The 71,546-nt window shown below is 45.5% G+C and overlaps 2 protein-coding genes across 9 annotated transcripts in view; one reads left to right on the forward strand and one right to left on the reverse strand.

Annotated features, from left to right (window-relative positions):
* Bcl2l13 (BCL2 like 13) overlaps window positions 1–11,292 on the forward strand; it is a 67,260-nt gene extending 55,968 nt beyond the window's left edge. For all 3 annotated transcript variants that reach the window (XM_008847908.3, XM_029570833.1, XM_017801893.2), the window contains one exon: window positions 8,906–11,292. In XM_008847908.3, coding sequence (XP_008846130.1) covers window positions 8,906–9,655 — 750 coding nt within the window. In that variant the 3' untranslated portion in view covers window positions 9,656–11,292. The remainder of the gene's footprint in view (window positions 1–8,905) is intronic.
* Window positions 11,293–16,942: 5,650 nt separating this feature from the next.
* Window positions 16,943–51,834, reverse strand: Bid (BH3 interacting domain death agonist). Of its 6 annotated transcripts, XM_029570837.1 has the most exons (9): window positions 50,868–51,044; window positions 35,645–35,731; window positions 31,135–31,305; window positions 30,952–31,023; window positions 28,569–28,782; window positions 23,691–23,830; window positions 21,956–22,168; window positions 21,460–21,554; window positions 16,943–19,349 (listed from the first exon to the last, which is right to left on the reverse strand). In XM_029570837.1, exons 4-9 carry the CDS (start codon window positions 30,961–30,963, stop codon window positions 19,343–19,345), a joined length of 681 nt encoding a protein of 226 aa, XP_029426697.1. In that variant the 5' UTR covers window positions 30,964–31,023; window positions 31,135–31,305; window positions 35,645–35,731; window positions 50,868–51,044; the 3' UTR covers window positions 16,943–19,342. The 6 variants fall into 6 exon arrangements, 4 of the variants coding, with proteins under 4 accessions (XP_029426697.1, XP_017657384.1, XP_017657383.1 ...); XM_017801895.2 differs by lacking the exon at window positions 31,135–31,305; XM_017801894.2 differs by lacking the exons at window positions 31,135–31,305; window positions 35,645–35,731 and having other exon boundaries at window positions 50,868–51,043.
* Between the last annotated feature and the right edge of the window lie 19,712 nt (window positions 51,835–71,546).

A 71,546-nucleotide genomic window follows, 5' to 3' on the forward strand; every position in this document is an offset into this window, starting at 1 on the left:
AGGCTGGCCTAGAACTCGCTGTAGCTCGGGCTTACCCCCATGGCAGTCCTCTAGTCTCATCTTCTTAACTGCAAAAATTACAGGTGTGAGCCACCATGCCTGGCTATTCTTTTGAAACTATTTCATAAGGGCCAGCGAGATGGCTCAGCAGGTAAAGATGCTTGCTGCTAAACCTGATGACCTAAATTTGATCCCCTGGACCACGTAGTAGAAGGAGAGAACCCCTTGACATGTGCACTATGTGCCTTCTACCATTAATTAAATTAAAATGTAAAAAAAAAAAATTAAAGAAAAAGAGCATGAATAATAAACATAAATAAGAGCATAAAATACTTGGTAAATTTGTACTAAAATGTCAGATGTCAGGGCTGGAGAGATGGCTCAGTGGTTTGTTCCAAGAACACTGGTTGTTCTTGCAGAAGAAACAGGTTTGAATCCTAGCACCCACATGGCAGCTAACAACTGTCCATAACTCCAGTCCTAGGGGATCCGACAGCCTCTTCTGACCTCCGTGGGCATTGCACAACATGGGTGCACTTACCTACATGCAGGCAACACATGCATACACATAAAATAAAAATAATAAAAATTTTAAAAATATTAAAAAAAAAAGTCAGATGTCTCCATATAAAAATAAGCTGTAAGGTAGGGAGATAACAACAGCAAGGATAAAGCCACTTAATGTATATTCCAAGCTGTAGGCATAGGTTGGCAGCAAGCATCTTTACCTGCTGAGCCATCTTGCTGGCCCCTGTGTAAGAGTTTTGATAGAATAACCAGACATGGTGGCTCACATTTGTAATGTCAGCACTTAAGGGGCTGAATAGGAGGACTTCCATGGGGACCAGCCTGAGCTATAGTGAATTCCAGGCCAGCCTCAAAAAGCTTGTTGCTATAATGTCTAACGAGATGAAAATGAATATGGAGTAAAGAATCTTCTTAAACCTTTTGTTAGCTTTGTTATAACTGGTTTTTGTTGTTGTGTGGGTGTTTGTTTTTTGTTTTTTTGGGGGGGGCATCTTTTTAAGACAGGGTCTCCCTGTAGCCCCAGCTAGCCTAGTACTCACTTTGTAGACCAGGCTGGACTTGAACTCACAGAGATCTACCTACCTCTGCCTCCTGAGTGCTGGGACTAAGGGTGTGCACCACCATACCTGGCTGAAATAACTGATTTTCAAAAAAAAAAAAAAAACTATATGTGTGAGTGTTCTGCCTGCATGTATGTAAGTGCATGCATGTGTGCAGAGCCTGTGGAGGCCAGAAGAGGGCATCAGATCCTCTGGAACTGGAGTTATAGATGGTTGTCAGCTACCATGTGGACCAGGTCCTCTGTAGAAGCAGCCAAGTGCTCTTTAACCCCTGAGTCAGTTCTCCAGCCCCTTTTACTTTTTTAAGTTAGCACACAAGAGTAATGTTTCACTGTGACATTTGCAAACATATATATCATTATATGTTAGACTTTGTTCTTTTCTCCAATACCCCTCCCCCTTCTTCTATTTTTGTTATTGCCGTTTCCTTTTTGGAGTTTTTGTTTGTTTTGAAATGAACTCACTTTGCTACCCAGGATGGAGTCAAACTCCTGGGCTTAGGTGCTTCCTCACTTTCACAAGTAGAAGGCCTAGCTAGCCTATTTAATATACTTGAAAACTCTAAACTATTAGAGAAAATAGTATCACCTTGGGCTATTAAACTGGTAGGGTTCTCCAATGTTATATTTCTGTTCATTTTCCTAACTCTTTCCTCTTCATTTAATAAAATACTTAGTTCAGGACTTCATACATGCTAAATTAAGTGCTCTGCCTCTGAGCTATACTGATGGCTGTTCAAACTAAGCGAATATCAAGAACACCATGGTATAGTACAGATTTTTAAAATTAGGTGTTATAGAATACAAAGGAAAATAGTATACAGTAAGCTAGAACTTCATTAGGAAGGTTTCTGTAAAGAATGAAGGACTATGTCAAAGCAGCAAGGGTTAGACATATCTAGCTTAGCGAGCTAGGAGGGTTGGTGACTCATTGTTGAGAACTCAGAGATCTTGGCTAGGACATAGGAGACCTTATTCACTGTGTGTGGAGTCTTCTCTGTTGAGCCATTCATGTATGAGAAATCTGAAACTGAGCTGATTGTGTCCTTGTTTAAGGTAGAGTCTTACTATGTAGCACAGGCTGACCCTCAGACTCCTAGTGCTGGGATTGCAGGTGCATGCACTACCACACCTGGCTCTGAACTGAGCTTTGGTTATGAGAAAGCAGTCCTGAAACCATTTAGTCCTGCTCAGACCTTCATGGAGTGTCTTGTTACCTTCACTGAGTATCTTTTTCTCAATTTGTTTATTTATTTGTTTGTTTATTATTTATTTATTTATTTTTAAAATTTTGATCTTTTTGAGACAGGGTCTCCCTGTAGCCCCAGCTGGCCTGGTACTCACTATGTAGACCAGGCTGGTCTAGAACTCACAGAGATCTGCCTACCTCTGCCTCCCGAGTGCTGGGATTAAAGATGTGTGCCACCACATCTAGCCTCAATTTAGAGTGTAAATTAGAAAACAGATATATTTCCTCTTCAGAGTCTTGTAGGTCTAGAACAGCCAGCTATGGCACCTGTTACATTACATAAAAAGAATGTTCCATCTGTGGGAATTGGTGGTTCTTAGGCAGCCGTCATGCAGAGTGACCATTATTTCAGTGGAAAAGACTCCAAAATCAAGAATTGAATCAATTTGTCTAAATTCTCATAGACGTTTGTTTTGAGACAGGGCGACAGGTAGCCGAGGGTGGCCCTCCTTGCTTTCACCTCCCACATGCTGGCATTATGGGTATGCCTAGCCACACCAGGCACCAAAGATTTTAGTAGTATTATGTTAATTATTTTGCATAATATGTACTTATAATGAATATGATAAATACTTGCAGAATCTTACATGCCTCACTGAGGAGTGGCACCAGATGCATGCTATTTACTTTATAATAGAGTGACATAAACCCTAGAAATTCAGAGGTGCTAAGAAAGATTCAGATGGGCAGAATGAAAGGGAATGTTGAAGGTGGATGGAACAGTGTGACTCGAGTGAGGAGATGGTTTCGTTCTGTCGTCAGCACCAGTACTGTGTGTGACCTTGAACAAGAAACAGGTACATTACTGTGCACAAGAACAGAGATGAAAGGGCTGAGCCTGACAGCTCCTGAGAAAATAGAAGTAGTTAGTGCTCAGAGCTTTTCAGCCAGAAATGGGGCACACTTTCTTATCACCCAAGTTTATACTGAGCATCACTCTTCGTGTTTTAGGAATTGCCTAGGTGATGACAAGATTAAAGCATATTTTCTCTCCTTGAAGTCTGTTCTATAGGTGGTCCCCAACTTGCAGCTGTTCAACTTGCACTTTTTAAATTTTATATGGGTATATGGGTACAAAAGTATGCCTGAGCTGCCCTTCTGCGCCCTTCCAAGGAGTCTTCCCGAAGTTACAGGAAATAGTCAACATTTTATAGGCTTGGTGTTAGATGATTTTGCCCACCTGTTGAACTATGTAAGCATTCTGAGCTCATCTGTAGTAGGCTAAGCTCAGGTGTTCAGGTTAGGTGTAGTAAATGTCTTTTCAGCTTATAATGAATGGGCTTGTCAGGATGGAACCGTCCTTGCAAGCTGAGGAGCACCTATAACTAGAGAGATAACTAGTATGTGAAAAAGCTAATGAGAAGTATATTATGAAATATATCAGTTTTGGGCCAGCAAAATGACTCTGTGGGTAAAGGCACTTGTCGCCAAGCCTAACGAGCCATGTTCAATCCCTAGAACCCACATGGTGATGGAGAGATCTGACTCCTGCAAGTTGTCCTGTGGCCCCCATACACATGCATGCCTGCCCCCCCATAAAAATTAAATGTAAAAAAAATTTAAGATAACATTATGATTTATGTGACCCAGACCCAGAACCATGTAGAAGTTCAAGAGAAATAAGAGGACTAGCTGGAAATGGTGGTGTACGCCTTTAATCCCGGCCCTCAGGAGGCAGAAGCAGGTTCAAAGCCAGGCTGGTCTACTTAGGGAACTCCAGGCGAGCCAGGCTACATAAGATGACCCTGTCTCAAAAAGGTGGGGGGCGGGAGGCACGTTGTGCACAGTGGTCCTGAAGGGACTCTATATAAGTCAGACCTCGGTGGACTCAGATCAGGAGTCTTTTTTTTTTGGGTCTTTTTGAGACAGGGTCTCCCTGTAGCCCCAGCTGTCCTGGAACTCACTTTGTAGACAAGGCTGGCCTTGGCCTGTCTCTGCCTCCCAAGTGCTGGATTAAAGGTGTGTGCCACCATACCCAGCTGATCAGGAGTCTTAAATGAGGATCCATGCATAGTTTCAGGGAGTCTGAAATTTCTCCTAATATGCTATACAGCTTTTATGTATAGAGATTTATTTTGTTTGATAGTGTCTTAATATGTAGTCCAGGCTAGTCTCAAACTCATGGTCCTCTTGCTTCAGCCTTTTGAATGTTGGGATTCCAGATATATGCTACCATACCCAGCTTCAATAGAAAGGGAGAAATCTGTGTGTGTGTTTGCAGATTGCTTTTTCCTTCTCTGTATGTTACGAATAATAGCATACATGATTATAGCAGCAGGACTCGGGAATATAGTTGACTGAGCGTGTTTGCCTGGTACACACAAGGCCCTGGGTTTCATCTCCAGCGGGGGGAGAAGAGAAGAGAAGAGTTGATCCTAGGAATAGAGAAGAAAGGTTTTACTTCCTCTAATACTACTGTGCCTTTAAGATTTTTATGTTTTGTTTCAGGGGAAAGCACAGAAGTGCTCAAGAAGGATAATGTATTCTAAATATTGTATGGCTTTGACTTTTAACTGGAAGAGTCAGATCATTAGATTTGAAATACTCTGTTTTAGAGTATTACTCTAAATATTCTATATAGAGAAATACTGTTTTTTATAAAACTGAACCAAGCTGTCATCCAGTGGCCAGATAGTACCTTAGAGTCAGGTTTTCTGCTCAGAGATCTTGATGGGCAATAAGGGGAGCCGTAATGGAGGCAGGGAATTGAATTTTCTTCTAAAGAGAACCAAGCTCTTAGACTCAACAATGAGGGCTGATACATTATTTATGAGCTAAGGCAATCTTCTATATCCAGACAGACACCAATATTTGACTTTCCATTTATCAGCATCTTTCTTCTGTTTGTTTGTTTTGTGGTGCTGGGGATGAAACCCAGGTCCTTGTGTGGGCTAGAAAAACTTTCTTTTCACTCAAAAGACAACTCATGCTCTCCTTGAACTCTTTTCAAAAATATATTTTATTTGTCTTTATTTGTATGAATTTTGCCTGGATGTATGTAAGTGTACCACATATGTGCAGTGCCCAGAGGCCAACAGTGTCAGATCCCCTGGACCTGGAGTTAAAAGTGCTCTTAACCACTGAGCCATCTCTCCAACCCTTATCCTTGAACTCTTTTTTTGTTTCTTTTTTTGGTCTTTTTTGAGACAAGGTCTCCCTGTAGCTCCAGCTGTCCTGGAACTCACTATATAGACCAGACTGGCCTTGAACTCACATCCCGAATGCTGGGATTAAAGGCGTGTGCCACCACGCCTCACTCTATCCTTGAACTCTTAATCCTCTTGCCTCAGCCTCTCAACTGTGGTGATGGGCAAATGCCACCACATGTGGCAAAATGGTGCTTTTCATCTCCACATTGGATCACAGATCATCTCCACACTGGATCACTGGATCACTGGATCAGAACTGTGAATCAGTTCTGATGAAGATCAGTGAGTAAGGGCCAGCAAGATGACTCAGCCTGATGACCTGATTTTGATCCCCAGAATGAGAGAACCAGCTCTACCTAGTTGTCCTCTAACCTCTAACCATGGAGTCATAGTACATGCATGCACACAGGTGTGTGCACACCATAAATGAATGAATGAATGAATAAATAAATAAATAAAGTAAAAAAATTTAAGAAAAATAGTGATTACTTTCATTAGAGTAATAGCCAAAAATGTTGAGAAATTTTAAATCTATTAAGATACATTTAGGTGGGGCATGATAGTACATATCTATGATCCCAACACTCAGGAGGCTGAAGCAGGAGGATCACTAGTTCAAGTGAACAACACATAGTGAACAACACATAGTGTGTTCTAGGTCAGCTCAGACTTCCTGGTGAATCCCTGTCTTAGAGAAAATAAAGAAGCTAGGTGTGGTGGGGCACACCTTTAATCCCAGCTCTTGGGAGGCAGAGGCAGGTGGATCTCTGAATTCAAGGCCTGCCTAGTCTACATAACTTGAGTTCCCTTCCAGCTGGGGCTACAGGGGACCCTTTCTCAAAAAGACCAAAAAAATAAAAATAAAAAAGAAGCTGGGTGTGGTGGCACATCTCTGTGAGTACAAAGCCAGCCTGGTCTACATAGTGAGCCAGGCCAGCTAGGGCTACAGGGAAACCCTGCCTCAAAAAGACCAAAAATAAATAAATAAATAAAAAAGAGCTGGGTGTGGTGCCACAAACCTGTATTTCCAGCATTCAGAAGGTAGAGGTAGAAGGATCAGGAGCTCAAAGTCATTCTTAGGACCTAGTGGGGCTAAGTGGATGCTTGCTGCCAAGCTTGATGACTAAGTTTGATCCCTGGAACCCACATAGTGGAAGGAAAGAGCCAACTCCTTCAAGTTGTCCTCTGACTTAGACACACACACACACACACACACACACACACACACACGTGCGCGCGCTCCATGGAATGGGTGTGCCCCCTCACCCCCAAAAAATAAATGTAAGAAAATAATTTAAACCCAGTTTGGTGGCACATGCTTTTAATCTCAGCACTTAGGAGGCAGAGTCAGGCAGATCTCTGTGAGTTCAAGGACAGCCTGGTCTATGTAGCAAGTTCTAGACCAGCCAGGGTTACATGGTGAGGCCCTGTCTAAATAAATAAATAAATAATAAACAAACCTTTTTAGGCCTGGAAAGATGGCTTAGTGGTTAAGAGCACTGGCTGTTCTTCCAAAGGACTTGAGTTCAGTTCCCAGCACCCACAAGGTGGTTAACACGTGTCCATAACTCCAGTTCCAGGGGATCTGATGCCTTCTTCTGGCCTCTGAGGGCACCAGACACTTACACACATGCAGGCAAAATACTCATACACATAAAAATAAATAAAATATCAAAAATACTAAGTAATGAAGTATTTAAAAATAACTAAATTAAAAAAAATTAAAAGCATTCTCAGCTACCTAGTGAGTTCAAGGCCAGCTTGGGCTATATGAGACTTACCTCAAAAGAAACAAAAACAAAAAAAGCAAACAAAAAAGGAATATACTAGGAATAAATTGAGATATATGTTGTTCTCAGTGGGAAAAGAGAATGATAAAAGGAAGAAGTAAGCGGATGGGAGAGAAGGAGGCAGGTGGCTGCTTGCTCTCACAGCTTCCTTAGCTCTGCCACTGGCATAGTCTGTGTGCTGCATTTGGTTGTGAAGGGCTTTTCGTTGGCATTCGTTATTGATGAAGGTCCTGGAAGTGTTGAATGTTTTTCCATTCCCATCATGCTGAAACATAATGAGAGTTTGAAAGATTCCAAGAGTATCTGTGAAAGCCTCTTTTAGGCAAGAGGGATTTGATGACTGGGAAGAGGGATTTGATGACTGCATTAATGGCAAAAATCTTCTTGAAGATAAATAATAAAATCATTGGTCTGAGGTGTGTGCTGCTCTGGTTGAGTGTGTATTTTGCATGGGTTCCTACTCCTCTTGGTTAAAGTTTTCTATTTTGGGGAGCTGGAGAGATGGCTCAGCGACCTGGGTTTGATTCCCAGCACCCACATGGTGGCTATGAACCATCCTTAACTCCAGTTCCAGGGGAATCTGAAGCCCTCTTCTGACCTCTGCATTGCATGACACGGGTGCACTCACATACATGCAGGCAATACACTCATACACATAAATTAAAAATAATACATGAAATTTTTTTTTAATTTATATTTTTAAGCTGGGCGTGGTGGCGCACGCCTTTAATCCCAGCACTTGGGAGGCGGATCTCTGTGAGTTCAAGGCCAGCCTGGTCTACATGGTGAGTTCCAGGACAGCTGGGGCTACAGGGAGACCCTGTCTCAAAAAGACCAAAAAAAAATTTTTTTTTTCTATTTTTAGCACTGCAAAAAATTATTGCAGAGCAGGTTTTCACCTGTTCACCCCTGTTTTCTTTAGGATCAATCTAATTATGAGTATAACTGTTTAATACCAGCAGTCTTGTTTAAGAAGAAAAGTGAAAATCCTTACAATTAACATAAATACTGGTGAGGTTGCACAACATTGTGAGTGGAGAGATGGCGCAGCAGTTAAGGGCACTTGCTATCCTTGCAGAGGACCTGGGTTTCGTTCCTAGCACCCATATGGTGACTATAACTTCTGTTCCAGGGGATTCAGTGCTCTTCTGGTCTCTGTGGGCATTGCATGCACATGGTGCACTTACATACATGCAGGCAAAACAGTCACGCATTTCAGTCAGTCAGTCAATCAAAAAAAAATTTAAGCAAAAAAATTCAAGACCAGCCTGGTAAGTGGTAGCTACAAGTACTTGTTTCAAAAAAATAAAGCTCAGCATGATGACACTCGCCTTTAATCCCAGCACTTGGGAGGCAGATGCAGATAGATTTCTATGAGTTGAAGCCTGGCCTGGTCTACATAGTGAGTTCCAGACCAGCCACAGCTACACAGTGAGACCCTGTCTCAGAACAACAACCACAAATAAGTAAATAAAAGAAACTCTGTATTGGTCTTCAAATAAATATATTCCATTCAGAAACTGCTTGGTCTAGACAGTGTATTTCTGAAACTTGAAGCTAGGCAAAAATACTTTTTCTTAGGTTGACATGTAAAATATTAACAGCTTTGTATTGGCTCCCTCTTTTGTAGGGCACTGTCTTCAGTCTTGAGTCTGAGGAGGAAGAATACCCTGGCATCATTGCAGAAGATAGCAATGACATTTACATCCTGCCCAGTGACAACTCTGGGCAAGTCAGTCCCCCAGAGTCTCCAACTGTGACAACTTCTTGGCAGTCTGAGAGCTTGCCTGTGTCACTATCTGCCAGCCAGAGTTGGCACACAGAAAGCCTCCCAGTATCCCTTGGGCCTGAGTCCTGGCAGCAGATTGCCATGGACCCTGAAGAAGTCAAAAGCTTAGACAGCAACGGAGCTGGAGAGAAGAGTGAGAACAACTCTTCCAACTCTGACATCGTGCATGTGGAAAAGGAGGAGATTCCAGAGGAGGTGGCCAGAGAGCCACAAGAGGTGTTCCCAGGAGCCGCCACGCCCTCACTTCCGCACATCACTGCCACTTCTTTGTTGGAGACCAGGGAACCCACTGCAGAAATGATGGCTGCTGGGGAAGCCAGCCCGGCTCCATCTCTGTTTGTGGAGCTTTCTGAGGAGGAGCTGGAAGCAGCAGTGGGGCCTGCTGCCATGGTGGGGGGTGTGGGCGAGGCCACACAGCCGAGCGAGGCCTCGGGCAGGAAGGAGAGCCGTATTGGGGAGGCCAGCCCTGTCGCAGCAGCAAAGGCTGCCCTGCCTGCCGAGGGCAAGGCCGTACTGCTGTTTGGAGGGGCGGCTGCTGTGGCCATCCTGGCAGTGGCAGTTGGAGTTGCCCTGGCTCTAAGAAAGAAGTAACGGCTTTTCCCAGAAGAGAAAGGAGACAGAATGGATCTAAGGCTTTAGTTGTATTAGCTGGAATTTAAACTGCCAGCAGCTGACTGGACATTTATGGGACACTAGGAGAATTGGGGCTTTTTTGCTCAGCATGGCAATGGCTTGATTCACAAATAAGGCTTGAGATAGAGTTCACATTGGCCTAATTGGCATTCTAAGGGCCTTGGCTAGATTCAGAATGGTAAGAGTGAGTCCCCATCTAGAACAGGTTTGTCAACTTTGGCACTGTGGACATCGCAGTAACTCTTTGTAGGAGGCTGCCCTGTGCATTGTGTAGTGGTCAGTGACATGCCTGGCTTCTACCCACTAAATGCCAGTTGTACCCCACTCCCAACGAGGGCAGCCAAAAAATGTCTCCAAAATTGCCAAATGTCCCGTGGGCCAAGTCATCCCCTGTTGAGGGCCACTGCTTTAAAGGATAGGGTTTGATTAGGAGCACCTGGGGGACTCTGCAGCTGGGGACCGGCAGCATTCATCCTGTTGGAGTTTTCTTTCCAGGTGAACTTGCTGCTCCCTGCAGCTGCTTTTTTCTGGCTCCTGTCCTGTAGTGTGAGGTGCTCTCCCGCATCCCACGATTTCTCAGGTATTGCACTGCAGCATGTCTCCGGTGTCCTCTAGCCCCGTGGAAGAGGACTCGGCCTGTGCCTCTGCCACACCCAATAAGCCCCTGAAGCTTCCCACAGCTCCATCTTGCAAAGATGCTGCCTTTAGGAAACTTCTAAAATAAATACCCAGGCCAGGTGTAATGGTGCCCACCTGTAATCCCAGCATGTGGGAAGTGGAGACTAGTGGATTGCCAGCCTGGTCTACATACTGAGTTATAGGCTAGCCAGAGCTAGATGGGGAGACCTTGTCCCAAAAAGACAAACATAAAAGTTAAATATGTTGAAGCTGTGTAAGAGACACAATTTGCCAACCTTATTGGCTATAGACGTTGGTCTTAGAGTAGGAGGGTGGCTACATGACCAATCGAGGTCTCTTCAAGTTCTTACTATCAGCAGCCACTTGCTTATGGTGACTTGATTCTGGTGGCACACTCACCATCTTTGCCCTGGGTGAGTGTATTTTTTCCAGTACTTGGCTTTGGAATGGTCGTCAGCTTCTCTGTGGGTCTCTTGCCACATGCTAAGAAATGTCATCCTTTGGCTTATAGAACCAGTTGGATTGTAACCCTTATCAAATGCAATATAATTGAAATGAATGATAAACATCATTTAATTTTAGATATCACTGAAATAAGAAATGGGGGACAGAAACTTGAATTTCAGGACCAAGCTGCTGCTGAGGTTCTTGTCTGGACTTCAGAGTTAAGAGACCTCTTGGCCTGAATACTTGGCAGCCCAAACACCAGGGTAACATCAGGAGACTGAACCCAATATGTAGCTAGTGGGACTCAGCAGAATCTCCTTTCATCTGGCTGAGCCCATCCCCCAAGGAAGTGTGGGGTGTGTCCTCTCAGGCCCGAGGGCCACAGTGCCACCCTGCAAAGCACATAGCTTGATAAGAGGTCATCTCAGATTTATCTCAGTCATATAAAATTACTTCTTAGATTCTGAAATTTATAATAAAAGTACTTTTAACTACTCTGATCACCAAGAGCCAATGTTTTAAATGTGCTTGATTTTTGAAATTTATTTTTCAAAACAAAATCTCCCTAAAGCAGGACTTCAGAGCTGGTCAAAAAGAGATCTGAGCATGTGTTTGGGTGTCCTGTTGTATCCTACTGTGATTTTGTGTTTTGAGCTTGTGTCCTATGTGGGGAGCGATGTTCGTAAGGACTCTAGTGTAGCTGGAGGCCAGGGGAGATGGTTAGGGAAGGTTTCCTCCTGAGTTCTCACAGGTACATGGGGTTGTTCAATACTTTCATAAGTTACAAGCAAAGACTGGTGAGTTACCATGATTTTTAATTTTGTTTTTGTTTTATTTTGGGCTTTTGTTTTGTTTTTGAGACAGAGTCTCACTATGTAGCTCTGGCTGGCCTAGAATTTGCTATGTGGACCAGGCTAGTCTTGAACTCAAAGAATCTGCCTGCCTCTGCCTCCCAGTGTTCGATCATGCCTGGGATGTTTTGTTTTGTCTTGTTTTAATGAGTATGAATGTTTTGCCTGAATGTATGTAAGTACACCCATGTCATACAATACCCAAGAAGGGTAGAGGAGGGCATCAAGATTCCTCAGGAACTAGAGTTATGGATGGTTGTTAGCTGCCATGTGGGTGCTGGAAATTGAACCTAGGTCCTCTGCCAGTGCTCTTAATTGCTGAGCCATCTCTCCATTTTTTTTTCTTCTTTTTCAGACAAGGTCTTTCTGTAGCCCCAGCTGGCTTGGAACTTTATATATAGACCAGGCTGGCCTTGATCTCACAGAGATTCATTCCCTCTGCCTCCCAAGTACTAGAATTAAAGGCATGCACCACTGTGCCAGCCTCTACTGTTACCACTTCTGAACTCTGGACCCTCATACCCATTGGTGTAACCTGTTTAAGCACTGAGGTAAGTTTAGGTGTGAGTTGCTAAGAAGTGATCTGTGGTTTAAGGTATTTGGGTCTGTATTCTCCATTGAGGCAGGAATAGGGAAGCGTGGACTAACTCCCTGCCTGCTACTTATTTTCCTACCCAGTGAATATTTAGCTAAGTAATTTGGCCAAGTATATTTTTTTTCTTTTGTTTTTGTTTCTTCTTTTTGAGACAGGGTCTCCCTTTAGCCTCAGCTGACCTAGAACTATGTAGACCAGGCTGGCCTTGCTCACAGATCTCCACCTGCCTCTGCCTCCCAAGTGCTGGGATTAAAGGTGTGTGCCACCATGCGGCATCCAAGTGTATTTTTCTAAAGGTGGTAGTAAATAGGTAGTAAATAGGCCAATTTCCCATTGGCCTTCTCGATGTGGAATCTTAGTCCTGGGTAGTGAGCTGTGTGGTACTCTTGTTATTTGTTCTTTCTTTCCTTACCTGCTCTCCCTGGTCTCTGACAGTGGGGGAACAGCTGCATGAGGGCTGAGCCTTCACTGCAGCTCCTGAGTAACCTAGAATAGCCTTGAATTTGCAATCCTCCTGTCTCAGAACTGGGAATACAAACATTTGTCACCATACCCGGTCTTGCTGTTACTTTTTTTTTTTTTGGTCTTTTTGAAGCAGGGTCTCTCTGTGGCCCCACCTGTCCTGGAACCTATGTAAACCAGGCTGGCCTTGACCGCACAGAGATCCGCCTGCCTCTGCCTCCCAAGTGCTGGGACTGCAGGTGTGCTCAGCTGTTACATTTTTTAGAATGCTAATTCTAAAATCTTTCTTCTTTTGGGGGGCAGGTGGGGGCTAATAGGAGGCTGTTCTTGCTCCTAACTAAAGGATTCAGACTATTCAACTTGGTTAGGGAACACAGTGTCAGAATTAAGTGTCACTCTGTCATCCTATGTTCTTTTGAACTATAGAGGAAGTTTTATTAGTTCTGTAGAGATATCTGTATCTGTACTTTGTGCTGGGGACTGAACACAGGGCCTGCATGCTATGCCAGTGCTCTACCACTGAGCTACACATCCTCATCCTTTTTTAGAATTATCTGCTCCATTCAGTGAAACGATTTATGATCACTTGGCCAAAAACCAGTGATGTGTTCCTGAGAAAAACTTCAAAATGAAAAAAATGCCAGTTTATCTTCTAAATATACTAAAGTGGTAATTCTGGGTCCACAGAGTGCCTTAGCAGGAAGGACTTTCATGATCATGACTGCCTTTTTGAGAATATTCTGGATTAGCAGTACTATTGGCCTGGTTTGTGAGTTCCTTACCCAGCTTGTGTGCCTGACTTTCATGATCATGACTGCCTTCTTGAGAATATTCTGGATTAGCAGTACTATTGGCCTGGTTTGTGAGTTCCTTACCCAGCTTGTGTGCCTGTCCCTTCAAGGTGTCACAGGTAGCCAAGCCCACATTTGTCATAGTGAGAATGAAGTGACCTCAGAGCCCAGTCCTTTGTTCTTAGCCGTTGTGCTTACCCTCTCTGGTCATGAAATATAGTGCCTGCTCGTGCCTTTTTCCCTAAAGATGAGACACGTGAACATTTGACTGCGTTATTTTAAGAGCTCTTTTATAGAAATAAAGATTTATAGCTAAGAAAAACAAAATCTCTTACTTTAGGTCTTTTCTCATGAACTCCACTTTCACAGAACTTGAGGTAGTGATGACACTTAAGAGCAAGAGGGCCAGAGGCCTTTTTGCCACTAGTGAGCTCAGCCTTCAGCCCTGTACCCCTCTTCCCCAGCATGATCTTACTCAGCAGAACTTCAGCACTAACATCTGCAGCGAGGTGGCCCCAGCTAGGAGGTACTTGCATTCCACAGTACAATGTCCTCCTGAGTGCGCCTTGTGTGGGTAACTGTCCTTGTGCTGAACTAACTGGCTGAGCACTTACAGCATGCCGGAGGCCACAGGGCTCTTGAACCCTGTGGCGGCTCCACTACTCAGAGGTCCCTGATTTTACTAGTGTCCTTACTCATCAGAGGCAAGGCAGTGAGAAGTGAGTGCTTTTTCCAGCTTACTGTCTTTGCAACCCTACACTCTTGGCAGGCTCCCTACAAACTGGTCAGTTTGTTACACACAGCAGCTTGGGTGTCACTTGTGCTGTGCCTTTCTCATTTCTGTGGAGATACTGTATAGGTTGGTCTAAGTACTGAGCCTATTAAGTTCAGAAAGTTAAGTGGGGCTTCTCAGAGCTGCAGGTCATGTTGGACAAGAAACCTTAGTTGCTCAGTGGCTGTCACTGCTGGTGATCTACCAGTAGTGTTCTTGGTTAAAGTGTTAAATCTCCTTGCTCTAAACAGTCAAGCTATCTGACACATAAATCATCACCAGGCATGGAACATGGCAGGTGAAGGCAGCACCTGGCATGGCTCTTGCCTCTTTTTTCTTAGGTTTTAATCCCTCTGGTCTTTTGTTCCCTGCTGAGACCATCATCCCAGGGTGGGCCTGTACAGGGAGGAGTGGACACCTAAAGGTAGTACTGGCTGCTTGACACTCAGACACAATACAGAACATATCTTCTTGCTCAGGTGACAAGAGTACATCCCAGTGAAACCCTTCCACAGCACAATGGTATGTGAATTTGAACTTTGGTTATGGAGTACCAATTCTATAATGTAGAATTTTATAGTCACCTCCTTGAAAAGAGTTCCACCAAGGCATGGCAATGCACATCTGTAATCCCAGATCTTGGGAGGCAGAGGCATAGAGGAATCTCTGTTTGAGGCCTGGCCTACAGGGTGAGTTCCAGGCTAGCCAGGGCAGCAGAGGGAGACTCTTGTCTGAAAAACAGAAAACCAGAGGGGCTCCACAGAGAGTTGGAAGCTGTTGTACTGCTAAAGATGAGCACACCTGGTCCTCTTCCTTCACACATCCCTAGAGCTTGCCGTGTTCCTGTTAGGGCCTTTCCCATGTTCAGGTTTACACACGGCCCAGCCTGACAGCGGCTTCAGTGCTGCTCAGGTCAGAGCTGTCTCAGGGACACTTGCAAGGCCTTGGCCCGCCCAAGTTCAGAGTAGCAGTGGCTCAGATGACTTCCCTGTTCTCCTCTAAAGGGACACTTTTCAGATACTGCTCATGCAGTAGCTGTTCTTTGCATCACTAGAAAAAACTGACTACTGAACATACTACTTAAGCAAACATTCTGACATTTATAGGTGGACCCACGTGTTACAGTATGTGTGCAGAGACCAGAGAACAACTTGTGGAGTCAAAATCTGATTCTCTCCTTCCACCATATGGGTCCCATGGACTGAACTCAGGTTGTTGGGGTTGGCAGTAGGCACCTTTACCCCGAGTTATCTTGCTCGCCCCACATTTTGACATTTTATGATGGGTTTGCGTCACCTTCCCTAGAAAGGTGAACCACATCCTCACTATTGAGGTCTAAACAGTTCTGTTTGGTCCTGTGTATGTGGGACATTTGTTGGGCAGCACAAAGGAAAAGAAAACATTTTCCTTGGACCTTTATTTCCTGCTTTTGTAGTCTCTTGTCTTTCTTCTTAAGATTGAAAGTGCCTCTTTCTACCCAGTTCATCCCTTGATTAAAGCTCAATTTATTACTGGCTCTAATATCTTGTCTCCCCCAAATACTGGGATGGTAGTTAACAGTGTTGGTGGGATGAAACTCAGTTAAGACTGCTTGCCTAGCATGCGTGAAGCCCTGGGTTCGAGTCCCGAATCCCATAAACTGGGCATGGTGGTACATCCCTGAAATCCCAGTTCTTGGGAGCTGGAGACAGGAAGATGAGAAGTTCAAGGCCCTCCTTGGCTACATAAGAATTCAAGGCCAGCCTTCCATACATGAGATCTTTTAAAAATGAACACAGAGGCAGGCAGATCTTTGTGAGTTCGAGGCCAGCCTGGTCTACATAGTGAGGTCTAGGACAGCTGGAGCTACAAGGAGACCTGTCTCAAAAAGACAAAAAAAAACAACACTTAACTCAGGTAGCACTTGGTTCCTTTTGTGTTCCGTTAGCACTGCTTGTCACAGTCTGACTTGCTCAATTTATTGCACATTGTTCTGGCTCCTTTCCCATCCTGTTGTCTACTTTGTGGCCAATCTACTCTTTATTGGGAAGTAACCAAACTCAAGTCTGAACTGTGCTTTTTGTCAGAAGCAATGTGTTCGGGAGAACACCCTGGAGGTGGCAATAAAATGAGATTTTACGATAATTGGTGACTCATCTTTCTATTCACTACTCTCCTTAGGTAGGATTACTTCAGACAATCTGTTTTGTAGTCTTCATAAATACACGTATTCTTGCTTTGACTCTCAGTTCCGAAAACATGAACCTGGTATTCAAAAACGCTCCAGGGGCAGGAGAGCTGGCTCAGCTGTTCAGAGCACTGGCTGTTCTTGTAGAGGACCACCTTCAGTTCCAGCACCCACATGGCAGCTAATAACATCCATAACTCCAGTTCTAGGGGATCCAGCACCTCCTCTGGCTTCCGTGGGCATTGTAGGACATGGGTGCACCTACCTACATGCAGGCAATACACTCATACACATAAAATGAAAATAGTATTTTAAAAAGAGCAAACTACTCCATATCCTAGTTCCCAGTCAGCACAACTAAAGAATAAAGAAGTTCCTGGAAAACAAAGGCAGGCTTGGGGGTTATCACACAAGGCAGCTGTATGCATGTTTATACTGCATCCTGAGAGATGTGAGGTCAGGAAAAATCTGACCTTCTGAATCTTCCAAATAGTGCATGAGACACTGATATGCGAAGCATCTATAAAAGAAAGCTTTTTATTTTTATGAAACAAATTTCACTTAAAACAATTCACATATTTTCTAAACAAAATGAGAAATATTCCCTGAATTAGTATCACCTCTTAATTATACCCACAAAAATCATGTTACTAGAGCGAGATCCACCAACTTCCACAGCACCCAAATCGCCATGGCTATCATGGCTGGGAAGTGTTCATGATTGGAAGTTAGCGGGGTGTGGTGGCTCATGCCTCTAAGTCCAGGACTGAGAAAGTATGGAACATTTGTTTTTGGTATGTGGAATCCTTTTATAATGTTAGCTTGAGGAGAGAGGGTGAGACTTTTGCTTTCTAATCCACAAAGCATATCAGCTGTGCATGGTGGCACATGCCTTTAATCCCAAGGCGTGAGTTCCAGGCCAGCTGGGGCTATAGGGAGACCCTGTCTCAAAAATCCAAAAATGAGACTTAACCTGGAAAACAACCTGAGTGAACTTTATTAAGACAGTGGTGTACTGTATTAAGTGCAGTGAAGACACTGCTAATAATTAGAAGCATGAGAGTCTGGGACTGCAGCTGTCTCTTCTGTTCATTTAGGTTGACTATGGTATTTCAGTTCCTTTTGTAAATACATCCCCTAGCAAAAACTTGAGTGAAAAGACCACACATGAATATGTGTGCATGATTCTTTTTGTTCCCACTGGGATAGAAAGCTCGAGGAAAAATGTTCACTCCTAAACACTTGAAGCAATAGCATTACTGGAAGGCTGTTTCAAAATGGAGGCCTTCACACACAACACAGGCCACAGATATGCCTTTAGCACTCAATCTTTGGTCCACATCACATTGTGGCCCAGTCCTATTTTGATGTGTACTTTTCTGATGAATTTAAACTATTAAGGAACAGAAAAACAGATCAAGTAGCAAGAAGTGATGTTTATCTAATAGGCACTTCACTGTTGGAGGGGCACATGAGCTGGGGCTCTATGGCTGGAGTTAGGAACTGAGTCCTGAGGCTTCTAGGTGGGAAGGGCCAGTGTGGTGGGGTCTTCAAACAGAAGTCTTATTGATTTTGGCCCTGCCTAAAGTAAGTTGGATTTGTAGTCACTTGTATTTTGGCTCCGTCCCTTCAACTGCTGGTTTGTTGTTTGTGGTGCTGGGTGAAAGCCGGGCTAAGCAGACACTCTATCCCTGGGCTACTCCCTAGCCCTGGCCGCTCAACCTGGAAGTCTAACTGCACTTTCATCTTGCTGCCTGTGTCCTTCAGATGAAGCCTCCAGGCACAGATGAGGTCTGACTGGAAACTGAAAACACAAGGCTATCAGTGGCTATACGTAGCAGCTCCTGAAGTCCAAAAGCTGAAGAGTTTTTATCAAAGCCTTACAGAGGTGGAGGCAGCAGATGACAGGGGAACTTATAATACCATCACACCTTTAATCCTGTGATTCTTCTCAAGATACAAAGCACCCAAGGATTGGGGACATAGCTCAGTGATAAAAAGCACTTACTTAACTTGTACAAGGCCCTGGGATCAAACCCTACCACCATATACACAGGCTGGATGGTGGTAGGAAAATTATGAATTCAAGGCCAGCTTTGGCTACACAGTAAATGTGAGACATAGCCTTGGCTACATTAGACCCTATCTAAAAAAATACAACAAACAAATCAAACTGAAAAAGCTAAATTCCTATATATTGGGGTCAGCATTCCTGGGGTTTGAAAACAAGACCACAGTCCTGAGCTTCTTTACTATTTGGTTTTTACACAAGGCTGTGGCCTGAGTACTAAGACATTCCCTATACTGGGTAGACATCTTCCAGCCTTGTCCTCCTTAGACTGCCTGCTGTGGAGACCACACACCAAAGTTGGTGTCTAATCAACAGTAACTGCTGAGAAATTAATTTTTTTTTTCTGCCTCACAGTCTGCTTTTAAGCTTACTTTTCAAGTAGGAACCTGTATAGCTAAAATAAGGTGAAGGTACATCTTAGAAATGACATAAAAGCCCTTCAAATACATGCAAGTTGATATTTTCATTAGACTATCTCAATGTAGGTATTTAAATTGGGTCACCAGCTTAAAACATCATCCTGAAGCCAGGTGTAGTGGCACATGTCTTTAATCCTAGCACTAAGGAGGCAGAGGCAAATGGATCTCTGTGAGTTCAAGGCCAGCCTGGTCTGTATAGCAAGTTTCAGGTCAGCTGGGGCTACAGGGAGACCTGTCTCAAAAAGATTTAAAAAAAAAAATCCCCCAAACCATCCTGAAAACAGGGAGAAATAGCTATTATCTGGGTCTTGTCTTCTCTCCAGTATCTGTTTACACAGCCATGATTCCCGCTTTGGAGGCAGCTACTCTGTTGCCATATCCAGTTTCAGCCAGTCATGCTTCTGCAAGGCATCTGAAGTCCATCCTTCAGTTCATGCCCTAGGCAAGAAAGGAACAGTAACCAGAGTTAATCGAATTCCCAAGCCAGGACTCACAGCTTAAGAACACTAGCATCGAGCTGGGGATGTAGCTCAGTGGGTAGAGTTCTTGCCTAGCATGCAGGGATGCAGGGAGATCTGGGTTCACATCCTGGAACCCCATAAACCAGGTTGATGCACACTTGTGATGGGTGACACACCCATCACTCAGGAGGTGAAAGGAGGAGAATCAGAAGTTTAGTGTTCACTGCATTGATAGTTTGAGGCTGGCCTGGGCTACATGAGACTTTGTTTTTTAAAAAAAAAAAAAATGCCACAGGCAGTTCCAGGAAAGCTGGGCTGGTATAAAAATGTTCTCCAGAGCCCTATGATCCTGCACCCAACCTTTAGTAAAAGGGGCAGCTGTAAAAATTGGCTTTCAAAGTGTCAAGTCAGGGTATACAACCCTCTGAATCACGCAAGGCATTGAGCCTGCCAGTACTGGATAAGCTGTCCATGTAGACTGCTGTTGACATTTTTCCTTCAGTCCTTGAAATGGCTATAGAGTTGTCTACATAACTGAAGACCAAAGCACTGAGGGTATGCCGAGAGCTAAGGCCTGTCAGCAACTATGAAGAAGGTTAAACTATTCTTTTTAAAAACTCGGGAGGGAAGGCTGGCGAGATGGCTCAGCGGTTAAGAACACTGACTGTTCCTGCAGAAGACCCAGGTTCAAATCCCAGCACCCATATGGCAGCTAACAACTGTCCGTAACTCCAGTTCCAGGGGATCCAACAGTCTCTTCTGTCCTCTGCCAGCATTGCATGACATAGGTGCACTTACCTACATGCAGGCAATACACGCATACACATAAAATAAAGATAATAAATGAAATATTTTCTTAAAAAGTTTTACACGAACATTGAGGTGACGATGAGTGCAGTCAAGGTAGGGCTGTGACAGGAAAATTGTTTAAAAAAAAAAAACTAGGGGAGGGCTAGGCGTGGTGGTGAATGACTTTAATCCCCAGCACTGGGGAGACAGAGGTCAGTGGATTTCTATGAGATTGAGGCCAGCCTGATCTACATAGCAAGTTCCAGACCAGCTGAGGCTATAAGGAGACCCTGTTTCAAAAAGATTGGGGAGTGGGGAGTGAGATGAACATGGTGGCTCACACCTATAATCCCAGCACTCAGGAGGATGTGGTAGGAGGACTGCCTTGAATTTCAGGCTAGCCTGGGCTACAGTGTGGCCTCTGTCCCCCTAAAACCAAAGAAACCATCAAAAAACTAAGGAGGGGCTAGAGACATGGCTCAGTGGTTAAGAGCACTGGCTACTCTTGAAGAAGATCCAGGTTTGGTTCCCAGCACCCACATGGCAGCTAACTGTAACTCTAGTTCCAGGGGATCCAGTGCCTTCTGACCTCTACAGGCACTGCATGACAGATGCCTTGGTACACATGCTGACAATACACTCATATATATAAAATAATAAAAAATCCCCAACACTGACTAATGTAAAATTTGCAGGATCAGATATTCTTGGGCAGTAGCCTAAGGCTGACTTTTGGTCTGAGGTTATAGCTTAATGTTAGAGCTCTTCCTAACCTGCACAAAGCCCTGGGGTCAATTCCCAGTACCACCAAAATAAAAGTCACTTGACTACTGTAGTAATGACAGTGTTGACAGGTTATGGGAGAACTGCGGTAGTCTTTCTCTGTTTACTTATTTATTGACTATTCCTCTTGGTTTTCCTTTATCATCCTTGGTAAATGCACATGCCACCAAACCTGATGACCCAAGTTAAATCCCTGCCACATGGAAGAAAGAACTGACTCCCCAAAGTTGTCATCTGATCTCCACTTTTGCAGTGGCACACATGCACACACACATACACATAAATTAATAATAAAAACATTTTAAACTATTTAAATTATGCGTGGGGCTGGGGAGATGGCTCAGTGGGTAAAGCACTTGTTGTGTTAAGCATGAGGACCTGAGTTCAGATCCCCAACACCCATGTAAAAAAGCCAGGCGACAGGCGGGTCCCCAAGGCTCACTGGCCAGCCAGCGTTACCTAAATTGGCAAGCTCATATCTCAAAAAATAAGGTAGAAGGCATGGTGGTGCACACCTGTAATCCTGGCATCTGGGAGGCAGAGTCAAGCAGATCTCTGTGAGTTCAAGGCCAATCTTATCTACGTTGCAAGTTTCAGGCATAGTGAGACCCTGTCTCAAAAACAATAAAAAAAAGTGATAAAGGAAAAACACCTGATATTGACCTCTGGCTTTCACACATGCACACATGGGCAAGCACACCACACACACATGCACACCTGTACACACGCACACTCACATACATCACACACAATTATGTTTAGGTCCAGTCCAAGACAGTAAAGAGTAGCCCAAGGGAGCTGAGCCTGGGCCCTCGGCCACTGTCCTTCATGCTCCACATGTCTCCTCATCCTCTTCTGAACACAGCCTATGGTTGATCATCAGGGGAGGAGGAATGAGAGGGCCTGAAGCAGAGGGCTTTGCTGGGTTTCTGAAGAGGAGAATGGGGCGGGCAGAAGGCAGAGACCAAGGACCCCATGAGAAGGTTAGGGGCTGGTATCACTGGTTCTTACATTTCTGACTAAGTTCCTCACATAGGTGAATAGGTTCTGGTTAATAAAGTTCACTGTTGTGCGAAAGACATCATGGAGCAAGGATGGCCTGAAATCAGCCACTTTTTTGGCCAATAGCATGGTCATTATCAGTGCAGCCTTCTCAGTCTCCATGTCTTTAGGGTAGGTCTTCCTTATCTCCTCTAGGGCTGTTGCCAGGCAGTTCCTTCTGTCCTATACAGAATTAAAGAAAAACAGTTTACTAATATTCTCTCCTCTTCAAGAATTATTTTTATTTCATGTGTTTCATTTGCCTACATATTTGGGTTTTTGTTTTTTGTTTTTTGGGTTTTTTTCGGTCTTTTTGAGACAGGGTCTCCCTGTAGCCCCAGCTGTCCTGGAACTCACTATGTAGACCAGGCTGGCCTTGAATTCACAGAGATCCGCCTGCCTCTGCCTCCCAAGTGCTGGGATCAAAGGTGTGCGCCACCACGCCCGGCTTGCCTGCATATTTGTAAGTGCACCCATGCCATGTGATGCCTATGGAGGCCATAGGAGGGTGCTGAATTCCCTAGTACTGGAGTTACAGGTGGTTGTCAGCCACCATGAGGGTGCTGGAAACTGAACCTGGGTCCTCTGCAAGAGCAGCTAGTACTCTTAACCACATAGCCATCTCTCCAGCCCCTATATTCATTCCCCTCTAAAAGAAAGACTATCTCCAGTAGAAAGGAGAAAAGTCTTTCAGAGGGAAGTGGTGATTAAATAGCTAAGAGTGTTAGGTAGATGGAATGGCAAACAGTTCAGCTTCCCAAGGCAATGGCGAGGGAAGTGGGGCCACTCAATCACCAATGCATGTTTACCAAGCCCTGTGCACTCTAGTTAGTGAAATACAGGAGCCTCAGTCATTCTCTGCCCCAAAACGCTTACAGGATTACAAGACGCATCCATGAGAATGTCTTAGGCTGGTCTTCCTTGTGTGCACCTAGCTTTGGGGGCTACATGTTGCCTTTCCTTCAAGTGGGGCTCCTGCACTTAAAAGGACCTTCCAGCTCAGTGGCTCACTTGCAAAATTCATCCTGTAGGAGTCCCAGGGCAGTGCACTGCTACATGTTTCCGTGTTCTACAAGAGCTGCTGGCGAGTGGCAGGCAGAGAGAATGCCAGCCAGAGACAGGCTGCATGGAAGTCAGAAGGGTCAAGGAATGAACTCCTGGATGGTGAAAGCACCCATGACTTCAGCTGGTAGAAATCGAGAACAGGTTCTTCCCTCTGCTGCCTCTACAGAGGCAGGCACCTCGCAGCCTCGGGGTGGTGCTCTTGCCCTCCTTCAGGAAGGATCCAATGCTGAGGAGCAAGCTTTGCTTGGGAGTCCAGCAATTATGCATTGACTACAACCACAAAGCCAATAAGAGGAGCAGGCTCTGTGATCAGCTCTTCTGTCACACCTAGAGAAAACAACTTCAAGTTCCCTCCTGGCATCTTTGTGCAGAACACAAGAGTTAAGTCTACCCTTTCTGGAGACTTTTCTTCCCAAACTGTGGACTCATCACTTAAGGTTCAGGAGTCCTAATCTCGACCAACTGAATTCTTCTGAGGGACCATGCTAGGACTCCATTTCCAATTCTGTCAGGGTTCCCAGTAGGTAGTCAGGAATAGAATTACTTTCTGGGAGGGGTCTGTGGTTCAACAAAGGAAAATCCCCCACACTTCCCAAGTCCCCCAGAAGAGGTGCTATTGAGCTGTAGGCCCCCTACTTACTTCCTCTGACAGGTTCCTGTTCATGAACTGTGCAGCCAGGTGTCTCACCAGTGTCGGATGGATGCTGTGGTCCATCTCATCCCCTACTTGAGCGAGATGCCTGGCAATGTTCTGGATGATTTCTTCCTGACTTTCAGAATCTGAATGTACACAGTGGGCAGTAAATACAAAGAAGATTCAGTAGTGGTCCTGGTCAAGAGCCTCATGCCACTTCTGGCCACCCCAGACACAGGAAAGTTTTCTGTTTTAGGACAGGCCAGCTCCTACCTCTACAGCATGCCTGGTCCAGAGAAAGTGCTGAGGGAACAGAAGCCAGATAGAGAAAGCAGGCCTGCCCTGGACCACAGGCTCACAGTTGCCCTGAAATAGGCCCAGAGCTGCAGCATTCCTGACCGCGGGATTGCTGAGACGAGCCTGGGATCAGCCTCAGAAGCCACTAGGTAAGGGGCTCTGCCCCATTCTGCCCAGGGACCAAACATCCTCCACCTCAGTGTGGCAGTGTAGCTGTCTTCTCTCTCAATCTCTGTAAAACTCCAGAGCTTCTGCAACTCCTCCCTGGCACTGTGATGTGTAGACCTTGTCAACTGGGACTTGCCCCAAGTCCTCTCCCCTCACTGGCCTCTCCTCAAGCTGTCCTTCTGCCTGGATGCTGCCCACCCGCCCCACAGCTCGGCTCCCTGCTCTCCTCCTGTCCCAATCCACTCTCCCTTTCCCTCTCTTCCTGGCACTTACTATACATTTTTACCTATTTCTGTTGTCCGACATGACTGCCAAATGTCATCTTCTGAAAAACCAATTTTTAAATCTTTTTGGTACACCATCAGATACCCAGTATTTAAGAACAATGCATGACAACTGCATGAATGAATGAACAAATGAATGAATGAATGAATGAACAAACTTGTACCTAGCTCCTAAAAAGTACACAGTAAATATCACTATAGTTTTTCTGTGATGGCCCCCTGGCTTCACAAATATGAATATTTATGAACTGAATATCCTCAGTCAGCTGTCAGACCTGATCTCACAGTGCAGGCTCAACAGCTCTCATGTACTGCTGGATCTCAGAACCAGAAAGAGTCTACAGTCAGCTAGGCCCTGAGGAGGCCCACTTTAAGGAGGTGAGGAGAAGCCCACAATGCTCAGCGTTGGCAATGAGGGCCTCCTTCCACCCTGTGTTCTAGGGTTCTGTTTGTGTCACTGTAGTCTTTATTGGTGGGGGTGAGGGGACCCCAGGCTTCACACAAGCCACAAGTGAGCCAAGTGCTCTAGCGACGAGCTGTGATGAGCTGCATTCCTAGCCCTCATGAAGTCTTGCTCTGGGTGCATGTCTATGGACCACACTTTTCTCCTCAGGACCTTCCCAATGCTCACTTCTGCTTGAGTGACAAGTCACTACCTAACCTCCAATTCCCTGTGATTTAACTTCTACAACTTTTCAAGTGTTCTAGCCAAACTCAACTGCTCACTCTGCCTTCCGTGGGCCCTGGGATTTCCCATCTTTGGGCTTCTACATAAGTCATGGCTCTTTCCTCTGCTCCATCTGCCAAGAGCCTCATGATACCCACCTTTCAAGGCCAGCTCAACCATACCTGTAGCCATGAAGTGTTTTCCTGATTCCCAGTAGATCACCTGTCCCTGAGTTTCCTTGGTGTTGATCTGTGCCAGACTAAAGACATTTTGCCCTACTTCCAAGTCTGATTGGGTATTTAATACAGGCCAGTTTCCTCCTAAGCCCCAGTGAGGTCAAGTGTACAGCTCCATAGACACTTTTGCTGATGTCTTTTTGATTAAGCCAGGCTTTGCAATCTAAAGACAAGGGCTGGTGTAGAAATAAGCAGGGGAGGAGCTGAAGAGATGGCTCAGCAGTTAAGAGCACTGACTGCTCTTGCAGAGGACCCAGGTTCAATTCCCAGCACCCACATGGTGGCTACGAACCATCCTTAACTCCAGTTCCAGGGGAATCTGAAGCCCTCTTCTGACCTCCGCAGCATTGCACAATACGGGTGCACTCACATACATGCAGGCGATACACTCATACACATAAAATAAAAATAATAAGCTGGGCGTGGTGGCGCAGGCCTTTAATCCCAGCACTGGGGAGGCAGAGGTATGTGGATCTCTGTGAGTTCAAGGCCAGCCTGGTCTACATAGAGAGTTCCAGAAAAAAAAGACAAAAATAAAATAAAATAAAATAAAATAAAAAAAGAAATAAGCAGGGGAAAGCATGGGGCGGGAGACAGACTTGTACAGAAAGCCAATCTTTCCTATGCTTTCCCAAGACAAACTGGTGCTTTTCAGTTTACGGCCAGCCAGAAGGCTCACTGGTGGGATTCGAAGGCAGAAAAAGTCTTGGGTATACCCTCGCTGGTGGGTAACACTGGCCACACCCCAGTCTACTCAATTTAAGATTAGGTTGCTGGGGCTGGAGAGATGGCTCAGCAGTTAAGAACACTGGTTGTTCTTGCAGAAGACCTGGGTTTGAATCCCAGCACCCACATGGCAGCTAACAACTGCCCATAACTCCAGTTCCAGGGGATCTGACAGCCTCTTCTGTCCTCCATGGCATTGCACATGGGTGCACTTACCTGCACGCAGGGCAATACGCGCATACACATAAAATAAAAATAATAAATAAAAAAATATTTTTAAAAAGATTAAGTTGCAGGAAATTTAAAGACTAAACTACACTCCTGAGGCAGAGGCAGGTGATCTCTATGAGTTAGAGGATAGCCTGGTCTACACATAGAGAGTTCCAGGTCAGCCAGAAGTTTGTTGTGAGACTCTGTCTCAAAAATGAATGAATGAATGAATGAATGAATGAATGAATGAATACATAAATGTAAAGGCTGAACCAGCTGCTGGTCTCCCTCACAGCCATTAAAGGACAGTGTAGGCTCTATGCTGAGACTGGGACAGCTGAGCTTAAAAGCAGGTGCTAGGTTTGGCCTGAAAGGCTGATTATTTTGTGGTTGCTTGCTTGCTTGTGGTGAACCCTAACTACCTGTAAGCTCGATCTCCAGCCCTTGGCCAGCAAGGTTGGAAGGCTTAGGCCAGGTCCAAGTCCTCAGAGTACTGGAGGTTTACAGGACAGTGATTCCAACTAGGGTCACAAGTCATCTGGAGGCCAATGAGATGGTTCAGAGGGTGAAGGTGCTTGCTGCCAAGCCTGAGAACCCGAGTTCGATCCCAGTGACCCACACGATAGAGGAAGAGAACTGACTCCTACAAGTTGTCCTCTGACCTCTATACGCATGCTAGGGCTCACACACCCATATCCATACAAATAAATTCATAGCTAGATCAAAACTTTGGGTTTTTTTTTAATATTTTTGAGACAGGTCTCCATGTAGCCCCAGCTGGCCTAGAACTTGCTATGTAGACCAGGCTGGCCTTGAACTCACAGAGATCCACTTGCCTCTGCCTCCTGAGTGCTGGGACTAAAAGCATATACCACCTCGCCCGACACATAAAAATATATATTTAAAAGAATAATCTGGGAGTCTCCAGCCTGGAAACATGCTGGCTCTGGCTGGAGCAGGGCCCTAGAACTACACATCTCAAAGACTTTCCGTACATAATGCCAATGTGCATGTTATTGAGAACCAGGGCTCTGGGCTGCAATGTGAACCTCAACACATCTCACTCTTGAGAATAGCTACCAACTGCCTGCAAACACAGCAGTGGAGCAATGGGAAGTAAAAACACGGGCTGGGAAGAGCCCCAGGCTTAGGCTTAGGAAAGGCAACGTCTGGATGCAGATGGAGTGGGCACAGGACGACAGGCAGTAACTGCATTCAGCTTAAGGAATAGCCTGACTGAATCTTGTTTCTGACGCACCTGCAGTTTTCTCTGGGGCTAGTCATTACCCTGCTGGGCCTCAGTTCCCTCATTTGGCAATGATAGAATACTTCAGTGCTGTGGTTATTTCCTATGTGACTGAAAGTCACATATGTTACAGTTCAAGGTTCCATATAGGATGCAAAAATTACTAAAAAGTCAGATCTCACTGGACTGGGAAGTCAGCTAGGCCTGCTCAAGGTGCTGTTAAGAGTTGATTGAGGGTCATGTCCAGACTGGCAAGGCACCAGATATAACAAATCAGAATGCAGGGAGGTGTGACTCCTGCCTCACTACTTTTCAAAGCTTCTCAGTCTTTGATATTTCATAAGCCCAACTGGAGGCTCCTTTGGGTTACAGAATCTAGATCAGTTTCCAATCTTTGGCTATATCATAATTGCTTGAGAAGTACGGTAAAACACTTGTCTAATCAGTCGAGACAGGAGAACCAGGAGTAGACCTGAAGGGACCATAGGGCTCATCAGAAGAAAGTTTTTTGGTTTTTTGTTTGTTTGTTTTTGTCTTTTTGAGACAGGGTCTCCTTGTAGCCCCAACTGTGTTGGAATTCACTATGTAGACCAGGCTGGCCTCGAATTCACAAAGATCCACCTGCCTCTGCCTCCCAAGTGCTGGGATTAAAGGCGTGTGCCACCATGCCTGGCTAAGTTTTTTGTTTTTGTTGTTTTCTGGTGTTTTTGAGACAGGGTTTCCCTGTAGCCCCACCTGGCCTGGAACTGGCTATGTAGACCAGGCTGGCCTTGAACTCATAGAGATCCACCTGCCTCTACCTCTGCCTCTCAAGTGCTGGGATTAAAGGCATGCACCACCACACCCAGCTAGAAAAAAGAACTTTCTAACAGTCATCCCAAAATTTGACAATGAGTTGGGCACCACTGGAGGAATCAAGCACAGACTTCATGACCAGAGTGCTGTGCCATGCATACATGGGCAGGAGACTTGAACTCCCAAGCCCCTTGTAGCCTTTGGGTGACAGCAAAGCCCAGGTTTGGGATCAAGTGGGCAAGACCAGTTTCCTACCTGGCTCTATTCTTTCCTGGGAGAAGTAGCGGCTGGCCCGGTTCCCATCAGTCTGCAGCTCATCGTCCTGGTCCTGCAGGTAAACTCGCACGGGCAGTTTCTGGCCCAGTGCCTCCAGCTCTTGGTAGAAACTATAGTCAGAGTAGCTTTGGAGGAAGCCAAACACAAGCAGGTCTGTGAGGTGCTCAGCTTCCAGGCCTGAGCCGTTGCTGACCTAAGATGAAAGGGAAGTCAGGGAGGCTCATAGGAGCTTGGGTCAGGGCACAGTTAAATCTAAGAGTTTCACTGGTCTATGTGAGCTGGTAATGGGCAGAGGCACAGTCTATAGTACCTCTTCAACTAATGCCACCTTCAGATGCCAAGGAGCAAGCCCCAGTTCTGTAGAAGATGGTTTCACCACCATCTGTAGAGCCTCCTGAAAACAGATGGCTGTGTAAGTTGTTTCAGGGTAAAGTATGCAGAACATCTCAGGGAATCCAGGCAAATGTCACCATTTAGATTCTGTTCATATGTTTGTGTACATTTCCCAAACCACACGGCCCCTCGCTGCCTAGTGCCTAATTTCACTAACCATGCTCCTAGCAGCTAGCAGTCCTTTTTCTTCCATGACCTCCTTGTGAACCTGTATTGTCAGGCAAAGATTCTCAACAAATTCTAGGGAGTGGTGACCAAGGCCAATCTCTGCCCTAGCTTGTTCCAATTCTGGTATATGTGTGTTTAGTCAGCATCCCACAGAGAGGAACTTGCTCAGAGGCCTCTACTCTTCAACTGTATCTTGGTAGGAATGTCCATAAGCATCACCTAGAAGCAGCACTAGGGGAGGAGCACTGAGAAGAGCAGTGGGACAGCAGCACTGGGGGAGGAGCACTGGATGGCCTAGAGCTCTGGGAGCAGAAGGCATTGCTAATGAGATGACTGCCTTTGGGACCAGCCTTTCTGCAAACAGCAACTGCAACTTCTGCACCTACAAGAACCCAGAGGAATCCCAGCTTCATAATGAAAAAGGGAGCAAAGCCTAGAACACTCAGGTTCCCAAACCCACCCAGACAGGTGCCAGGCATCCACAGGGGGCTGTAAGAGAAGTGAAAGACAGAAGGGCAGGCAAGAGCACTGCTGTCCAGAGTCCTTGATATAGGCAATAAAAAAGCAAAAATGTGTGTGTGTCCATGCATATGCATGCAAGGCTGGAGGAAGCTGGTGGTTTTCCTCTATCACTATCTTATTCCTTTGAAACAGGGTCTCTCACTGAACATGGAGCTTGCTGTTTTTACCAATAGGCTGGTGGCCATGCAGTACATAAATAATGCTCTTCAGCCTTCTTCAAAATTACTCCCCAAGCCTGGCGTGGTGGCGCACACCTTTAGTCCCAACACTCAAGAGGCAGGGGCAGGTGGATCTCCGTGAGATCAGCCAGCCTGGTTTACATAGTAAGTGCCAGGCCAGCTGGGGCTACAGGGAGAGCTTGTCTCAAAAAGACAAACAAAAAGCTGGGCATAGTGGCGCACGCCTGTAGTCCCAGCACTTGGGAGGCTGAGGCAGGTGGATCTCTGTGAGTTCAAGGCCAGCCTGGTCTACATAGTGATTTCCAGAACAGCTGGGGCTACTCCAAAAAGCAAAACCAAACAAAAACTCCAAAAAGAGGACATCCTTTATATTAAAGCTCTGCTGTATCTAAACCTGGCAGCTCTTGTACAACGAGGCTCTGCAGTCCAAGGAAGCTGAGACACAACATGCTTTACCTAATGCCCCTTAGCAGTACACTTAATAGTTGAAATGGTAAAAATTGATGTTATTTTACCATAATAATAAAAATAAAGCTGGGAAAAAAACATCAGAAACATCACAAGTTTTGATGGAGTAAAAAAAAAAGAAAGGCCAAATGTCAGGACATAGGAGGAAATCTCAGCATTTCACTGTGACCCCAGGCCTGGGACAGTGGGTTGTACAGGAGGTAACTGGGTTGTGCAGGAGGTAACAGCAAGCAGGATCACAGAATACTATTGCCCACACCCATCACAGCCCCTTACTGGGCAAGTAGGAGTGCCCCAAATCATTTCTGTTCACAGACGCGTTGCCTCTGTGCTACCCCTGCCATGTCTGCCAGGCCAAAAGTCCTGCTGCTCTGCCCTGGAAGGATGTTCCAGTCCACATTGAGTTCCCCATACTCCCAGGCACCCACAGAGCTGGTACAGGCTCAGGGATCCAGAGACAAAGTCTGTTGGAAATCTGAGGTGAGTCTTTGGAGACCTGTCAGTGAGGGGTTAGGCTGCATCATCACTAACAGGGACATCCAGGAAGAACAAGGTGACCTTTGGCCATCTTGCTCTCCGCTCTCCCTGCCCTCCCCGCCAAGGCACTTGGGCAAAAGACACCAGTGGCTAACCTCAGAGTCCATGGCACAGGCAGCACTGTGGAGCTCCAACCACTTCTGGCACGCAGGGTCTGGGGAGACAACCTGGAAGAGGACATGTACAGGGTGTTGGTGTCCCCCTGCAGCAAGTCCTCCCGTGGGACCCCTGCAGGGAAGTTCCCACACCTGCAGCTGAGGTCACCTCCCACATCCCACCTTGCTGGCTCTCAGCCAGGGTTCCTTTGTTTGCCTTCCACGGCAGCAAGCGAGTCAGGTCTGCAGTTTTCCTCCTTGTAGACTTGCCAGGCACTGAGCTGGGCACCCCTAGGTCAGTCTTCCATGAGTACAGTGTTCCCACCCACACTCAGGAAGACTGTCATTAAGCACCTGGCATGTGGATTACTATACAGTTAATTAATATTAGTTAATGAGTTTCCCACAAAAGTAAACACACCTGCTCCCCTCCATGAAAGAAGTCTGTCTTACCGGGCCACAGCCCCCTTCCTAATGCCAAAGCGTTTCCTCTCTTTCTATCCACACAATGAGGCTGAGTGACCAATGTTGATTCTGACTAAATGGAGAGAAAATAGAGTTTGGGAATAATTTTGAGTGCACAGAGCTAATAAGTAACAGCCAGTGTTTCCTCTCCCAGGATATGTGATTTTAGTGGGCAAATAAAAATTAATCAAATGTAAAGCAAGACCTCCTGAAATATAAAGAAAATATATCTGACAACTATACAAAAGATGAACTCTTCCATAAGACACATATGCCAAACCAATAACCTCCACAAACTGACCAGACAAAAGCCAACTAAGAACTGAGTTTAAAATTTTTTCTAGGCTGCCTGAGTGCCTGCTCCCACCTCCATCGTAGGGGCTGAGATCTCAGCAGACCGCTAGAGTGTCAATTCTGGCCTCCCTCTGGCATAGAGACTGAAAACTCAGAGGACTGCCTGAGAGTGCCTGAATCCTGCCTTCATGTGGTGAAGCCTTTGCAAGGGAACTGACACTGATTCTAGTCACTCCAACAGCTATCAAAGTGCCTAAAAACAAATCCTGAGTCCATCACTCTCAAGTCCAGCCTTGGCAGACAAAAGAAAAATGAGGAGGGACCCAATGGAGGGATGCTTTTGGAAGCTCTCGTCAAGAAATTCCAATGGACTCTGATATGAATATTTGAAATTTGCCCTGTTTTGACTTTTTTCTGGTTCCCTATCTAGAACTTGTAATGCTAACTACTCTTGCCTTTACTTCTCTTTCATGTTTCCTCCTATTCACCAGTCAAGGACTTTCTTTTGAAAGAGAATCTCACTATGTAACCTAAGCTAGCCTGGAACTCACTATGTAGACCAGGCTGATCTCAAACTCTGAGATCTGCCTGCCTCTGGGACTGAAGGTATTCATCACCACTCCCAGCCTGGAAAAAAAAAAAAAAAAGTTTTTTTTAAAGTTCTTAAATTTTTAAAAAATTGAGAATTTCATACATGCTTATAAGGTATTTTGATCAAGTCCATGCCCACTCCCTCCACTCCAACTCCTCTCATATCTCCCCATCGCTTTTTCCTGAACAACTGTGTACTCTTTAAAAAAAAAAAAAAAAAAAAAAAAAGCGTGGTGGCACATGCCTTTAATCCCAGCACTTGGGAGGCAGAGGTAGGCAGATCTCTGTGAGACTGAGGCCATCCTGGGCTACATAGCAAGTTCAAGGCCAGCAGGGGCAGCAAAGAAACCCTATCTTAAAAACGGTCCTTTTTAAAAAAAAAAAAAAAATTGATTTTAGAGCTACCAAACATAAAAAAAAAGTCAATTCAACTTACACACTGTTTCTAAGAATGTAAATTAGTGTAGCAGAGCAGTATGGAGACGCTTCAAAAAACTAAAACCAGGGGCTGGAGAGATGGCTCAGCAGTTAAGAGCACTGGCTGCTCTTGCAGAGGACCTGGGTTCAATTCCTAAGACCCACATGCCAGTTAACAATCATCTGTAACTCCAGTACCAGGGAATCTGACTCCCTCTTCTGACCTCTGCGGGCATTGCAAGACATGGGTGCACTTACATATATGCAGGCAGTATATGCACACACATAAAAGAAATTAAAATATATTTAAAAAAACCCTAAAACCAGGGGCTGGCAAGATAGCTCAGCTGGTAAACATGTAAGCCTGATGACCTGACTTCGATCCCTAGAATCCATGTTAAAGGTGGAAGGAGAGATCCAATTCCACAAAGTTCTTTTGACCTCCACACACACGTGCTGTGGCATGTACCTCTACATCATATGCACACAATAAAAATAACAATACAAAAATTAAAAGGCCATGATGCGCACCCTGTATGACGTCTCCTACTAAACCCAGAATTCTGAGACAAATGCAAAAGCAGTTCTTATCCTCTGCAAATGCCTCAGTGATCATAGCTGTCAGTGACTACCAGATCCCAGCACTCAGAGGAAGGCGAATCTCTGTGAGATCAAGGCTAGCCCAATCTACAAAGCAAGTTCCAGCTGAGGCTACAGAGAGATCATCTTAAAAAAAAAGGAAAACTCAAGCAGCCATAGTGTATAGCCAGGCATGGTACTATGGTACAGCACACCTCTAATCCCAGCACAGAGAGGCTGAGGCAGAAGGATCACTATGAGTTTGAAGCCAGCCTGGGCTACATAGTAATACCCTGTCTCAAAAAAAAAATCAAAAGAAACAAAAACACCAAGCATGCTCATAGCCCGTATCTCACTGGGCCTGGGCAACACACTGGCTGGGATGGAGCTGCCTTTTGTTTTTGTTCCAGTCTGCAGAGACAGGACGCATGCCCTAAAGTAGGACACCTCTGTAGAGGTGAGGGGCAGGTAAGCATTCACCACTGGGCCAAACTTGTCATGAGTAGGAGACAACAGACAGTTCACATGGGTCTACTCAGACTCCACTCCCCTTTTCTGAGGCCCCAGGAGCCTCACTGGTACCATGGAGGCCAAACGTCCTAAATTAACTGAAAAATTCAAAAGACCCTATCCCACATGGCCGAAGTGCAGGCTTGGACCACACCAAGCAGGAGAAAGGACACACAAGCACTTGTGGAAGGGAAGTCTTCAGGAGGCCCAAACCTGAGCAGGGCAGCCTATCCCTGCCCAGCCTCTTCTCTTGGTCCCAACTCACAGCTGACTCCTGGAATTTCTTTGGTAATAAACGAATCTTCCTTTGTCCCTGAACATTACACAGACTTTAACCTTGTGTGGACTCAAGCACATGAGACCAAGGCTGGGAGAGACCAACTCTGCTCCAGATTGACATCCACCAGTGGCCAGATGTGCACTTGTTCAAGGTGCCTGTGTTACACACAGAGCTGAGAGATGCATGTGTCCCTACCCTGGTAAAGCTTATCCATACAAATATATCACTAGAAATGTGATACACACTATGAAGAAAATCACATTCTATGATAGGAACCGAATCATTTACTCATCAGATATCCAGGTGCCAGGGCTGAAAGCAGAGCACAGACACCACCAAGAGGCGCTCTGGAGAAGAGAAAATCACCCAGCTTCAGGGTTGAATACCCAAGAAATAACCAGAAAAACACAATGAGTTTTCCATCTTCTTAAATGAGTAAGTTAATTTTGTTTATTTATTTAATTTTTATTTTATGTGTTTTGCCTGCATATAGGTAAGTGTAGTACATGCATGCAATGCACACACAGGCCAGAAGAGGGCACTGGATCTCCTGGAACTGGGGTTAAGGATGGTCGTTAGCTGCCATGTGGGTGCTAGGAACTGAACCCAGGTCTACTGCAAGAGCAGACAAAGATCTTAACCACTTTAGCCTCTTAACTCATTATTTGAGAAAACAGTATCATGTAAAACTATTCAAGGCCTAGAGATACAGTTCAGTTGGTAGAGTGCTTGCCTAGCATGCACAAAGCCCTGGGTTCTGAGATCCCCAGTATCACAAAAGACAGGGTGTGATGGCACATACTTGCAATCTTAGCATTCAAGAAGTAGAAGCAAGAGATCAGAAGGTCAAGGTCATCCTCTGCTACAGTGAGTTGTAGGCAAGCCTGATCTGAATTAAAAAAAATAAAGCCAGGCATGATGATGTACTTCTTTAATCCCAGCACTCAGGAGACAGAGGCAGGCTGATCTCCATGAGGTAAAGTTCTGCCTGGCCTAGATATCAAGTTCTAGATCAACCAGGGCTACATAGTGAAACCATGACTCAAAAACAAAACAAGGGGCTAGAGAGATGGCTCACCAGTTAAGAGCAAAGGCTATTTTTGCAGAAGACCCTGGTTCGAGTCCCAGCACCTTACATGGCAGCTAACAACTGTCCATAACTGCAGTTCCAGGAGATTGGACACCTTCTTCTGTCTTCTGCGGGGATTGTTCAAAATGGGTGCAGTTACATACATGCAGGCAAAACACACATACATATAAAATAAAAAATAATAATTAAAAAACAAAAATAAAATAAATACATAAAACAATTTGAGAGTCAAAAGAAATATATGCACAGACAATGGGAAATAAAAGAGGAAAAGAATTTACAGACACATGCAAAATGGGTCAATATCTGTAAGGTAATAACTGCACTTCGGTGGGCAAAGTACATGTGCTGCTCTACGGGCAAACTCTTTTGCATTATGTCTGTATTCTACAACTTACAGTTATAAAATAGCTCAAAGGCAATGAAAAGCACAGATAACCTAAGGGGTAGAAGTTAGAATACCCTACCGTGGGCTACATGTAGCTCAGTGGTTCAGTGGTACTTAGCATGTCTGTGGGGTTAAATCCTTAACACCTGGGTTAAATCCTTAACACCTGAAAAATAAAAAATAAAAGTTTAAATTTAAAAAGGACTGGCATGGGAGTAGAAAGATATCTCAGTGGTTAAGAGCACATACTGATCTTACAGAGGACCATGGTTCCTAGCACCCACATCAGGTGACTCACAACTACCTGTAATTCTAGCTCCAGAGGATCCAGTGTGCTTTTCTGGCCTCTGTGGGCACTGCACTCATGTGCACAAACCCATACATATACACATAATTTAAAATGAAACAGAAACAAAATGTGTTAAAAGCACTGGTGGTGAATACACCTGTAACTCCATAGCTTGGAGGGAGGCAGGAGGAGTGCAAATTCAAGGCCAGACAACAGGAGACCCTGGTTCAAAAAAACTAAGAGTCAAAGCAAAGAGCACATTCCTGTAATCCCAGCAATCTAAAGGCTGAGGTAGGAAGTTCTTGTTTGAGGCTAGCCTGGGCTATATAATGAGACCCCCCCATCTCAGAACAACAATAACAAGACAAACTTAAAAAAAAATTTTTTTTAATATTATTTTTATTTTATAATGTGTATGCGTGTGTTGCCTGCACATACGTTAAGTGCACTCATGTCATGCAGTGCTGGCGGAGAACAGAAGAGACTGATTCCCTGGAACTGGAGTTATGGACAGTTGTTAGCTGCCATGTAGGTGCTGGGATTCAAATCCAGGTCTTCTGCAAGAACAACCAGTGTTCTTAACCGCTGAGCCATCTCTCTAGGCCCCCAAAATTGGGTTTTTTTTTAAACAAGTTCTGACTATGTAGCCCTGCCTGGCCTGGAACTCACAGAAATCCACCTGCCTCTGCCTCCCAAGTGCTGGGATTAAAGGTGTATGCCACCATGCTGAAGCTTTAGGATCCCCCCACCCCAAATTAAAAAAATAAGGCTAAGTGTGGTTGCACACAGCTTTAATCCCAGCATTCAAGAGGCAAGACCGGTGGATCTTTTAGTTCCAGGCCAGCCTGGTCTATGTAGTGAGTTCCAGGACAGCCAGAACTATATAGTAAGATCCTATTTTTGGAAAAAAAAAAAAAAAAAAAAAAACCTCTGCCGGGCGTGGTGGTGCACGCCTGTAGTCCCAACACTTGGGAGGCAGAGGCAGGTGTATCTCTGTGAGTTCAAGGCCAGCCTGGTCTACATAGTGAGTTCCAGGACAGCTGGGACTACATGGAGACCCTGCTTCAAAAAAAAAACCAAAAAAACCTCAGGGGCTGAAGAGTTGGCGCAGCGGTTAAGAGCACTGACTGCTCTTGCAGAGGACCTGGGTTCCATTCCCAGCAGCTACATGGCAGCTACAAACCGTCCTTAACTCCAGTTCCAGGGGAATCCAAAGCCCTCTTCTGACCTCTGCAACACTGCATGACATGGTGTACTCACTCACATACATACAGGCAATTTTACTCATACACATAAAATAAAAATAATAAAACATATTATTTTTAGTGTATGAGTATTTTGCCTGCTTGTATGTAAATACACCACATGTAAGCAATGTCCGCAGAGGCCCTGGAACTAGAGACAGTTGTTAGCCACCATGTGGGTGCTGGGAACCTAACCCAGGTCCTCTGGAAGAACAGCCAGTGCTCATCTCTCCAGGCCCAGTAAGACACTATCTTAAAATTAATTAATTTAATTTAATAGAGTTGGGACACAGCTCAATGATAGAAAGGAGCTTAGCAATCAGGAGGCCCTGCGTTCAATTCCCCAGCAACACTTAAAAAAATAAGATCTTATTTAATTTTGTATGTATATGATGTATGTATGTGCATGTATGTATGTGCTCAGGTGTGTCTGAGTGCAGGTATGCACATGACAGTGTGCACAGAGAGGTCACAGGACATCCTTGGGTGCTGGTTCTCACCTTCTACATTGTTTGACACAGGGTCTCTGTTGTTTGTACTGCATACACCAGGGAATCTCCTGGTTTCATTTTCCCATCTTGTTAATAGGAATCCTGGGATTATAGCTGGGAATTAAAACTGAGATCCTTGCACTGATGTGGCAAGCACTTTACTGACTGACCCATCTTCTCTGCCCCAATAAATAAGTTTTCAAAGAGGGCTGAACTCATTAGAATGACCTGATAATTTCCACTGGTGAAGCCATAGTGTTAACTAACCAGCTAAACTCCTTTTGTTTCTTTTGCAAATGTACAGCCAACAGCCACACAGTACTGAAGAACTAAGGCCACAAAAGTAACCCTCTGCTTGGGAGTTTCCATAAGAAAGCTCAGAAGAAACTTCTAAAAGTCTCTATATTTACTATCCTGTGGGGAAGAAACCAAAGGCTCAGCTGTGAACTCTTTTTATAAAAAAATATTTTATTAGCCAGGTGTGGTGGTGCACGCCTTTAATCCCAGCACTCAGGAGGCAGAGGCAGGTGGATCTCTGTGAGTTTAAGGCCAGCCTGGTCTACATAGTGAGTTCCAGAACAGCTGGGGCTACAGGGAGACCCTGTCTCAAAAAGACCAAAAATAAAAAATAAAAAAAAAGAAAGAAAGAAGCTGAGGGACGTGAGAGATGGCTCAGTGGTTAAGAGCACTGGCTGCTCTTGCAGACAACCCAGGTTTGATTCCCAGCACCTAACAACTGCAACTAACAACTGTCTATAACTCCAGTTCCAGGGGATCATACGCCCTCTTCTGACCTCTGTATGCACTGCATGATACAGGTGCACTTACACATATGCAGACAGTACACTCATAGACATAAAATTAATAATAATAATAATAATAATGTTTTAAAGAAGAAAGCAAAGCACAGGCCAGAGTAAGCAGCATTCCTTCATGATCTGTGCTTCTGCTCCTGCTTGAACTCCTGTTCTAGCTTCCCTCAAGGATGAACTGTGATGGGTCATGTAAGCCAAGTTGGTTTGACTCTGCATGCCACAGATCCTTACTACAGACAATAAGACCCTTACTACAGACAATAATCTGGCTTCTAGAGGCTTACTGCAGGTAAGGGCTGCAGCTGGCAGACAGCAATTCCTTTAAAAAAAAAAAAAGCGCCGGGCGTGGTGGCACATGCCTTTAATCCCAGCTCTCAGAAGGCAGAGGCAGGCAGATGTCTGTGAGTTCAAGGCCAGCCTGGTCTACATAGTGAGTTCCAGCACAGCTAGGGCTACAGAGAGACCCTGTCTCAAAAAAGACCAAAAAAACAAAACAAAAAAACTAACAGTTACCATTTGATCTAGAATTCTGCACTGCATGTGTCCCTGTGCTGCAAAAAGGGCTGCAGCTGACCACCGACCGCCAGAGATCCCAGGCCACATGCTTAGAGTCCTGGACACAGACCTGGAGGGTTCATACAGCCCTGACCTTTCCCTATGAAATAAGTGAATGGATGAAAGCCTTTTGACTTTTTTCGGTTTTTTAGATTTATTTTTGTTAGATGTAAAGATCCTGAAAGGGCTGGGAATGTGCCTCAGTAGTAGAGCAAGGTCCTAGGTGTTCCAGCCCCAGCACCCAAAATATGAAAAAGTTCATTTTTTTCCCCTAAATCTAGGATCTAATCTTTAGAAAGCAACATCAAAAGTGTTGTCAGAGGCATGAGGCAGCAGGACACTTAAGACAGGATCATGTACACCTGAGCCGAGAGCTGGTTATTCATTAATTATACAAACCTTGACTGTTTCATAAGCAGTGAGCTTTGCTGTTTCCCCATACTTAAAACCAAGGGTTTAATAAAGTCAACATGCAGCAGCAAAAATGACTGTGCTACAGAATCCCCGATATCCAGGCAGATTACATAGAAGTAAAAATCTTTCAAGAAGCACCTATCAAAGTAGTAGGCTCTGCTAAAACTAAGACTTCATAGCTTTTCTTTCAGACTTAGGTATTATAAACCACAACAATAAAATTCATTCTCCAATTTCTAGACTCTACCATTTTTTTCATATTCTGATGTAAACTAGAAAAATCACTTTAAATTAAATTTACTATTAATGCATGTATATGATTGGGGGGGCACACATGCCATAGCATGTATGGAAGTCTGAAGACAATTTTGTGGAGTTGGTTCTCTTCTTTCACCTTTAGGTAGGTTCCAGGGATCAAATTCAGGTCACTAAGCCTGCCTGGCAAGCAGCTTTACCCACTGAGCCATCTCACTGGCTCTGAAAAATCACTTTTAGGTCTAGGAAATCCCAGGGTGTAAAAGACCCTTTTTGGAGGATGTGTGAGCTCTAAGTGATTTCATAATAAGCCTGGTACAGTGGTGTGTACTTGTAGTCCCAGCTATTGGGAGGCTGTGGTGGGAGGATCACTTGAGCTACAGAAATTGGGCTAGCATCGGCAACATGGTGGGGCAACACAGTGAGACTCCAAGATCCATTTCTTTTAAAAAATCATAATAAGCCAGGTGTGGTGGTGCATGCCTTTAGTTGCAGTACTCAGGAGGTAAAGGCAGGTAGATCTCTGTGAGATCAAGGTCAGCCTGGTCTACATAGTGGGTTCCAGGCCAGCTGGAGCTACAGGGAAACCCTGTCTCAAAATGACCAAAATAATAATAATAATAATAATAATAAATGATCAAAAGATCTTATATAATGCACAAAGTTATCAAAGAAGCTTTAAAAAAATCCTAGCAACACTTTAACATATCTGTCTCTTATCTCTCAACAAGGGTACAACTGAAATGAACACGGCAGCAGTCTGAGAACCCACATAACTCAGTCAGCCAGTCACCAGATTTGTAAAAGCTCATGAAACAATGCTGTCTTCCCAATAAAAGTGGTTTGTTTTATGTAGTCTTAAAAAATATGCCAGGTGTGGTGGCACATTCTTTAATCCAAGCACTTGGGAGGCAAAGGAAGGCAGATTTCTGTGAGTTCAAGGCCAGCCTGGTCTACATAGCAAGTTCCAGGCCAGTCGAGGCTACAGAGAGACACTGGTCTTTTTTGAGACAGGTCTCCCTGTCTCCAGAATTTGTTCTTAACTATATAGCCTCCATCTCCCAGAGATCCACCTGCTTCTGCCTCCTAGTACTAGTATTAAAGGGTGTGGTGGTGCGTGCCTTTAATTCTGGCATGTGGGAGGCAGAGGCCAGCCTGGTCTACATAGCAAGTTCCAGGCCAGTCGGGGCTACAGGGAGACCTGTCTCAAAAAAGACCAAAAAATTACAAAATAAAATGCCTGCATTATAAAGCAAAGGCAGCCTTTAAAAAAAAATCCAAGTTATTTCATTTCATTTGCCAAAGACCTTAATTATATGAACTTGGAATCTTAAAACATTTCTAAGCTTGGTTTTGTAAGTTTTTTAGGGGATGGAGTGATAGAACATGTGTTTAACATGAGCAATCCCCAAGTTCACTATACCTGCACCAAAACAGAAAAAAAGAAAAAAATTTAAAGTCTAACACAAAGCCAGGTATAGTGGCAACTTTATCTCAGCAAATGGGCAAATGGGTCTCTGTGACACTGAGGTCAGCTTAGTCTACACAGCAAGTTCTAGGCCAGCTGGGGCTACAGGGAGACCCTGTCTCAAAAAGACCAAAAAATAAAATAAATCTAACATATTTTTAATGCTTAGAAGTATGACTTTCTTATTTTTTCATAGTCCAAATACAGAAGAGTAATTTTCATCTTTTCTGGAAATCAGAACAGAGGCATTCAGACAATGGTGCTCCAAGATAAGATACTTCATAACCTAAACCCCCAATGACTAAAACAACTTTCTCCCATTAACACAAGAAGCAAAGGCCCTTCTAAATTACAGACAGAGATTCTAATACCAGTCCTACAAGCTTCAGCTCAGATCAAGAATAAACACAGGATGGGCATGGTGGCAGACCTATAATCCCATCTACTCAAGAAGGATTACAGATTCAAGGTTGGCCTGGGCTACTTAAGTGAGTTTGTCTCAAAAATAAATACAGAACAAGGTTACCTCCCATGCAGAAGGCTCTGGGTTCAATCACCAGCACCACCAGTGGTGGGAGAAGAGACAGAGACACAAACAACAAATGTTGTTCTTTCCACTAGATGAAAACAGTTGAACTGACTCGGAAGAGATTTGGAGCAGAAGAAAAAAGTTCAGCAATCACACCTTCTCAATAGAGAACAGATGTGTTACCTGTCCATGACGATGAACAAAGGTTAAGACCATAAAACTGAAACCTTAGCTGGGCATGGTAGCCCATGCCTTTAATCCCAGCACTTGAGAGGCAGAGGCAGGTGGGTCACTGTGAGTTGAGGCAAGTCTGGTCTACATAGTGAGTTCCAGGCCAGCTGGGGCTACAGGGAGACCCTGTTTCAAAAAGATGAAAAAAAGGGACCATAAAACTGAAACCTTGATGTGGCAAGTATCAATCATAGGCCAAGATAAAATACAAAACGGAGCCGGGCATGGTGGCGCACACTTTAATCCCAGCACTTGGGAGGCAGAAGCAGGTGGATCTTTGTGAGTTCGAGGCTAGCCTGGTCTACATAGTGAGTTCTAGGACAGCTGGGGCTACAAGGTGACCCTGTCTCAAAAAGACAAAACAAAACAAAAAAACCCAAAACAAAACAAAAAAAAAACCCACAACAAAATGGATGGTGGGGGTGCAGGGGAACAAACTCGTCAGCAAGTGCTATTGCTACTTAGAATTCTCTGGCAGCCAGAAAAGGCCACTGAATCCACTGGGCATGCTTTTCCCAAGCAGGCCTCCAAAACTGCTCAAGAATAATTTAAAAAGGAAAAAGTGACACAGTAACCCTAAATATCTGAATTTCAAGTGTGATGTGGTGGCATACACCTGTAATCCCAGCAGAGCCAGGAAAAATGCACATGGCATACAGATATACACATGAACAAAAATACATCCTTAGGGGCTAAGTGGTTAAGAGCACTGACTGCTCTTGCAGAGGACCTAGATTTGGTTCCAACACCCACATGGAGACTAACAACTAACTGTCCTTAACTCCAGTTCCAGGGACTCCAACACCCTATTCTGGTCTCCATGAACACTACACACGTGGATGCACTTACATACATGCACATATATACTCATAAAAGTAAAAAAAAAATTTAATGCTTAATAAATCTTTTAAAAAAAAACACAAAAATTAAAGCATGAAAACTCAAGTTTCAACAAACATAAAATGACAAAATGGACACATGCCAGGGATTTCACCCACTAAACCAGTAAGGGAACTTGTGAGGTCACAAGGTCACACTACCACTTTCTACCAGTGCAGCTGCTGCTTTTTCTTTTCTTCCTTTTTTTTTTTTTTTTTTCTCATATAGCCCATGCTGACCTTGAACTCTGATCCTCCTGCCTCTACCTCCCAAGTGCAGGTGCCACCATGACCAGCTCCCTCAGTAACTTTCAAACCTGGCTGTATACTGTAATCAATGGGGAAGCTCTTGAACATATTGACCTGACATGATCTTATACATAAAACAGCCCAAGGAATTCATAAAAAACTACTGGGACTAATCAATTAGGAAAGTAAGGTTTCAGTGAATAAGCATTTCAGGATCAACTGTTTTTCTACATACTACTAATTAATAATCCAGAAATAAAATTAAGAAAACAATTATTTTATAATGGAATCAAGAAATGGAAATAAGCTGGGCATGGTGGCATACACCTTTAATTCAAGCACTCCAGAGGCAGAGGCAAGTGGATCTCTGTGAGTTGAAGGCCAGCCTGGTCTACATATCGAGTTCCAGGACAGCCAGAGCTGTACAGTGAGACCCTGTCTCAAAAAAGGAAATACTAAGACCTAGGGATGCAGCTCCATGGATGAGCACTTGTCTACATACACCAGGCCCCAAGTTCAATCTCCAGCACAGGAAAAAAAAAAATTAACACACACAAAAATTTTTTTGGAATAGGAATAAATTTAATACAAGAAATGTCAGACTTGTACACTAAATGAAAACTATATTGTTAAAAGAAAACTGAAAAACTAACATATGTTTATAGGCTGGAAGATATACTGTTCAGCCAGTACTCCCTAGATGATCTGCAGAGTCAATGCAGTTCCTATTAAAACCCAAGCTGGTTGGTTTGTTTTTCAAAAAGTGACAGACAGCTCCTAAATTCATAAGGGAATGATGCAGCAAAGGACATTTTCGAAAACAGTCAATCTTGAAAAAAGAAACAAAGTTGGTGAACTTGTACTTCCTGATTTCAAAACTTACTACAAAGGCACAGTAATCATGACAATGTGGGACTGGCAAAGGATAAATATAGAGTAATGGAGTTGGAACCAGAATCCCAAGATAAACCCATGCAGCCCCAGCTGGCCTGGAACTTGCTATATAGACTAGGCTGGCCTTCATCTCAGAGAGATCCATCTGCCTCTACCTAGGATTAACATATGTACAACCACGCCTAGTTTATGCAAGGCTGGGGCTTTAACTGCTCTGTCAATTGATCTACATCTCTAGCTCCTTGTTGTCTTTTTTTTTTTAATATTTTATTATTTTTATTTTGTGTGTATGCATGTGTTGTCTGCATGTAAGTGCACCCGTGTCGTGCAATGCCCGTGTAGGACAGAAGAGGCGGTCGGATCCCCTGGAACTGGAGTTATGTTAGCTGCCATGTGGGTGCTGGGATTTTAACCCAGGTCTTCTGCAAGAACAGTCAGTGTTCTTAACTGCTGAGCCATCTCTCCAGCCCCCTTTTTGTTTTTTTTAATGTGTAAAAGTGTTTTGTCTGCATGTATGTAAGTGCAACCATGCATGCAATGCCCACAAAGGCCAGAAGAGAGCAACAAGTCCCCTGGAACTGGTGTTTCAGATGTTTGTCAGTAGCCATATGGATGCTGGGAACTAAACCCATGTCCTCTGCAAGAGCAGCCAGTGCTCATAATCATTGAGCCATCTCTCCAGCCCTTGTTTTGGCTTTGTGAGATAAGTTCTTACGAAGACCAGGCTGACCTGGAACTCACTACATAGACCAGACTTGCCTGAAAGCTGTGTTAATCCTCTTGCCTCAGCCTCCCAAGTTCTGGCATTACAGAAATAAACCACCACACCTAGCAATATAATTTTATTAATGTTTTTACTCTTTTTTGGTCTTTTTGAGACAGGGTCTCCCTGTGGCCCCAGCTGGCGTGAAACTCACTATGTAGACCAGGCTGGCCTTGAACTCACAGAGATCTGCCTGCCTCTGCCTCCCAAGTGCTGGGATCAAAGGTGTGTGTCACAGTGCCCAGCTCTTTACTCATTTATTTTTATTTTATGTGTTTTGCCTACAAGTATGTAAGTGCACCATGTACATGCAGTGCCCAGAGGTCAGAAGAGAACATTGGATCTATGCATGGTTGTTAGCCACCATGTAGATGCAGGGTACTGGACTTGGGCCCTCTGCAAGAGCAGTCAGTGCTCTTAATGACTGAGCCGCCAAATAACAATGGCTTTAAAAAAATGAGAATGTGGCAGGGCATGGTGGTGCAAGCCTTTAATCCCAGCACTTAGGAGACAGAGGCAGGCAGATCCCTTTGAGATCCAGGCCAGCCTGGTCTACAGAGTTTCAGGCCAGCAGGGGCTACAGGGAGACCCTGCCTCAAAAAAACAAGTCAAAAACCAAACCAAACCAAATAAAAAAGATGTAGCTCAGTGGTAGAGCAATTGCCTAGCATGTAAAAGGTCTTGCATTAATTCCTACCACTTCAAATAAATAAACAAATACATCTGAAGAGTGGCCTGTGTACCACGTAACTTGAGCTGTCCCCTTATGGACTGTGGCTCCATTTGGTGCACTTGAGCATCCTGAATACTCAAGGCCTCTAAGGCCTAGACCCTTGCTTCCCCTCCTTGCCCAGGCCCTAGGTTCCTGAAAGATCTATGAACATTGGGCAAGCCTGCGGACAGGAAGTCAGATGTCCTAGGGATGGGCCATCAGGGACTACTCTACATGTCTGCACACCTTTGCCCTCTGCCCTTCCCCTGAACTCTTTTTCTTTTTCTTTTTCTTTTTTTTTTTTTGCTTTTTGAGACCAGGTCTCTCTGTAGCCCCAGCTGGCCTGGAATTCAGTATGTAGACCAGGCTGCCCTCAAACTCACGAGATCCACCTACCTGCCTCTGCCTCCAGAGTGCTGGGATTAAAGGCATGCACCACCTGCTTCAGCTCCCCCACTGAACTCTTTATCCTCTTTTTTTGAGCTCAGTTGTGGAGGAAAAGGGGATGGAACTCAGCCCAGCAAAACATACAACACAGGCTGACCTAGACTGCTCCCATCATGCCCTAGGGTCAGAGACAGAAGTGGGCCTACACTGGTAACAGCAATCTCCTACCCCTTTTCCCCATTCCCTAACAGAAAACCTCTTTTCCTCACCTGTGAAGGGGACAGTAGCCTACATCAGGGAGAACAGAATAGACACTAGGGCAGGTCAAGATGCAGCCAGTACAGTCATCTTGCCTGGTGAGACGTTGGTGAGACGTGCTCCTTAGGGAACATGTTCCCAATATGGACTGCACTCTGCTCCCTGGTCAGCCAGCGAAGGGCTTTGGGGTGAGTCTCTTCAGGTCCTAGAAGGCACCAAGGGGCAAACAAGACCATGTTTTAGCCAAGAGCTGGTCTAGTCTTGTTTGGAAATCAGGGAGAAGATAGGTCTGTGGTATAAGAGAGGATGGCAACATGCTAGGCTGAGAAGGCGTGGTGGGCTCCTGAGGCTTCACCCAGCCCATCCCATCCTTTCCAGAACTGATGAAGAAAACTTTGCTAGAAAATTCCCGCAGACGGGGTGGGGGTCGGGGACATACCTTTAATTCCAGCATTTGGGAGACAGAGGCAAGTGAGTATCTGTGAGATTGAGGCCAGCCTGGTCTACATAGTGAGTTCCAGGCCAGCTGGGGCCACAGAGAGACCCTGTCTCAAAAAGAAAGTTCCCGAAGAAGCCCTAAATTGTCTCACTTAGCGCTGGGTTGCCTCAGTGGGTTCCAGGGTCCCCAGGTGCTGGGCCTGGCTATGGTCCCTTTGTCCCCATGAGGCACATGCATAGGGAACTGCGCCAAGAAGGGGACAGTCCTAAAGCACTGACCCCCCAGCACTCAAAGCTCAGGTCCCCATGGAACACCAGTGGCCTACTCCTGTCTCAAAGAAAATAGCTGCTGCGGCAAATCCTCCCCCAACTCCTCCCATGCCATCTGACTCTGCAGATGGTGCCTCTTGGTTATATGCTGGCTGAGCTGAGTGTGGCTCAGCTGGCTGCCCACTGACCTGAGGCTTCTTGTGACCATAAGACCAGTTCTCAAGGACCTTCTCCCAGGAGAGGCACAGGTCTCTTCCCAAGTGCCACTGTGCCACAATCCCATCTGCCACTTCTGCCCCTACTCTCCCTGGCCCTGAGCTACCATTCCAGTTCTACTCCTGCTACCCCCAACCCTGAGCCCCCAGCTCTGACACAGCTCAGCCAGCTCTCTCTGCTGAAACAGAGCTGGACCCCAGAGAAGTGCATTTGAAATTCATGTGTCTTCAGAAGCTTATGCCTTACCAGGCCAGAGAGAAACTTCTAAAGGTGGACAGAGTACATCTGGCTTTAAACTTGCAATGGGACCTTGCTTTGTCCATCTGTAAAAAGGGACACTTCCTGCCTCATGGGAGCCAATGAAAAACACAGGGCTTGATAAACAATGCTGCTCATAGGTCTTTCCCCTGTTTGGCTTTGGGAGATAGGCCTGAGGTCAACTCTACACTGGCCCAGACATAAGCATATGGATGAGAACCACCATCACTACCACATAACTTCACAGAACTAGTCAATTAAAATGAACGACAGGCTTTGGAGAGATGGCTCGGTGAAGTATGCCAGCCTGGTCTACATAGTGAGTTCCAGGTCAGGCGGGGCATGTCTCAAAAAAAAAAAAAAAAAAAAACAAGAAAGAGCACTGGCTACTCTTACAGAGGACAAGAGTTTGGTTTCCAGCACCCACATGGCAGCTCGCAACCATATTTAATTCCATTCCAGGGATCTGATATCCTCTTCTGGCCTCCTCATGCACCCCCATGCATGTGTGCATGTGTGCAGTGAAATACCTGCCAAGCTCCTAACAATGCCCGTTTGCACTGCTGAGGTGGAAGAGTCATTAAAAAACAAACCAGGGGCTGGGGAAATGGTTCACTTTGTAAAGTTCCTGCCTGTATATGAATGAGGACCTGAGTTTGTATCACCAGTACCATGTCAAAGCCGGCTGTGGTGGTATGAGCCTGTAATCCCAGTGCTGGGAAGGCAGAGACGAGGATCCCCAGAGCTGGCTGGCTAGCCAGTCTAGCAGAATCAGTGAACCTCAGGTTAAGGGAAGGACCCTCTCACAGAAAATAGATGGAAAATAACTGAGGAAAACACCTGACATTGATCTCTAGCCTACACATACATGTGCACTCATACCCATATGCCCATATGTACACGCCCATACAAAGACACACACAAAGCAAACAAACACCCTTTCCCCTTCCCCTTTCCTTGGCAGTGCTGGCATGGCACCATGGGGACAAGCACCCATAAGCCAACCAAGAACTCAACTGTCAGGATAGCAGCGCCTTCAAAAGAAAAGGCTTTTCTGCTCATTCAGATAAATAATATGCTGCCTTTTTAATCTGAAATGTCCCAGTTTGGACCAAGAGAAGAGGAAAAGGGTTAAGAAAGACTGAATAGTGGACGTCTGCCTGGATGGATCTTAGGGGAAGCCCCACTATAAATATCCTTGGCACTAGAACTTTATCCTGCCCACCCACATCACTAGCTGCCCCGTCTCCCTCTAGCTGCCTGTAGGGAAGAGCAGTCCACTGGAAAGCTGTGTGTGCACCCCGTGTCTGTCTCAGTGCATGTCTGTCTCAGTGGCAGAGTGCTCACCTAGCCTGGCCTGGGTTTGTCCCCAGTACTGAAAAACAAACAAGACCATGGTCTTTCTCTCAGCTCCTTATCCCTGGAGGTCTACCAGGCTCCTGAGGTGTGAGGTAGATGCCCTTCCCTCAGGAAGTGGAGCAGGGAGGGGCCTGGGAATGCAGGTAGCATAGTGCAATAGTTAGAACTGGGGTTCTGAAGTCTGATTTGGAGACCCTGGAAGTTAATTAACCTCTCCCTGCTCAGGGGGTGTACTAATCTAGTCTGATTACTATAATGTGAAACAAGCTAATTAATCTAAATGATGCACACCATAGTCCCACCACTTAGGAGACTGAGGCAAGAGGATCACTTGAACCAAGAGTTCAAGTCCAGCATGGGTAACATTGCAACTGTTTTTAAAAGAAGTGTTCTCTGGGCCGGGCATGGTGGTACACGCCTTTAATCCCAGCACTCGGGAGGCAGAGGCAGGCGGACCTCTGTGAGTTCAAGGCCAGCCTGGTCTACATAGTGAGTTCCAGGACAGCTGGGGCTACAGGGAGACCCTGTCTCAAAAAGACCCCCCCCACCAAAAAAAAGTGTTCTCTGTGTGTGTACCAGGCACAGTAAGCTCTGTTATGGATATTTGATCATTACTGCTTTTGACCCTGCAGCCTTGATTTAGGTGTCTTGTTCAGACTGGGAACTATGGAGAATACATGTGGCCTCTAAGGATGGCCAACCAGATAGGATGGGCAGAGACAGAAACACCAGCAGCCCTGCATAGCCATAACCTGGCAGATGGAAGTCAGAGGTGCAATGACAGAATGCATGACCAATGACCACAGGCTGAAAGTGGGGGCTTCTTACAGACTGGTAGTCTCAAGCATCCATCCTGGGGACCACCAGACTCATTGTATCCCTGGTGAGGATGGCTGTTTGGCCTTGAACATTGACAGCCACTGCCTTGAAGTGGGTCCCTAGCCCTCTACTTCACACTAGAGACTACAGAGAAAAACGCTGGAGTAGCATGTAATCTGCCTCTGGGCCTGAAAGGCTGTCATCAAAGCCTCTATTCCCCTCTTCTGACCTCACCCTTCCTTCCGGAGTCCAGGCCCACCATAGGCGGTTTTCACTTGCAAATAAGAGGAACCATCAGCTCCTCCAATTTGCCTAGCCAAGTACCTCAAGCTGTGAGCATTTCCTCCTCTCCCAGAGCATTCACTACACTGTCCTAATAGCCTATCATTCTGGCAAACTCCTATTCATCCTACAGAGCCCCCACTAACCTGGCTGCTTGGGTCCTTCTCAACCTCCTCAGGCCAACTATAAACAAAACAGGTCCCGCCTCTTTGCTTTCTGAACTAGCATCACCAAAGCCTGTATCCAACCCACCTATCACAGTGGCCAAGAGACAGCACCTTGCTCCTCCTCAGAATCTGTATCCTGTGGCTAAAATACCCGCTAATCCCAGCTGTGTAGGCCAACCCCACTCTCATTCCTTCTCAGGGCAAGAGAGCCAGCAAAAGGTGAAGATGAACACACTGCCCACTACAGGTAAAGGCCTGGCTCACACCCTCCCTACAAAACCTTTCCGGAGTTCAGCCCACTGAAGCTTCTTGGCACTTCTCAGTACCAGCTGATGCCTAGAATCGGTCTAAGATGGCCCATCGGAGGCCTCAAGGCTGCCAAGTGCCCTGGCTGGGTGGAGATGGAATGTGGAAAACCCACATCACATCCTTTTTGCGGCTCCCGGCACCGCAGCTCTGTTCCACGGAGGGGTCAACTGAGACCTGGTTTATTCTTGCCAGCTCTGCCACTCGATAGCTGTGGACTTGGGGATTCTTCCAGAGTCCTATAGGGTCGGTCAGCCAACCACTGAATAAATTTTTTTTTAAGCAAAGCACTCGATGACCCTGGACAGGCGGCCACACTTGCAGATCTGGCCGTGAGCGTGAGCTGTGGGCTCCGTGGCGCGCGCGGTGTAGGAAAATGCCCTACGCCGGAGTCCAAGGCCTGTGTCCCGGCTGGCGAGGGAGCACATGTGTGACTGGTCTCTTGCTCGTCTTAGGGGGTGGCCACGGCTGAACAGCGCAGCGAAGCGCAGCCCGGGCGGAGCGGGTCCCGCCGCCCCGAAGAGGACCCGAACCGCAGCCTCGCGCCGTGCTCGCCCGGCCCGGAGGCTCTCTCTCCGCACGCCAAGCACCGGCTCTCGAAGTGGCACCTGCGGCCTGCGCCCCACTCCGCCTCCCACCAAGATGCAAGCACCCCGCGGCGCCGAGGGACCCAGCGGACCCTGAACAGAGATAGGCGCCGACCCCCGTAGCAGAGCGCAGGGCCAAGGCAAGCCCAGGAGGGTGGGCGGACTCACCACGAAGATGCCGCGGCCGGAGGAGTGGGCAGTGTGTACGCTGAGGCCAAGCCACCGAACGCAAACCCCCGGGCCGCTTGCTCACCAGCTTCCTCCTGAGGTGCCCGCGCGCCAGCGGCCTCTGGGGGGCTGCTCCGCCCCGCCCCCGGGCCGCTCTGCCCCTGAAAGCCCCGCCCCCGGACGGGCGCTTCTCAGGAAGCCCCGCCCCCGGACGCCCGCTTTCCGGGACACACAGCCTCCCCCGGAAGCCTGTGGAAGCCCTACCCGGGCCTACTAGAAGGCGCTTCCAGAGCCCATGCACGGAGCTCCTCCCCGAAGCCTGGGTGCTCTGCCATCGGTGGCAGTGGGAATGGCCCTTGATCCCTGCCCGGTGCACGTGGAGGACACAGGGAAAATGACGTGATCTTCGTCCACTACATAGCAGGGTTGGCACCTTCAAACTAGTGACCTTGTGGAAGATGCTGGGCGAGGTCTGCCGTTTCTCCTGGGCAGCTGCTTTCAGAACCCTGAAGCTGCCTGAGGGATAGATGGTCTTTGGGGTGACAGTCCTCAGTCCTTGAAGGGGGGAGGGAGGAAACTGAGAAAAGTCAGAAAGGTAGCAGAGCTGCGGGCCAGTTCTCATGCCCAGAGAAGCCCCAGTGCTGTGCATTAAGTGCTAGCCGCCACCCCAAAGGACAAACATGAGGTGACGTCAACGAAACAGAAAGAGAAACCGGAAAGTGAATTTCTGGAAAAGATGAGGAAGTAAACAAGACCAAGAGTATTGCTATTTTTGAACAGAGAAGCTGGATCTGAGAAACAAAAAGTAGAACCAAAAATCACATAGTTATATTAGCATAGTACAATCACAGGGGTTTTCCTTTGCGGGTTTGGTGTTTATGTGTGTAAACGTTTGCTTGTACATACATGCATATGAGTGAGAACACACATGTACGTGTGTGCGTGCACGTGTGGCCAGAGATCAGTATCTTCTTCCTCAGTCTACAACTTACTTTTTGTTTTAATTAAAAAAAATTTTTTTAGATTGTATTCACTTTTATTTTGTGTGTTTACTTTGCCTGCGTGTATGTAAGTGCACCAGTGTGTACTTGGCACACCATCCTTTGTGGAGTTGTGAAATCCCCCTCTTTTGTTATGCTTTGTTTGACAAAAATCGCCAGAAATAGCCCTATTAAAAATATTACTTGCAAGGGCTGGAGAGATGGCTCAGTGGTTAAGAATACTGGTTATTCTTGCAGAAGACCTGGGTTCAAATCCCAGCACCCACATGGCAACTAACAACTGTCCATAACTCCAGTACCAGGGGATCCAATAGCCTCTTCTGTCCTCTTCGGGCATTGCATGACACAGGCACACTCACCTACATGCAGGCAATACACTCATACACATAAAATGGAAACAATAAAATAAATAATAATAATAAATAAAATGTTAAAATACATATATTACTTGCAGAAGCCGGGTGTAGTGACACATGCCTTTAATCCCAGCATTCAGGAGGCAGGGTCAGGCAGATCTCTGTGAGTTCAAGGCCAGACTGGTCTACATAGTTCCAGGCCAGCTAGGGCTACAGAGAGAACCTGTCTCAAAAAAAGACAAAAACAAAAACAAAAAAATTACTTGCCAGGCATGGTGGTGCACACCTTTAATCTCAGCACTCAGGAGGCAGAGACAGGCAGATTTCTGAGTTCCAGGTCAACCAGGGCTGCATAGTAAGACCTTGTGTCAAAAGAGGAAAAAGAAAAAACAGAAAAGATGGAGAATACCAATTTTCACTTTAAAAGAATCCAATCTGGGCTAGAGAAATAACTCAGTAGTTAAGAGTTAAATATGGGCCTGGAGAGATGGCTCAGCGGTTAAGAACACTGACTGTTCTTGCAGAAGACCTGGGTTTGAATCCCAGTACCCACATGGCAGCTAACAACTGTCCGTAACTCCAGTTCTAGGGGATCTGACAGCCTTTCTGTCTTCCGTGGGCATTGCACGACACGAGTGCACTTATCTACATGTGGGCAATACACAAATACACATAAAATAAAAATAAAGTATTTTTTGAAAAAGAGTAAAATACCTACGGGTGAGGCTGCTGAGGGTTAAGGAACGTATAATTTATTAGAAGATGCTGTTAATTCCAAATGGTTATCTAGGGAACTGGAGAGATGGCCCAGTAGTTATGCGTGCTTGCAGCTCTATGATGAGGACCAGAGTTCAGATCCCAGTACCCACAATGGGTAGTTCACAAACACCTGTAAATCCAGTTTCAAGGGATCCGATGTGTTTTCTGGTCTCTAACAATATTCACAGACACAGACACACATACACACATACACACCCACGCATGCACAGAGAGAATGAATTTAAAAAAAAGAATTTTCTGAGCCCAGGCGCATTCCTGTACTCCCAGCACTTGGGAGGCAGAGGCAGGCAGATCTCTGTGAGTTCAAGGCCAGCCTGGTCTACATAGTGAGTTCCAGGACAGATGGGGCTACAGGGAGACCCTGTCTCTAAAAGACAAAAAAAAAATTTCCAAAGTGGTTATATAATTTTGCACTCTTGCCAGCAATGTACAAGTGTCACAGTTGCTCCACATCCTCTTGGTTCACAACTGCAGCATCACCATCACTAAGCCACTGTCCTCTCCTCCCTTGGACTGTGATAATAACCTGATGGGTCTCCTCACTTCTACCTTAATTCTAAATTCCCTATATTCTTTATTCTTTCATAAAAGTTCAGATTATGTCACTACACCTTTAAATTTTTGTTTTAGTTATTTTTATTTTATTTTAGGTGTATGAATGTATTGCCTCCATGTATGTAAGTGCACCCGTGTCATGCAATGGCTGTGGAGGACAGAAAAGGGTATCAGATCCCCTGGAACTAGAGTTACAGACAGTTGTTAGCTGCCATGTGGGTGCTGGGATTCGAACTCCAGTCTTCTGCAAGAACAGCCAGTGTTCTTAACCGCTGAGCCATCTCTCCAGCCCCCACACTTGGCTTTTTAAGTGGGTCCTGGGGATCAAACTCAGGTCTTCATATTTGTGCAGCTAGTATTTTACTGACTGAACTATTTCCCAGATCTTCCCTCCCTCCCTCTTTCCCTCCCTCCCTCTCTCTCCCTTCCTCTCCCCCCATCTCTCCCTCTCTCCCTCCCTCTCTCTCTCCCTTTCTTCCATTACCATGCTGGGTATCTGTTCTAGTTTTTTCTCCATTGTTGTGACAAAATACTCTGACCAATACCAACTTGGGGAGGAAAGGGTTTATTTTATCTTACGTCTCCAGGGTCACAGTTCATGAGGGAGCCTAAGGTAAGAACTCAGGGTAGGAACCTGGAGGCAGGAGCTGGAGCACAGGCCATGGAAGAACACTGCTTACTGGCTAACTTTCTTGGCCTCTGCTCAACCTGCTTTCTTATACAAAATAGGCGCCTCCTGCCCAGGGATGGCACTACCCACAGTGGACAAAGCCCTCTCATATCACTCAGCAATCAAGAAGATGCCCCACAAACATGGCCATAGGCCAGTTCAATGGAGGCAATTCACCAATTGAGGCTCTCTCCACCCAGGTGTTTCAAGTTGACAACTCAAACTATTCAGTACAGCATCTAACCCAGGGCCTTATGTATGTTAAGCAAGTGCTGTACCAATGAGCTACAATTTCAGCCCCTGTCACTCCCTTTTATAGTATCCTAGCACAGGGTACATTCCTATAATCCCAACAACAGCTGGGGGATGGAGGCAGGAAGAGGAGTTTGGAAACTGAGCCTGCAGTACTTCTGGTAACTGACACCACCTCCAGGTAGTCAGAATGAGAACAGATTTAATTAGAGCTGTGGTGCCCACCACAGTTTTGCATGTGGGGTGGGTGGGGACCCCGATGTTCGTAGAGAGGGATGCACACTGTGAGTTCAGTAGGAGAGACTGAGCTGAGCTTGGCTTTTCCCCTAGTCTTCCTCAGCAGTAGCAGCAGACTCAAAGATTTCACTTGGCCTGTTTATTTTCCTGAACAACATGTGTTGCCACTAGAAACTCATCCAAACAGTTGTCTGTGCTATGACTTCCTCTTCATGCAGGAAACTGAACTCCAGGATGGAGGGACTTGTTTTCTTCATGTGCTTTCCTTTCTGCTAGGCACTCTGGGGCACTCAGCAAACAGAATGAATGTATTACATTAAAAATTTCTTAAGTTATTTTTATTTTATGTGTATGCATGTATTGCCTGCATGTAGGTAAGTGCACCCATGTCGTGCAATGCCCGAGGAGGTCAAAAGAGGCTGTTGGATCCCCTGGGACTGGAGTTACAGACAGTTGTTAGCTGCCATGTGGGTACTGGGATTCAATCCCAGGTCTTCTGCAAGAACAGTCAGTGTTCTTAACCTCTGAGCCATCTCTCCAGCCCTAGTTTTGTCTATTTTTAATTTAATTTAGTTTTTTTATTAAAAAAAATAGGGTTTCCCTGTAGCCCAAGCTGCCCTGGAACTCACTATGTAGACCAGGCTGGTGTCCATCTCACAAAGATCCACCTGCCTCTGCCTCCCAAGTGCTGGGACTAAAGCCATGTGTCACCATGTTCAGCCTTTTAAAAAAATTTTAAATAAGTCCTCTCATCCATAGTCAACTGATATTTTTCCTATATTATTTTCTAGTTTGTGCATTTAATGTTTTTTGTTGTTGTTGTTTGTTTACATTAGGTTTTTATTTATTTTTTTAAATCCTAACTAATTTATTGGGCTTGCTAACAGAGCATAGGGTGGGGGTTTATTTACAGAAGAGTGGGCACTCCCCCCCACCCCCCAGCCTTTACAGCTGAGCTGGACAGTCCACACTCAAATATGGATCCTGTGACTTCCCTACAGCTGCACAAAATAGCGAGAGAGGTGCCTACTGCCGTTCTTGGCTTATATATCCTTTGCCCCTCCCCCACATGCAGCTAAAGTCAACAGATTGGGTAGGAGGGGTAATTGACTCCTTGATGAGAGTGGGAAGGAGGTGTGACTATAGCTTGCCAGCATAGTGGTCGAGACACTTCCAGTTAACATGCCAGCCTGTCCTCTGGCTCTTACATTCTTTCTGCCAACCTCTTCTGCAAAAGTCCCTGAGCCTTGAAGGGGGTGGTAAGTGTGAGATGATCTTCCTCCCATTGTGGCAAGGCACTGAACTTTCGGGTCTCTGCATTGTCTGTTTTCCATGGGCCCATGAGAGTCCATCTACACCATGTGGAGGCCTGATCAGGTCTGCATTTTTTTAATGTGCATGACTGTTTTGCCTGCATATATGTATGCAGCTGGAATTACAGACAGTTGTGAGCTACGATGTGGGTGCTGGGAATGGAATCTGGTCCTCTCCAAAGAGCAGCAAGTGCCCTAGACCATTGATCCATGTCTCCAGACCACATTTAGGTCTTTAAATCATCCTAAGTTTATCTTGTATTTTTTAATTTTTTTTGGGTCTTTTTGAGACAGGGTAGCCCCAGCTGGCCTGGAACTATGTAGACCAGGCTGGCCTTGAACTCACAGAGATCTGCCTGCCTCTGCCTCTGGAGGGCTGGGATTAGAGGTGTGAGCCACCATGCCCAGTTTCTAAATTTATCTTTATATATAGCTTCGTAGGGGAACCAATTTTCATTGTATGTTGAGCTAATTTTCCAACACCATTCGCAAGACTCTCCCATGCTCTTGCATGGTTCCCCCCTTAGTCACAGTCTGTTCCAGTGCATATAGGCTGTCTTCTGAGGGTCCTATTCAGACCACTCACTACCCTACTTTCATTTCTATGACTTAGTATTGGGTCTGTTCCTTGCATCTGTGATCCTCCTAAAGCATGACTATAGGACCAAAAGAGAAAGATCCAGAACTGCACAGAGCCCAAGTTTTTTGGAGATTTCCATCAGTAAGATCCAATGAACCCCCACAATTTGAGTCAGAAAGAAAGATTTTGTGCTGGTTTTGACAAAAGTGACTTCATTCAAACTAGAAGTCGGAACGTACTGGGTTTATTTTAAGCAAATAGCAAAGAATCAGGCATGTGAGGCATTGTGATAGAAGCCTGTAATCCTAGCAGTCAGGAGGTTGAGGCAGGAGGAATGTGAGTTCTGGGCCAACCTAGGCTCCATAGTAGGACCCTGTCTCAAAATAAATAAATAAAATAAATTTAAAAGTCAAGTACAAGGGCTGGAATATAGGTCAGTTGATAGAGTGCTGGCCTAGCATATATGAGATCCTAGGTTCAATCCCTAGGTACTACATAAAACTGGGCGTGGGGTCCCATGTGTGTAATCTCAGTATTTGGGAGGTGGAAGCAGGAGGATCAGAAGTTCAAAGCTATCTTCAACTATATAGTAAATAAGAGTCTCAGGTAGATGAGAGCCTGACTCAGTTAAAAAAAAGGTCAGGCACATTCCGGGCACCTGGGTGTGGTTGTAAAGCCCCACATACCATTCTCCTGGTATTGTGCCTTTAAAGTTTTTTGAGGAATTGTGTGGAAGAACAAGACCAGGGTTACTCAGGGGCCATCATGGTAATTAAGATACATGGAGCCATGTCAAATTGAGTCTGTATAAGGTATTAGTATAGCTAAGCTCTTCCCCCCCTACTCTTCTTTCTCAAGGCTTCTTGTGGGTTGTCTTTTACAAAAGGATGAATGATTTGCCATTCCCTCCCTGAGGACAGGTTCTGGCTGACAGTGAAGGGAATGCCTGGGAGTGGGGAGACAGGCAGATAGAGGGGTCATGCCTGGATGGGACAGCACAAATACTGAGCAGTGGCCCTATAGGACAGTGCCTGAAGAGACTATGTGTGGTTAGAAAAGATGCTTGTGGTAAGAAGAGGGCAGCAGGTGGTAGAGGGGTGGCACTGGGCAGGCCCCCAGGGGGCTAGGAGGAAGGTGGCTGTCCTTGGAGGGATACTCCCTGCCTTGAGTGTAAGACTTCTGGGCACCAGACTCTGACCAGCAGAAGTGATTTTACATAAAGGCAGGTATTGATGGCCACATATCCAGTTCCCTATACCCTTCCTTGTCTCCTCTCTGGGAATCAGAAAGCCTGGCTGCAGGCCCGGTGTTGTGAAACCTGTCCTGCCCCGATCCTCAGAAAAGACTAAGAAGAAACCCCCACTTTTGAAATGTGGGTTCTGATTTCCTCCCTTCAGAGCCTCCACCATGCTGTCTCTAGTGCTGGCATCTGAATTCTCCTCAGAGTCCTCACCATGCTGTTACCTATCTGTCCATGCTATTAATAACTCTTTTCATAAACACCATTCCTCCAACAATCCGTCTCAGTGAGCCCCTTGAATCCCCATCTGAGACCTTTCACTGGAAAGGTGTTCAGGAGTTGGGCCACTGTCCCCATGCCATCTCCTTCCATGTTGTGTGTAGCTCCAGGCCTTAAAGACAGGTGCATTTAGAAGACAGGATGGCAAACAAACCTTCCTGGAAGAAAGAACTGGGACCAACACCTGTGCCCGGTGCATGTGAGCAACCTCTCTGTCTTCTGGAGTTTTCAGGAAGGTAAGACGGGTGGGGCTCCATTGCTGTGACTCAGCACCTGCAGCAGGTCAGAAACTCAGCCTGGGATTTCCCAGTTTACCTCTTGTGGATCTTGGGGCTGTTCAGTCTGCATCAACAATCAGTTTGCTAGTGAGCACACCTAGGTTCAAAGAAGGAAAAGCAGAGTCCTGGAGGGCCAACTTCCAAAGGCTGAAGTGCCACAAAACCAAAGAAATGACCCCTCTTAGGGTCTGGCCATGGCTCAGATAGTCTCTTGTTGGAGTGGGTGGTGATTTCCTGGAGAGGGAGCGGGAGAATGGGGATCACTTCTCCAGACCCTCCAACATTTGCCCTAGGACTGGTCCAGTTACAGCCCCCAGATCATCTTCTGTATTGTTCCTACTTTTTCAGAAGCCAGTTCTTTGAAAAAAAAAAAAAGTTTTTTACATTTATTTTGTGTGTGTGTGTGTGTGTGTGTGTGTGTGTGTGTAAGCTACAGGAGATGCATGGAAGTCAGAAGACAACTTGCAGGAACTGGTTCTCTCAGGTTGTCAGATTTGGCAGCAAATGCCCTTATTCACTGAGCCATCTTGTCAGTCACAATGTCAGCTCTTTGAGTGTTGGTCAGATCCTACTGGACAGAAGTGGGGTCCTGGCACAGAGTAGCTATGACTGGCTTGAATATGTTCTGTGGTGATTGTTACAGTGAAGAGAGATCTCCAGTAGTCCCAAACCATGAAGCAATTCTTGCTTTGCAAACAAGTCTATCTGGGACCGCCCCCCATAAACCCCAACCATAAAGTTCTACAAACAAGACCTTCCAAGACCCTTATTGGGGGCAGGGGATGGAAGCCCAAATCCTCTACCCAATCCCCGTAACTCTCACTCTGTTTGTATATGCAAAACTACTTAAGCTTCCCTGATGTTTGGCCAGTGTGGCTACTGCAAACTCCTCCTGGTCAGTAGTCACCCCTCACTGACTAATAAAAGGTCATTGTGGATTGAATGAGGTTGGTTGGTTTTCTTTTCTACACGTGACTTTCAACTCTTTTTTTTAAAATATTTTATTTATTATTTTTATTTTATGTGTATGAGTGTATTGCCTGCATGTATGTGAGTGCACCCGTGTTGTGCAACGGTCACAGAGGTCGGAAGAGGGTATCGGATTCCCCTGGAACTGGAGTTAAGGATGTTTGTAGCAGCCATATGGGTGCTGGGAATCAAACCTGGGTCCTCTGCAAGAGCAGTCAGTGCTCTTAACTGCTGAGCCATCTCTCCAGCCTCAGACTTTCAACTCTTAATCCTAACATGTACCTGGGGGAGAGTTCTAACCCATGAGAGTGCTCTCTGCTTAAAATTCTTATTCCTAACAAGCAGGAGGGACAGTGAGAGGAGCCACCCTATCCAGCATTATGTTCAATAGTGTAAAATGAGGAATGCCACAGGGTAGGCTGAGTGCATACTGGTGTGGGATTGTCTCTTGAAGTCCTCGGAATGCTGCCCATTACTGTAGCTCCTGCATGGACAGGGGAAGAGGCAGCTTCAGGATTTCAATCTTTAAGGCCAGCAGATACACACACAACTTCCCTTAAGTGATTTTTTTAAAGGCATGGTCTCATTTTGTGGCCTACACTGGCCTGGAACTCAGTATGTAGCTCAGGCAAGCCTTGAACTCATATCAATCCTCCTGCCTCAGTCTCCTGAGTGTTGGGATTCCATGTGTGAGCCACCATACTCAGCTCTGTTTTTATTTTGTTATATGATGTGGCATGAAATTTTTGTCCTCTTTATTTCTGTAAGTCCTCTTTATTTCTGTAAGGGATTTCCCCAATATCCAATCTAGTTGGTGATTTCTTTTTCCCGTACGCTCTATGCTGTGATCTGGGTGTCATAGAGAATTCCCGGAAATTCAGCAGGGATAGCTGCTAGGACTGGCTGTGGGCAGGGTCAAGCTAGCATATGACTGTGAGTGTGTCTAAGGGACAGGCACTTACACAGGTAGCACATTAACTTCTTTCCTGTCCTCCCACCCCTTTATGGGAAAGAAGCAGGAGATAGATTTGGAGAGTCTGCTCAAGATCAGCCAGTAGCCAAGCTGGGCAGATGTTAGATCAGGTTCCTAACTCAGGGTTCATGGTTCGTTTTTAGAGCAGAGGAAGTGCTTGGGTGTGTAAGAAACTTTAAATAAGGGACGGGGGAGGGGTGCTGGAGAGATGGCTCAGCGGTTAAGAATACTGGTTGTTCTTGCAGAAGACCAGGTTTGAATCCCAGCACCCACATGGCAGCTAACAACTGTCTATAACTCCAGTTTCAGGGAATCCAATGGCCTCTTTTGTCCTCTGAGGGCATTGCACAACATGGGGGCACTTACCTAAAGGCAAGCAATACATTCATACACATAAAATAAAAAATAATAAATAAAATATTTAAATAGGGGCCAAAGAGATGGCTTAGCCGGTAAGAGCACTGGCTGTTCTTGCAGAAGACCTGGATTCAGTGCCCAGCACCCACGTGGTGGCTAACAACCATCTGTAACTTCAGTTTCAGGAGATCCAATGCCACCTTCTGGCATCTGCAGGCATTGTACAACACAGGTGCACTTACATATATGCAGACAATATACTCATGCACATAAAATTAATAATAATAATAATAAACTTTCAATATTAGGCTTTTCTTTCAAGCCCTGTAGAACTTGGTTTATAACAAGGAATTCTAGTAATTAATTAATTTATTTATTTATTTATTTATTTTGGTCTTTTTTGAGACAGAGTCTCTCTGTAGCTCCAGCTAGCCTGGAACTTGCTATGTAGACCAGGATGGCCTTGAACTCACAGAGATCTACCTGCTTCTGCCTCCTGAGTCCTGGGGCTTTTCTTTCAAGCCCTGTAGAACTTGGTTTATAACAAGGAATTCTAGTAATTAATTAATTAATTAATTTATTTATTTATTTTGGTCTTTTTTGAGACAGAGTCTCTCTGTAGCTCCAGCTAGCCTGGAACTTGCTATGTAGACCAGGATGGCCTTGAACTCACAGAGATCTACCTGCTTCTGCCTCCTGAGTCCTGGGATTAAAAGCATGTACCACCATGCTTGGCTGAGAACAGGAATTTTTTTTTTTTTTTTTTTTTTTTTTTTTTTTTTTTTTAAAAAAAAAATGTAGAGCAGGCTGGCTTTGAACTCACAAAGATCCACCTGCCTCTGTCTCCCAAGTGCTGGGATTAAAGGCGTGTGCCACCATGCCCAGCGAGAACAGGAATTTTAAACCATGGAACCACTCATATGCTCAAGGAAAAAAAGGACAGTCTCGGGGCTGGAAAGATGGCTCAGTGGTAAAGAACACTGCTCTCGCAGAGGACCCAGGTTTGATTCCCAGCATTCCACATGGTGGCTATGAACCGTCCTTAACTACAGTTCCAGGGGAATCAGAAGCCCTCTTCTGACCTCTGCAGCACTGCACGACACGAGTGCACTCACATGCATGTAGGCAATACACTCATACACATAAAAATAACATATTTTTAAAAAAAGGACAGTCTCAGGTTTTGGTGCCTGAAGATCCAACCACATGTGCTATGTCTAAGTGCTGCTCAGTTGCCACGTTAGAGGCATAGTATCTCTCAGCTGGAGGGTGGCTGGTCTGTATCCTGGTACCTTGACTCATGAGGCCTTTCTCAGCTCCTCCTGGCAGTGCATTCTAGAGAGGGGATGAACCTCACCTTGATCCTGACCCTTGGAGAACTCTCCAGTCAGGAGGAAAGGGTGGACATCATTCTGTTTCCTCCACAATGGCTCTGGTAGACTGCATGTTACTCAGGGCCATCCAACTGCTTCTGCTTGCTGAGGTCTTGTCCCGGGCACTAAGGGGCTCCTTACTGCATTCCTGGATTGAAGTAGGCAGCTTCATTTCTCATCCCTGGGCATGAAGGTGGGTTCTGAGCTTATATATACATTTAAACACATACATGACACAGACACAGACACATGTTATTGTAGCACTGGAGAAGGAACCCAGGCTTCTGGCACACTAAATTTCACCCTAGCTCCTATCATGTCTTTTAATTGCTTTTTAAAACATTTTATTTATTATTTTTATCTTATGTTTATGCCTGTTTGCCTGCACGTAGGCAAGTGCACCCATGTTGTGCAATGCCCGTGCAGGTCAGAAGAGGCTGTCGATCCCCTGGGACTGGAGTTACAGACAGTTGTTAGCTGCCATGTGAGTGCTGGGATTCAAACCCAGGTCTTCTGTAAGAACCACCAGTGTTCTTAACCACTGAGCCATCTCTCCAGCCCCTTAATTGCTTTTAAGAGCTCCTATTCTACTCTCCTCAGCAGCAGAAGTGCCTTCTGCGTATAAGCACTGCTACTTTAAAAAAAAATATTGTTGGGACTGGAAAGTTGGCTTAGCAGTTAGGACCACTGACTGTTTGATTCCTAGCACCCACATGGTGCTTGACAGTTGTCCATAACTCTAGCTCCAAGGGATCTGATGCCCTCTTCTGACCTCTGTGGGCATTGCATGACATGGGTGCACTTACACACATGCAGGCAATACACATACACATAAAATAAAAATAATATTTTAAAAATTATGGCTTGCTGTGTGGTGTGTGGTATGTGATGTGAGTGTGTGTGTGTGTGTGTGTGTGTTCAGGTGTGTTGAACACTGCTACCTTTTGCTGTGCCACAGCAAAAGCTCCAGATCACAGAAGTGAAAAGGCACAAGGAAATACTCTCGGAAATTCTGGAAAGATGATTTTTTTTTCTGCCTGCTTTTTTCTTTTTTTGGGGGGTGGGCCTTTTTGAGACAGGATCCCCCAGTAGCACCAGTTGGCCTGGAACTGGTAGATCAGGCTAGCCTTGAACTCACAGAGATCCTCCTGTCTCTGTGTCCTGAGTGCTGGGACTAAAGGCATGAGCCACCATGCCCAGCTTTGTTTGCTCTGTTTTGCATAGACAGCATGTCAAACAAAGGACAGGAAAGGGGGATTCTTTAGTTGTTACTGTGGGTTTTTTAAAAAATTGGGGGGCTGGAGAGATGATTCAGTGTTTAAGAGCACTGACTGCTTTTGCCAAATTTCCATGAGGTCCTGGGCTTGATTTCCAGCAATCACATGGCGGCTAACAACTTTCTGTAACCCCAGTACCAGGGGATCTGACACCCTCTTCTGACCTCCATGGGCATTACATGACATGGGTACACTTACATACAGACAGGCAATATACTCATACACGTAAAATAAAAATAGATAAAATATTAAAAATTTTAAAATTTGTCTTTGTTTTATGTGGATGAGTGTCTTGCCTGCATATATGTAAGTGTACTATATTCATGCAATGCCTACAGAGGCCAGAAGAGGACATGGGAGCCTCTGGAATTGGAATTACAGATAGTTAGCTGCTGCCATGTGGGTGCTGGGAACTGAATCTGGGTCTTCTGCAAGAGCAGCCAGTGCTCTTAACTGCTGAGCCATCTCTCCAGTCCCTCTGCTGTGTTTTGTTTTGTTTTTGTCTTTGATTTTTGACCTAGGGCTTCACTATGTGTGTCGCCCATGTTGGCTTTGAACTTGCAGAGACCCTCTGCCTCCCAAGTGCTGGGATTATAGATGCTATACCTTGCAGGAAAGGAATTCTTACTAGCTGGCTGTGACACACTTGCCATCAAAACGAGAGACATGGGAGGGGCAGATATGACACAGAGGTATAAATGGGAAGCAAAGGGGACAGTGGGCAGTTCCCCATCCCATGGGAACTGCCTTAGTCACTAACCTACAGTCAGGTGGTCCTTGCTCTGGAGCCTTGAGGTAGGAAGCATCTTTGGAGCCTTTGGGTGTCATGGGGCCTTTCTAGCCCTCTGAAGGTGTGACTTTGCTTGTTCAGGGTGTAAGAAACATTAAATATCAGTCTTTTCTGTCAAACACTGTAAAACTTTAGGACAAGGAATTGAAAATCCCCAGCCCCCACCCCTGCCCCAACACACTGTAAAACTCATTTTGTAAAAGTCCTGTTGTATTCCCAGAACCCAATGGCCTGGGGCAGCTGAGCCCTTTCCCTCTTGTCCAACCCTTTTCCTTTTTCATTTCCTTTGCACTAATTCTTTTAAAACTAGCCTACTGAAAAGACTGTGAAGTCAGACCTCATCCAATGGGGAAAAGACACAGTTCTCACTTTAATTTTTATCTATTTTTACAGTATGTGTTTTGTCTGCATGTATGTATGTGTACCATGTGCCTGCAATGTGGTGGAGGCCAGAAGAGGGCTTTGATCCTCTGGAACTGGAGTTACAGATAGTTGTTAGCTTCCTTTTGGATACTGAGAACCAAATCTGGGCCCTCTGCAAGAGCAGCCGGTGCTTTTAACCACTGAATCATTTCTCCAGCCCTGACACAATACTCCTGAATTAAGGATAAAAATCTAGCAAACTTCCTGGTTTGTTGAACTTGTTCCATCTGCATGATGCAACACACCCTTTTGCAAAAGTAAACTGCCTCCCAAGTTACTTTTGCTTTGTCCATGTGTTCTCTGTGCAGTCAGTACTGGTGGGGTCCTTGTTATTTTTAACAAGGGAAATCCTGTTCTGCTCAGGAGGAAAAAGGCACAGTTAGTTGTTGGCCATATGAAGAGAGCAAACAGTCTGGGTAGATGTTCACTTTGCCAGGGAGATGGGATAAGAACTCATTTGTATTCTTCTTCACAGAAAAGCTCCAAAGGTCATGGCAGACCAGCAATTTGTCCTGCCCTGGAGGAGCTACTTGCTTCCCCACAACTAGACTCACATACATAAGTATATAATTTAAACTACTGCAAAACCATCACAATGTGGTATTTTCTCTTTTGCCACTCTTTTTAGGCACAGTGCTGGAGAAAACTTAGGTTTCCTCAAAGCTCCTTAAAACATATATGCAAGCCAGGTGTGGTGGCACACACCTTTAATCCCAACACTCGGGAGGCAGAGGCAGGTGGATCTCTGTGAGTTCAAGGCCAGCCTGGTCCACAGAACAAAGGCCAGGGCTGCAGGACTGAGAAGGGGAGATAGAGGTGGGGCTTCAACTGGCTGGTTTAAGTAAAGCCCCCCAGTGAGGGCTCTGACCAAGACTGTTCAACACTGTGTTCACAGACAGTCAAGGATGTGGCAGCCTTAGATCCACTGCCTACCTGCAGTCTGCCCACATACTTGATCTCCATAGGTCAGACTGAAAGCAGTTTGATGAAGGCTGGAAACATTCCATTACTAGGGCTAGAAGTGGGCTCAGTCAAAGCATGAAGCGGTCATGCAGCTAGTGGCTGGCCCTGGTCATATTTTTAAAAAGTTATTTCATTCTGGGGGCTGAAGAGATGGCTCAGCAGTTAAGAGCACTGGCTATTCTTGCAGAGGACCTGAGTTCGATCCCTAGCATCCACATGGCAGGTAACAATAGTCTGTAACTCCCGTTCTAGGGGATCTAATGCCTTCTTCTGACCTCCATGGGCATTGCACGACACAGGTGCACTTACATACATGCAGGCAATACACTCAAACACACAAAATAAAAATAATAAATAACATATTAAAAAGTTATTTCATTCTTCAAGAGCACTTTAAAAACTTTTTTTCATTTATTTTTATGTGTATGAGTGTCTTGCCTGCATGTATGTAAGTGTACCTGTGCATGCAAACCCATGGAGGCCAGAAAAGGACTTCAGATTCCCTGGAACTGGAGTTATAGATGGTTATGGGTGCTGGGAACCAAACCTGGGTCTGAGTCATCTCTCTAACCCTCTTGAGAGCATTTTTTAAAGGCTGGAATGGTGGCACATGCTTATAATCCCAGCACTTGTAAGGTGGAAGCAGGAAGATCAGGAATTTGAAGTCTACATGAAACTCTGGGCTACATGAAACCCTGTCTCAAAAATAAAAATCCTGGGGCTGGAGAGATGGCTTGGCAGTTAAGAGAACTGGTTGTGCTTGCAGAGGACCTGAGTTAAATTCCCAGCACCCATATGGGGGCTAACAACCATTTGTAACTCCAGTTCTAGGGGATCCAATGCCCTCTTCTGACTTCCTTGGACTCTGCATGACATGGGTGCACTTATATACATGCAGGCAATACACTCATACACACAAAAATAAAATATTAAAAGAAAATCCTTGCACTAGAGAGATGGCTCAGAGATTAAGAACACTTGCTGCTCTGCCAGAGGACCTGGGTTTGGTTTCCAGTCCCGACATAGTGGTTCACAACTGTCTGTCACTCCAGTTCCAGAGGATCTGACACCCTCTTCTGGTTTCCGTGGGCACCAGGCATGCATGTGGTATACATATATACGTGCATGCAAACACTCACACACACAAAAAATATCTTTAAAAAAAAAGTTAAATGTGATACAGCTGAGGGAGTTGCTGGCCAAGGAGAAAGATGTGGTCTTCTGACTGAGGAGCCAAGTGAAGGCTGGCTGTGGGTGACTATGAGGGCTGGGACACGTCCATACCCCCATCGCCTGCTTGCTACTCCATCACTACTTCAGCTTGACTCAGCATCCTCATCCCAACACTTCCTCACATCCAAGTGGATGACCCCTTATCCTTAACAACAATCTGGAGGATGGAGATAGTGGCATATCCACTGGGGTCGCTGCTGGGAAAGCAGTGTGACAGAGCTGGCTTCAGTTCCGGGGTCTGGGGGAATGGTTGTTGCTAGTGGTGGCCATGCTCTGGAAACACCGCCTATCTATAATGACCTGCATTTAAAAGTCCATGAGAGCAAACAGGATTTGGCCCAGTATTTAAAATGATTAAAATACACATAATTCTGTTGGCTCACCAGATAGATAGGAGCTGACCTTGGGCTGTAGGAACACCTACTTGCCCCTAAGTTCTTACTGGGGCTGATACCACTATGAGAGATCAATGCAACTATATAGACTAGATTCAAATTCTCTGAGGCACTGTCCTCCCATGGATCCCCTGTGTAGTCACAGGAGTACTTTTGTGTGTATGCATTTGCACAGGACATGCTCGCCAGAAGCAGATGTCAGTGGCTTCCACTAGTGTCTTCCATCTTATATTTTAAGACAGGGTCTCTAACGGAACCTGACAGATTGGCTAGGCTGGCTGCTCAGTGAACTCTGGGATTTGTCTGCCTTTGACCCTCCAGTGCTAGGGTCACAGACATACGCTGACATCACCCAGTTTTAAGTGGGTCCTGGGAATCTGAACTCAGGTCTTTGTGCCTTCGTTGCAGGCACTTTACCGACACCCATCTCCCCAGCCCTGCAGATTCAACTCTCTTTCAAAGGTATCCTTTTCTTTGATCACAAATAAAAGCTTGGGGACAGTTTTCTGAGTGCATGGAATATAGCAGACTGGAAGCATACAAATCAGGCTTGGAATGTGCAAACTTTGTTGACTTTTGTGCCTGGGGCAGCTCTGATTGCTATGAAATTTCAGAGCTGGGGAAGGGGTCTCAGGAGAGCTTGGCCGGTGGGAGCCTGGAAGGTGGAGGGGAGGCCTTCATTACCCTTCTGATAGTCTGGCTAGTCTGCTTCTTAGCTTCCTTTGGGTCTAAGCCACTGTAGTTGATGATGTAAGCCAGGGGTGATCAGATCAGTTAGTTTCTATTCCTGTTGAACATACAATGAAGACCAGGTGTACCCAGCAAATCTTTCCCATACTTTTTTTTGTGGGGGTCTTTTTGAGACAGGGCCTCCCTGTAGCCCCACCTGTCCTGGAACTCACTATGTAGACCAGGCTGGCCTTGAACTCACAGAGATCTGCCTGCCTCTGCCTCCCAAGTGCTGGGATTAAAGGCATGCACCACCACTCCTGGCTCTTTATACTGACTGGACTTATTTGAGGGCATTCCTGTCTACTAGCTTTTTTGTGGGTTTTAAGACAGGGTCAGTGTGCTCTGGCTGACCTGGAACTCACAAAGATCTGCCTGCCTCTGTCTCCTGGGTGTTGGAATTAAAGGCATGTGCCACCGTGCCTGGCTAGCTTTCCTTCTTGAACCTTAAATGAGCAATATTGGCCCAAAGTTTTATCCCCATATAAACATGCAGAGACTTTCCAAATTAATTCTCTACCTTTTCTTTGTTCAAGGAAGGCACCATTTTGGAAACTATGCTCTCCTGTCTGTAAGCAATAAAAACCTTTTTTTGCTCTCTTCTGAGCTGACTTTACCTTTTGGCTTTGAATCACCAGGATGTGAAACCACTGTGTTCAGTCACTAATTGCAACCTAGGTGGGACTTTGCCTTTGTCTATTTTTTTTTTTTTTTTTTTTTTTTGTCTTTTTGAGACAGGGTCTCTCTATAGCCCCAGCTGTCCTGGAACTCACTATGTAGACCAGGCTGGCCTCGAACTCACAAAGATCTGCCTGCCTCTGCCTCCCAAGTGCTGGGATTAAAGATATGAGCCACCACGCCCAGCTGCCTTTGTCTATTTTTAAAAAATTATTATAGTGTATGTGTGATATGTGTGTGAGTGTAAGTGCATACATGCCATAGAGAGCATGTGGAAGTCAGAGGACAACTTTTAGGAGTAGGTTCTGTTCTTCCACTGTGGGGTCTGAGGATTGAACTTGTCAGGCTTATACAGCAAGTGCTGAGGCTGGGCCATCTCATTGTCCTGGCTACTGTTTTTTACCTTTGGGGAAGCAAGGCAGTGAATGAAAAGAGGCCTGTCTCAGGATGGCCCTCCTACATTGCTGAAGACATGTCTAAACCACTAAAGGGAATTTGATGGGACACCGACTCACTGGTCCTGCATGACCACTGTGGTCCTGGGGAAACTAAGCATCAACTCTGAATGTCTGTTTGGAAGTTTTTCCAGACTAGTGAGTGGAGCTGGACTCCTGAGTCAGCTGATTTTGACAATGGATTGGAGAAGGATCAGTAGTTTAGGGAGGTGTGCAAAGGGTCAGTCACAAGTTTGAGATTTCATCTTGACCCTGAAGACTGGGAATTTTGGGAGACACCTCTGTCTTGGCTGATGCCTAAGGTCTGGGAGAGTCATGGAGTCTCAGCTTTGGTTGGTGGTTAGTCAGGGATGCCTGGCTATAGTCAGCCTCCGACTTAGCTGTTGGCAAGTTAAAGTCAGTGATGGCTCAGTCTTGCCGATGTGTGCACATGATTTCTATTTGTTTCTTTGTTCTTTTTACTTTTTGTTTGAGACAGGATATCCCTAGAGTCCCAACTGGTCTGGAATTTGCTATGTAAACCAGGCTAGCCTTGATCTCACAGAGATCCACCTGCTTCTGTCTCTGCCTCTGAGTGTTGGGACTAAAGACGTGCACCATCATGCCTGACTTTTGAGACAGGGTCTCATGTAGCCAAGGCTGGCCTCAAGTTTTTTATGTACCAGTGATGACCTTGCATTTCTGATCGTCCTGCTTCTACCTTCTGAGTATTGAGATTAAAGGTGTGTGCCACCATGCTGGCTTTATTTTTATTATTTTAAATTTTGTGTGTCTGTGTGTGGGTATGTGCATGTGAATGCAGATGCCTGTGGAAGGCAGAGGCATCAGATCCCCCGGAGCTGGAGTTATAGGTAATTGTGAGCCACCTGATGTGGGTGCTGGAACTGAATGTGGTCTTCTGCAAGAGCAGAGGTCACATTTTTAACTGCTGAGCCATCTCTCCAGCTCCATTATTTTTTTTATTTTCTTGTCTTTTTGAGACAGGGTCTCCCTGTAGCCCCAAGTAGACCAGGCTGGCCTTGAACTCACAGAGATCCACCTGCCTCTGCCTCCCGAGTTCTGGGATTAAAGGTGTGCACCACCATGCCTGGCTAAGCTCCATTATTTTTTTAAAAAATATTTTATTTATTATTTTTATTTTATGTGTATGAGTGTATTGCCTGCATGTATGTGAGTGCACCCATGTCATGGGATGCCACAGAGGTCAGAAGAGGACTTCGGAGTCCTCTGGAACCAGAGTTAAGGACAGTTCGTAGCTGCCATGTGGGTGCTGGGAATTGAACCTGGGTCCTCCGCAAGAGCAGTCAGTGCTCTTAACCACCGAGCCATCTCTCCAGCCCGTAAGCTCCATTATTTTTAACTACTTGTGTTTGTATGTGTGTAAGTGGACATGAGTAGAGGTGCCCAAGGAGACTAGGTGTCCAATTCCCTGGATGCTCTGGACTTCTAGGTGGTTGTAAGCTGTCTGACATGAGTGCTGGGACTGAACCTGGATCTTTTGCAAGGACAGTATGTGCTCTTAAGCACTGAGCCATCTCTTGAGCCAGGTTTTAGTATTTTAAGTGTAGATCTATGTAAGAATTGTGGAACTTGTTCTTGACCAACAACTTCTTTTCCTTTTATCTCTCCCATTTCCTTTCTCCATCTCTCTTTTGACCACCAACTAGCTAGTAAGGCAAGAAGGTGTCCATACCAGAGGAGAACCTGCTGGTTGTCTCTTCCATTATTGGGAGATGTTTGGCCACTCACCAAAGATTAGGAAACAGATAGTCTTTATAACATGGTCACAATAAAGTCTGGAAGACCAGAGAGAGCTTGTCTGAAAATAGGTCACTAAATTATAAATACCACCTTACAATTAAATATATATAATATATATTACATATAATTTTATGTGAATGAATGTATTGCCTGCATGTGTATAAGTGCACCTATGTTCTGTGATGCCTGTAGGGGTCAGAAGACAAAGTTGGATCCCCTGGAACTGGAGTTATGGATGGTTGTTAGCTGCCATGTGGGTGCCAGGAATTGAACCTGGGGTCCTCTGCAAGAGCAGCTGGTGCTCTTAACCACTGAGCCATCTCTCTGGCCCCATAATTAAATATATTTTGTAAGAGGAAGGAAAAATGAGATGAAAGTCCCTATGTGGTGTGTTTTAGGATCTTATATCAGAAGGAAACTTCTAAAAGAAATGTAAATAAAAAAGGACGAAGGTCAAACCTTTCATCCAAGAAGGAAATACATTCCTGGTGTTTGGAAGTCCGGCAGAGGGTAGTGACTTGCTCCTCTCTCCTGGGTCAGGAGAGAGGTGGCCCCCACTGCTCCTTGGGCTCCTGCTGAGGAAAGATGAGCTCTCCTACTCACTCTGCAGTGTCTAAGCCTCCTTGCCTATAGGCCCCCCTCCAGACCTTTTGTACCTAGACTATCCCCTAAATCTACATATCCCCTATCTCTCTGACTGTACTACTCAACATAGGATCAACTATGAGCCAGGAGAGGGAATTTTTCCTCTCCAGAAAATTC

Source organism: Nannospalax galili, unplaced genomic scaffold (assembly GCF_000622305.1).
Source record: "Nannospalax galili isolate Female #2095 unplaced genomic scaffold, S.galili_v1.0 scaffold1104, whole genome shotgun sequence".
In the NCBI taxonomy this organism is placed as follows: Eukaryota; Metazoa; Chordata; class Mammalia; order Rodentia; family Spalacidae; genus Nannospalax; species Nannospalax galili.

Coding starts and splice junctions, on each gene's coding strand:
- Bid (XM_017801895.2), bottom strand. Junction 23,831..28,568: donor CCAGGAAAGAATAGAGCCAG/GTAGGAAACTGG, acceptor GTGTACATTCAG/ATTCTGAAAGTCAGGAAGAA. Junction 22,169..23,690: donor ACAGGAACCTGTCAGAGGAA/GTAAGTAGGGGG, acceptor AATTCTGTATAG/GACAGAAGGAACTGCCTGGC.